Source organism: Homalodisca vitripennis, chromosome 4, assembly GCF_021130785.1.
Source record: "Homalodisca vitripennis isolate AUS2020 chromosome 4, UT_GWSS_2.1, whole genome shotgun sequence".
Classification (NCBI taxonomy): domain Eukaryota; kingdom Metazoa; phylum Arthropoda; class Insecta; order Hemiptera; family Cicadellidae; genus Homalodisca; species Homalodisca vitripennis.
Genome location: NC_060210.1, coordinates 58,485,951 through 58,546,898, shown reverse-complemented (window position 1 = coordinate 58,546,898; position 60,948 = coordinate 58,485,951). Strand labels below are relative to the sequence as shown.

General features: G+C 31.5%; 1 protein-coding gene across 1 annotated transcript; it reads right to left on the bottom strand.

Annotated features, from left to right (window-relative positions):
• Nucleotides 1–4,430: 4,430 nt before the first annotated feature.
• Nucleotides 4,431–31,796, bottom strand: LOC124359340. Its single transcript, XM_046812009.1, has 2 exons — nucleotides 31,614–31,796; nucleotides 4,431–5,653 (listed from the first exon to the last, which is right to left on the bottom strand). Exon 2 carries the CDS (start codon nucleotides 5,651–5,653, stop codon nucleotides 4,994–4,996), a length of 660 nt encoding a protein of 219 aa, XP_046667965.1. The 5' UTR covers nucleotides 31,614–31,796; the 3' UTR covers nucleotides 4,431–4,993.
• Nucleotides 31,797–60,948: the final 29,152 nt, after the last annotated feature.

Here is a 60,948-nt window from a genome sequence, read left to right as displayed (position 1 = left end):
CTAAGCAATTTCATAAACTTTGTGACAGGCAATAAATAAAACATTTTGAGGTCTCAGGTTTGTTTATGAAAGTTTAAATATTAAGTATGAGGGAACTAGGTAGACCATGGCTTATATTTTATTATATAAAAGACAATTGAATGTACTTTAAAGTAATTGTTTCACCCTAAGGTATCTAGGACTCTTGGTAACTCAAAAATTATTATTCTTTCTATTATTAAATCTATTTTATATTATATACATATATTCAACCCTACCGATTTATATGACTCTTGGTTACTCAAATATTATTATTATCTATATTATTTAATCTATTGTACATTATAGACACATGATTCAACCCTAACGGTTTATAGGACTCTTGGTCACTGAAACTTGTTTTCTCATGTTAAAAATATTACTCTCTCATTGAATTAGAACATTTCTCGCTAAAAGGTAACTTTTCAAGAGTATAAACAATTTGTACCTTCTTGGATTTAAATATAAGAGTAATTTTTTTATTACTTGGCGCAGAGACTACCATCAAAAAGGGTACCTACGATGATTGGATCTATGTGTTCTTCGTTCTCTGTCTCCTCTCGTCAAGTGTGCCAATCCAGTCTCGAAATGGCCCCAGTTTATAATTATATGCGGGACATAATGTGTAATAATTTATTACCTACGAGGTCGACCGGTCTAAAGTTAGATTCCACTCTTGTTGTATTATTTAATATATGTATGTATATATATATATATATATATATAATATATATATATATATATATATATATATATATACCCAGCAGTGGAATCATTGTGTTTGCACGATTATGTCAAATCGCTCGAATTTACATCTCTCTGTCTCCTCTTTTTCAGCCGCAGAAACTTTAAAATAAATAACCTGGAAAATTCCTGTTTCCTTCACAATCCTTCCATCGTCAAAACTTCAAACAAGCAAATTCTCTTATCTATAATTTATCAGTGCTCTTTAATGCTCCAAAATATCTTTGAAAGCAAAACATTTGCAATTAAAGTGCATTTGATTCTAATAGAATTTGAAGTTTTGTGTCAATGAGAGCGTTATAAATTTTAATATTAAGGTCATCTATCAAGCTCCTACCTTTTAACGTTAAACATCATTTGGCTTCATGAGAAAATTTACGGTATTGTCTAGATGTAGGTGTATCTTAAATGTCAAGCTAAATTACTTGACTTTGATAAGCTTTATTAATGTATTGCTCAATGTAATAATACTTCATCCTGACCAAATTTGATGTTGGTTTTATACTTGATGATGAAACAAGTGATCATAAAATGACTATAGATAGTATGAGTAAAGTTGGGTTATAAATCGTATAGAAGTAACAATGTCTTCTTACAATAGCTAACAAAATAGAAGTATAAAAGGCTATTGTAAAAATATATTTAGGAGAAATTGTGTAAAAACGTGTCTCAAAAACCTTAAAGGTTTCATTTGTTGACTTTTTATAGAGTTTTAATTTAATAAATTAATTTCGTTCAGATTAGATGCAAAGAGCCTTCTAGATGGTAGCAATATTATATATCTTATTGTCATGAAGCATAAAAGATTTGGTCATGCCAAATATTACAACACACACTCTCTACATATATGTGTACGTGGAGTATAAAAGTAAGGTCTTAAAACTATTCCCTTAACAATATTAAAATGGTGGTGTTTATTTTAAATCTCTCTAAACAATATGTTACTTTTAATTTTGAATATTATACATTTTAAAAGTCTTAAAAACTAAATATAAAAACCGTTAACATTTAAGTTATATTGTAATGTGGATGAAAAACTTATATTTTTAGCAATACAAGTGGATGAGAATTTTAAATTATTATCTCAGTTGTTTAATTACTAATGACTATTAGTACAATGGAGAAATTGTTTATTTATGTTATGAATAATAATAATAATATCTTTATGGTTCTTGCAACAAGAATAGTTGGTTAATATCAATGAATGAGTGAGTTATAAAATGATGAGAAGAATTTTGAAAAATAATCAGTTCAACCCTACAGCAATATTTCTACCTTCTCAAACCATTCTACCTCGATGTATCAGACGGGAAAGTTCCTGAACCTTACAAATAGAACATTGATTAACTTAATTCATAGGGCAATATTTAATTTGCGATTCCTGAGACTAGGAATGATTATTCAAAGAATACCTACCTTCACACTCGTTCTATCTTTGTGCTCTAGGCTAGGGGTGGTATAGAATAGACTCAACCGTATATTTACGATTGGTGAGCTAAAAACCAAATTCAATTGTCTATCTTGACTTGACTCAATTATTGTTGATTTTACCTTTAATTTTGTTTTCGTAATTTGTAAATAATATAATCATTACATTGCTATAGAATAATTCTCCTCATTTTATTTTCCTTACAATGAAATCACTAACCGGTCTATCAATTAGAAAATTAAGTTTTGAAACACTTCGAACTTTACAGTGAGACAATTGCACAGTGATTACTTTCATACCACTTTTAAGTTTGCGTAGTAGTGTAATGATGATTTGGCTATGTCTGTATCCGGCGGATATTCTTGCTTTATGGTAACCTGAACCTATAAACTTCTACTTCAGGTTCTACATACACTTTTACACTGATTATTCAAGATGTTCCCACGAGATGCAAGAAGATTAATCAAGACCAATGGCATTTATATTGTTAAATATATACTTACATATCGAATTTGAATAATAAACCTAAAAAAATTTCTCAAAATTTCATGTGAATTTTTTTATGAGTTTTATTTTATAGTAAAGAGTCGTTTGGGATAACTATGATTCCCCGTTGAAAAAACGGATTCATTAGGCAGAGGCCTCTTAAACCGGGAGTTTATACGATGTAACACACTCACGTAGATACTGTACAATTTTGATTTCATCGTATATTTGCTAAAATGGTGGAACGGCCATTGTAATTTAAATTGTGCTCAAGTTTGCACGTATATATCTAATTTACAATACCAGCACTGATTTCGTAACTGTGTATAAATTTTATAAGTTTCGTGAAACCATTTTAACTGGGTTATAAAAAATCGGAGTAAACCAAAAGTGTAATAAAAAATTCACTATTATTAAATTTTTCTAGCCTAAAAGTTACAGAATTCTCTCTTTTCACTCGACTATCCAGTAAGCGTCATAATTCAGATTTCGGAACTCTCGTTATTTTTGGTTATCACTCACTACACGATCCCTAGACAAACGACTCATTCCTTTCTGATTACATAACTAGAATAATTATCGTTGCATAATCACCGGTTCGAAATTAAATATTGAACAGGATGGTCCCACGTTCTGTCAACACAAACGTGACCCTTACGCCGAGTAAATTAACATAATGCCCACAACTCTGTGGATAGGACTAAATTAAGTCTAGCTTCATTATAAAGGTATTTTCATTGTTCTTATCTATCGTGATGACGTCAGAGGTGTACGTAGTAGTGACACGATCTCTAATAATTGTCCTACAATCAAACAAACAACGCGGAATGCTAACTTCAAGTTGGAAAGTACGAGTTAAACCTAGCAGTTTTCATAATTACTTGACAAAATCATTTCAATGTTTTTAAACATGCAAAGCAATAATTGGGTCTTACTCAGACGAAGTCGCCCAAACGTGTTGCCTAATTATGCGATTTTATGAATGAAAATAAACTTTTTTCCAGGTATTTGAATGGAGAATGTGAAATAGTGTTATTCAGCCTGATATAAAAGTTCATTCTGATATCTCATGTATTCAGGAACTTGAGCTCTTGAAGAACTTTTTCTACAATAAAAAATAAATGAAAAAGAAAATAAAAGGCTTGATAGACTGAATTTCATCGATTTACTAAACAGATACCCTTTTAAAACAGTAAAAATTACACTTAGAATCTCAAAATACGTCATTCACAGGCTACAGGCACATCCAATAGTTTTTGTTATCAGTTCAAATCATCTGTATAAGTTTAGATCGGTCTATTTCCGTATTTGAGTATGACGTCATTAACATGCTGCATTCAAACATAGTCTGATTGGGAGAAGTGAAAATTTGGTGAGGGATTATTTATGTATTATTGAAATAAAATAAAGTTTTTGGTCTGATGAAAAAGGAAAACTATAGCGTGAATCCACCTCACGAAAATTGAATAAAACCAAAACAGAACCATAACCTGAAAGGAGTTAATAAATGTACATCTTGCGGTATTATCTTTTTATTAGGTACTACTTCTTGCTTAATACTTAATATGTCAATATGGCTAAGGTGTTTAATATTTATGTAAATTTTTTCTCGAATATTTTAAATTTTACTAATATGGTAGTGACTGTATAATAATAAGTTTTCAAGGTTTATTTATGAATTGAATTTCTTTTAATTGACCATAAATTTAAATAAAATATTTGTTTTAAAGGTTATGAATGATAACAAGAAAAATAATATTGTTTAGTTCGATTTTATTTAAATAATCAGTAAAACTATTTATATAGTAGGCTACTAATCTATAATAACAACTCAATCTTTATAAACAAAGGTTGATCTAAAAATAGACATTTTAGTATTGCGGAAAAAAGAGGTAGTAATTTATGCAATGTGATACAAAACCCCCAACTATTTCTGATTCCAATTATGTATAAATTACAAACTCCATTTGTAAATATAAAATAAAGTTGGGCAATTTTGTTTCACACAGTGAAAAAACTGTTTTATATATGATTATAAAAACTAATACTTACTTAAAGACTAGTTTATTTAAACTAAATTAAGAACTACAATCACACAGGTACTCTCTCAAGTAAACAAGCAAAATAAATAGCTATATACATGGCAGTTCTACATGCAGGAACGTTACAAATGAAATAAAGGTTATAACATGATCATCAAATACTCTTGGTGTTATTGATTAAACACCAGGATTCGATTTAACTCGTTCTTGAATAAGTTTCCTCAGCACGTCACTTTACAATTTTTACGATTCAGATTACTTGATCGGATTTAAGTTAGACTCGGTTGTTATTTGTCGTTCCATTATTGGCACTTCTGTAGAAGTCCAGAGCAGCGTTAGCTGCTGCCATTACGGTCTTGGGCTCACAAGGACTGTTGTCGAAGAAGTATCCCGGACATCCCAGCAACTCGAAGCAGTTATAACGGACATCCCTGCTACCAGGAGAGCAGCACGCGACTATCGCCCAGGTGCATTTGCTCGGTCCCTCCTCCCCAAATTGGCCGCGATCGTCAAGGCCGTCCTCAGAGCCGCCGCCGGGCTTAGGAAAGTTTGGTGGCGGTCGTTGGGGAATGCAGGGTTGCGGCTGCGGCGGGTTTGCTATGATGATGAGGTTGTCCAGCTTGTATATCTGAGGGTACTGCGGAAACTGAGTGTTGGGTGGAGGGGGCACCCCGTAGAGTTGCCGGGGAATGTCGTTCTTCGGAAGTTGTTCGGCTGCAGACGCAGAGAGTGGGTCCAGGAAATTTGCGCCGGAGAAGTTATTCTGAAGGGTCTGCTGCCATTGATGGGTACCACTGTACACGGGGTCTGGGGGAGGATTGTAGGCAGGCTGCCCGGCGAACGGCAAAGGGTAATACTGTGGGACCGGCTCGGGAGTGGTGGCGGCAAACAGAACTGCCAGTGTCAGTAAACTCAGACTGATTCTGCAATACATCTGTAATCAGAAAGATATTTATCACAAACAGTTCAACAACATGAGTTTTTTTATTTTTTAATTTAAATTTTTTCTGGTCAAAACATTTGCCGTTTAAGAACATTAGCGATTTTTTTTTGTAAATTGTTATATTGAGTTATGAACTTTGTGGGACTTAATCTGTAAAGAGTGCAGCATTTGATCGTCTGAGCGTACGATAAACCCTAACCAAAATACCACCTGGTTAATTTTAATCATCACTTGCTATTTTATTTTAGCAATAAACAAACCCTTTATTCATAACAAATACTGACATTTTACTGGACCAATTGAAAAGTAATACAATTAAATTCAATTTGCACTTGTATTTATGTGAACATTGTCATTTTTCAGCTTAAAAGCATAATTGGAGTAAATTACGTTATTTTCCAGTAGCCGCTGGAACTTCTTTTATCTTTATCTATGTATAAGTTGGTTTTCAATTTAAGAAATACGAAAATTTGCAATACAGATTCATAAAAACATCAAGACCCATTAGCACTTTATCTGTTTAAATAAAAATTATAATAATCTATAAGATTACTATAGTTAGAAAAATAACTCACTGACTTTACTTAGTGCATGCAAAACATTAAATCCTCTTTTTAATTAAGAAAAATAGCTTCTTAAACAGTCACTCTCAAATCTAAATTTGTAAAACCATGACGCGAACTACGAGAGTGTGTAGTGACCGCACATGCTCAAGCAAAGACGCTCGAATGCGATTATTTTAGAACATGAATTTCAAAACAATTATTTGGAGTATCAAGAGCATCTTTACACTATAGAGTAAGAATATGTGAACTAAAACAGATTCTATTTAGTAAAAATACGCTCTTTTGTATCTAATCAAACAAAATAGGCAAAAAAGAATCATAGGAACAAAGAGGCAATAATGGATGGTTACCTATAATAAATCAAGTATTTTAAACGTAATAGAAGTGAAACTGTAGTTTTTTTTTAATTCATACATTATCATTTACTGATAAAAAATTATTAAAGACCTAGCCAATTTAAGTTTTAAGGCCAAGCAAAATTAGACGTATCTCGCCCTTGGCTCAGTAACAGCCCTGCAGCTCTCCAGATGTGATGAGAACTAAGGAGCCTGCAATTCTTACACTTTATGAAATGATTTTACAGACGTTGTTGCTAAACTTTCTCGATGCACACTGAAGGCAGGGCCACCTATAAATGTTTTATAGTACATGATAAAGGTCACACGAAGGTTAGGGATGTGGCAAATAGGTTTGATGTCAATGGTTGTTTTGAAATTCAATTAACGTCAGTTATGAAGGCCCCCCTCAAGCTTCGGAGGAGGTCACACGTGTGCTAGCCTGGCAAAACCGCAACAACCTTCACCATAACTTGCTGCAAATGAAATACTCATTCAGCATGAGTATTATCGTATCATAAAAAACTGTTTTGCTATGCGGCTTTTGCATTTGCATTCTTTGCAAAGATACCACCGAGGTAATCCTGATGGCACACTATGAACAGTTGGTACATTCGGTTTACAGAGAACTGTTGTTAGGTATCAGATAAAGGGAATTATTGCCATAGCGTAAAACTCCTCCTTAAAGACGCTGTTAAGAAGTTGTTACTAAATAAATCGCCTTGAGTTGTTTACAGGTGGTTCTTTAAAAACTTAATTTTAAATACTCCTTTAATTACTTAATTTGTATTGGATATATGGATAAACAAATACAGTCGAATGCATAGATTCGACTGTATTATATAATAAATATTATATATATATATAATAAATGTATTAAAAGGGCGTTAAATTACTTACCACATAACATAAATATTATGAAAAATGTTTTGGTTATCAAAATGGAGTTTTTACATTGGTTTAAAAAGTCAATTTTTAAATGTAGGTAATAAAAATCTTACGTTTATACACTGCAATATATTGCTCTCTTAATTGAAAAATTAGATTAATAGTTTGCTATGTAATGTATTTAGTTTACTATACAAAGCTATTTAAGGAGTAGAAACGTTTTGTGTAGTTGTTAGCTTAAGAAAAATAAAAGTAACAAGTAAAACAACCTAGTATTGTTAAAATAAAAAAAATTTAGATGTGTTGAAAGTCAAATTACGTAGCACTAACGAAGGAAGTTAATGTTGTGGAATAGTTCGCACTCAACAGTCTCCTAATGGCAGGTACACTGCGTGTGTAGTCTGTCTGACTTAAAAAAGGGCGACCTTGAACAAAAATCACACCATTCTCGTCAACGGTCTCCCGCAGACAGACTGTGACCTGCAAGAGTACATTACGGTGTTTTGGAATAGTTTACACTCATCAGTCTCCTAATGGCCGGTATCCTGCGTGTGTAGTCTGTCTGACTAAACAAGGGCGACGACCTTGGACAATAACCATCTTTACTCTCGTCACCGGTCTCCAGTAGACAGACTGTGAGCTGCAAAAGTACATTGCGATCCTACGTATGTAGTCTGTCTGACCTAAACAAGGACGGCAACCTTCAACAATAATCACTCCATTCCCGTTACCGGTTTCCCACAGAGACTGTGAACTGCAATAGTACGTTGCGTTGTCCTGGAATAGTTTACACTCACCAGTCTCCTAATGGCAGGTATCCTACGTATGTAGTCTGTCTGACCTAAACAAGGACGGCAACCTACAACAATAATCACTCCATTCCCGTTACCGGTTTCCCACAGAGACTGTGAACTGCAATAGTACGTTCATTGTCCTGGAATAGTTTACACTCGTCAGTCTCCTAATGGCAGGTATCCTACGTATGTAGTCTGTCTGACCTAAACAAGGACGGCAACCTTCAACAATAATCACTCCATTCCCGTTACCGGTTTCCCACAGAGACTGTGAACTGCAATAGTACGTTCATTGTCCTGGAATAGTTTACACTCGTCAGTCTCCTAATGGCAGGTATCCTACGTATGTAGTCTGTCTGACCTAAACAAGGACGGCAACCTTCAACAATAATCACTCCATTCCCGTTACCGGTTTCCCACAGAGACTGTGAACTGCAATAGTACGTTGCGTTGTCCTGGAATAGTTTGCTATTTGGAATCTGTCTCCTAACAGCGGTATCCGGTGTAGTCTGTCTGACTAAACAAGGGCGACGACCTTGAACAATGACCACTTTTATTCTCGCCACCGGTCTCCAGTAGACATAATGAGAGATGTGAGAAGAGGACATTGACTCTGAACAGGTCGTGCACTATATTAGCGACTTGGTTCGATTGTAAAAAACCGTCTGCCCGTTCGCCTTGAGTAGCTCGTATCTCCAAGGCCACGCCTTTTCTTGACCATCTCATGAATACTGAATTTGAGCCAAAGGCGATTGGTTCTTTCCTGGTTTTGTGTAGCGGAGATGATGGCAAACTACGTGACTAGCACCAGCTTCGGGTGTTTTTAGGAAAACATTCGTTAGGACGTTCTTTTCATGTTTACAACTACTTCCTCATTTTATTGATTCCCATACCTTACAGTTTACGAACACACTACAATTCCTTGTTTTTTATAGTCCATTATATATTTTATGAAATTTATAGATAAACTTTTAGCTTTAAAACATAGCCAAGATTTAAAGTTAAAATAATTATTCTGGTCTAGCGTATCCGCTGCTGTCATTTTATACTCCAATTTGTTACGAATAAGAGCACTTTATCGGTTGAATACATACATTTGGAATTCTAACAACAAATACTTTTATTGTTTTTTTCTAAATACGTATATTTTAATTGAATTTCATGGACGACAGATCGTTCAATAAACCTTTGCATAATTTCAGTTTCAGCTATAGCACGGTTTCTGTAGACATTCTTTCTGGTACTTTCTTTCTAATACTGGTACTTAAAAGACGAACCTCACCGAATAATATGGTCGCTGTCCCAAGGTGGCAACACAGCAAAGTTGACCAGTAAAAGTGAAATGGACTCGGTTGATGATGAGATAGTCTCAGTAATTATGTCCAGGTTGACAATAAACTGTAATGGATATTGTCCCAACATTTACACAGCTCATCACTTCGTTTAGCCACTGAGACGCCGACATGGACTCATCTCGGTTTCGCAAGATGGCGCTTAGTACGGCATTTGGTGCGTGTGAAAGTGAGATGGCCTTGATGTGTAAGTGAGACACTCTCACACGTACTCTCAACATTTGTCTCCCTTAGAAGAGCTTCAATAATTAGGCTCACATCCTTCGTTTTGTCGTTTAGTGATTTTCAGTAATCGTTTCTCGAGATGTTTTATTTCATGTGATATATAAATATATCTAATGTTAGAAACATAACACATGAGTTAAAGGTAGAAAACAATAGTTAATGTTGTTGGCACTTTTATTTGGTAGATAATGCACAAATGACACTTTGTTAGCCTTACGTTACCTTCGAGACTACCCTAGTCATTATCTTTGCTTCAAGCCTTTTCATGAACTTAGTCAATGTTTAACAGATTCTGTGGTAATGTCTTGGTTCGAAGTGTCCTTGAGCAATTACCTTATGACATTGTCACTATAATTTATGGATACATTTATAATTAGTGCACTGAACAAGCTTGTGTTTGCTGATGATAAACTTTAAACACATTTTACTGAACCCTTAAAAATCACCAAACAATTAAGTTGAAAATCACATAAAATAAATTAATACGATAACATCATAAACTACGAACGAGTTTTAAATTGGTGCACTGTGTATCCTCAAGTTTACAGAATCTAAAATTGTATTGTTACTAAAATTAACACAATCTTGAAAATCTCAATTTACTGCTTTGTTTTCAGGGATGTTCGATATAAATCCATATCCCCAATTCTGACAGGATTGGGCAGCAAAGCACCACCTTGGTTGCTAGGAGACCAACACCTTCCTTTACAGAGATGTTCGTCACTGCCCATGACGGATCCATCTACCGGATTTTCCCTGCCAAGATATGAACTGCTCCTTTATTAATTTTGAAAACAATTCAAATAATATTTTCTAAAAACCAGCCAAAGAGACACCTGCTATAGATACGCTCTATGAAATAAAGAATAATGTTTCAAAACTATATTTCTTCTTCAAATTACTTAAAAACATATTCTGCATTCAATTTTGTGATGTAATTTATTGGAATACAACATCGCTCGTACTGGATAGATTGATAGCCCTCATTATATACACAGCGTCACTGAACTCATAAATCTTTTATCAGTTCACGAACGTAATGCAGCTATTGTGCAGTGTCTAAATGTTGAATATATGAATGTTGAGACGTTTCGTATATAAAATGTTATATGTAAATAACTTTTCTATATGTTATGTCTGTTTGTAAACTAATGACACTGCAATTAATTAACTAATTCCAATACATATCATAAATAAGTTTCAAAATGATTTACTGGTTCTTGTTGAAAAATATGTCGTTGATTTTGTGTGTAGCATTTAAGAATTAAACACGAGGAAACTCTACTATTATTCCTATATCTACTTAGTTTTTGAGTACCGGAGAGAAATTACTGTTTGAATATCGAAAGTATTATACCCTGAAGATCAATGTTTTAATGATTGGGCAGAATTCGTATTTAGTCAGAAAAATACGTCCATTTTCAAGCAAACAAAGAGGTTTTCTGCAAAGGATTTTTTTTGGAAATGGTGAGTAGTGAAATAAAATATTATTTAACAATTTTATTTAAAACTCCTAAGAGTGTTTCATGTTTTCAATGAAATATGTTTTCTAAATTTAATTTATTTTAGATTCCACGAGAGTAATAAACACGAATTTATTCCTTTATTTATAATTCGCTTCGTTTGTACCTTTTCGCAACTCATATTTTCGTGTTTTAAAAATATTTCTTTCCAACGGTCCTTGAAAGTTTGCTTTAAGAATTTAAAAGCCCGCCATTTATAAATTATTAGAACTAGATGTTTCATTCAGCTGAAATTAGCATTATAATGCGACATAATTGTATATTTAAAATTTCAATGGCTACAACAGAACATAGTGTTAGAGGAAATTTCCCCTATTGAAATAATAAATTGCCAATAACATTTGTATTGTTTATAACAAACATTATTAAGGGTAAAAGTGTAAATAATTGTAAATGTTTTTGACCTCCCCAGGAATTGAACCCCTCGATATAAAAATATTAAAAACTAACACGTTTTTTTACATATTTTAATATTTTTCGCTGAACTAAGTAGATACGTAAGCAACAATAAAACAGAATATAGACAATAATGTTTCTTTAATATTAGCTATAGTGAGCTGTACATAAAAAGACACGGATTATTTTTAGTTAGAATTGGCTTGGAGACATGAATGAAAATATCCCTTGTGTTTAATTTACTGATGAAAGAAGTACTTTAGTGAGCAAACGGAAGTTTGAACAAACTGTCATTCCACCTCATTGCTGTGGATATCTCCTCGTTGCCGGGCAACCGATACAAGAGTTGGCCGGCTTGGCCAAGGTCAGTGTCGAGGTCAGCAACTTCTACTATACTACACCTACCACTACTACTACATCACTACTTACATTTCATCTCAGCGTGCGCTAACGTCTTCCTTATTGTGTGATCGCGTTTTTCTGCATCACCCGTGACTTGTGATTCGCATATTAATATTATATTTAATATAAGACACAGTGTTTTCCTTAAGATTTAATGTTGTTCAACTGTGGCCAGTATAAGTAACAATATGACTAGGTTTGTGGTGTATAAGAATATAATTTATTATTGGAAATCAAGAAATACAAATCACACAACTGATGTAGTTTAAACTCGTGTAACCTAAATTTAACTTAATAACATTTAAATAGATTTTTCAGGAGTCATTTAAAATGTTTAATTGTACAAATCGGTCAAAACATGTAATTGATCAAACATAAAATTTAAACGTCTTCTCACACAACAATTATTTTACCTTTTAATCTAATACCAGCACACGATTCCTATTGAGAGCTCTAAATGAATATATATTATGCTACATTTCAGATTTACCACTTTTATAATTAAAATGTTGTTTCCTAAGCAAGAAGACTATTGTTTTTTTTTTGTTGTTGTACAACTTAAGATATACATTTTAGTTATATTATAAATGAGGACAGATATAGTATATAGTATAGTATATATATAGATATAGTATAGTATAAAATATCAAAATTGTATTTCCTTTATCGTGAACAAAAACCTTTCTGGGATTGTGGTTTGTACAATTTTGTTTTTTTCTAGATGGTTGTAAATTATGAAAATAGGATAAGACCGTTGGAGCCAATTTAGTGTGTCGGTCATGTATTTAAAAGATCTACTATTTCAGAACATTTAAACACCGATAAAACAATTGAACCCGAGTAATATATCTGTTTGGTATTGTTATTTATAAATACACATTTGTTATTAGACAATTCCAAACAAATATTTCTGGTGTAACTTTATTATACATTTTTAGCCTTTAATGATTTTTTTCATATACTAGTATGTATTTCGGTGGAAAGTAAATTTCCAGCATAATTATAATTTACTACAAGGCACAAAATGATTTAATAAATAAATATATTAACACACACACACACACACACACATATATATATATATATATGTTAATATAATGGTTTACAGTATTATGTTGTATTATTGTCTCTAACTAATATCTGCTGTTAGAATTAAAACTAAAATGTTGGTAAAACATCTAAATTCAACTAATAATTAAAAAAAATATAACAGTATTTTCACAAAATAATATATATAGTAGACTTCATAAATTTCATATGGTTTTGCATTACTTCCCAGGACAAAGACAATTCACCCAAGAAATCTCTAAATGGCTTCAAAGTTTTAAAGTGCTATAACTTGCTATAACAAAAACTTTTTTGTTTCAGGTAATCAAACTTTAGCCTTACCTGGGTTTTAGTAAGTAGTAAAAGTAAGTTAGTATTCTATTTTACGTCATATTATGTTCAGTTCTTGTTGTCCCAAACCACCAGAAATATTCATCCTATTTTAAATTGTGTATTTAAATAATTTATACTTACATCAGATTCTGACATAGAAAAACTCATTATATCTTGTTAATAATTATTAAGAGTGAACGTTAAAACAATATAGGGATTTTAATTCTAATAAGAACTAATATTTCTTGCAAAAATTAATTAATGGAAACTCATTATGTTTAAAAATTGATATTTGGCATGTTTATTTAAAAATTGTAAACACATCGACAAATAACTAGCTAAGGACAAGTTTAATACCGATAATGACGGTATATAAACACGTATATACAATACCGCGTATATAGCGGGGTATAGATGATAAAATGTGGAAAATTAGTTCTGAAGTATAAAACAATTTGTTTGTTGGCATTCATTGTCTCCTAACCTTGACTAAGGCATAAACATAATAAACTGTTGTAATGTAAAATTGGACATTACTTCTGAGCGCACCACACCCTCACAGCGGTTGTCTTTCTGGTGATTTAAAATGTCATTGTCTGGCCAGATGTTAGTTACGGATTACTTTGGCATGTTGTAGTAGTTGGTCTTTGAATACAGTTTATGGCTACAATTTTGGGTAGAAGGACCTACACCAGGTTATAAACAGTGTGGTCAAGAATAGATAGCTCTGACACTACAATGAACTTTGGTTAGAGATTTAGAGTTAAAAACCTGAAAGGATTCAAGGCTTAAAATCATTTATGAGTAAACATATTCCATAAACAACATTATTTATTAAGCATCAAAAGATATTTGATTTTTTTATTAGATTTTCACTTTGTATCTGAATAATTGTTACTGGTAATTACCAAACATTTTAAAATTTAAAAGTAAAAATACAGTTTGTTCACCAGAAAGTTCACACTTTATAGAAAACTACGTAACTTCAAATACCAGCCTTGTGTAAATCTTAAATCGAATTGTATCATATTATTATGTTGCCATTATTAGAGAAAACATGTCTTGTGTTCAAATAAATAATTAACATTAACTGATACGCCCTTATTAGCTTTGTCAATATTGATTATCTTTTCAGTGTCCCACAGTCTCTAGTGCGTGAGATGGGGTCGATGTGGTTGCGTACTGCTCTGCTTCTAAGCAGTGGACGTTAAGGGATGAGCTTGTTACGCAAAACTTCTTACGTTTTCATATTAGTCAGTGGTGAAATAATTGCCACACACTAATTAATTTAATAAAATGTTTTGTTTATGATGCAATCATGTATTGCATTTTTTTAATCTAAGGATGAAATAAATTTTAATCCCTGAGTCCTAGTGTTATATATTTTTCACCATATACTCTTTTAAAACACCTCTCACAAAAAGACTTAGGCAAAGACTTAATATCCTATTTAGTTTCTTTAAGTATTATTTTTCCGTTCTCTTCCACCTACGTATAGAGGTGTGCCAAGTAGCTCCGAGAGCGGAGAAGCCAAACTAAGCTCCGGCTCCGTTTGCGGAGCTAGCTCTTTAAACAGCTCCAGCTCCGGCAACCGCTCCGGCGCGATGTGCGGCATCTGTCTGCTCCCTTGTAGATTGGAGCTTATTGCTTGGTTATGATGTTATAAACAGCAAATACTACTGTAAACAAATATGCTAAGGTGCTGACAGTTTTAATTACTACTTACTTTTTTATAATACGTATTATGAAAATCTAATTTTTGGGTAAGAAGACTACACGTACATTTTATTTATATTTATTTTCACACTGTAGTAATAAAACATAAAAAATAGTACGGTAACAGAAAATATAAAATAATATACAAATTATTTACACAAGTATTCATGATTTGCATTTAGATAACACAAGTTGAGTCACTTTCATGGATTTGATACGTGATCTTCGGTCACTTATTATTATTCCCGTTCGGGAAAAAATTCTTTCACAAGGTACTGACGTACCCACAAACCCATGTTTATTTTAACGAGTCTGCTGAGATTTGGGTAGACTGCCTCGTGAATCCTCCACCAGGACAGAGGATCGCCTTCTCTGGGAAGTGGTGGTTCAGCGATGTACCTGTCGATTTCGGCGGTAGCACAATCGTTGGGAGTTCCGGGAGTCTGCCTTTGTACAGATTTTATTACAGAATCAAACATAGAAAAATACTGAACATTCTTCTTCTTCTTCAAATTGTGATGGACCAGATTGGTTGGTCAAAGTCAAAGATGGTGTACCAGGAGGGGATTGTTCCATTGGCGGTGGCAGAAGTGGCGGAAATCATAGCTGCAACGACCGTAATCACATGATTCTTAGCAAACTGTTGACATTTGTCGTCAGAAAATGCATACAATTTTGAACCTTGGGTCCAAAAAGGTATTAAGTACTACTAACTTGTTGTACTCAATGTCATGGTATCTGGCTGATAACCCCATGAGCAGGTTCTGTACTACCTGTATTGCATCAGGGTGCAAATTTAGTGTACATAGTTTGCTGCAAACATTTTGCAGCCCCAAGCCGTCAAAAACAATTATTTGACTTCCAGTGAAGTAGGATTCCCCACTCATCTTTGCTGTGACCTCTTCAAAATGGTTTTAGGACTTTGCAAAGGTCACTGCAAAGTTTCCATTCATTAGAAATTAAAGATGGCAAGTCTTTGTCCAGCAATGCCAAAGTGCTTATTACAGCCTCTTTTAACTGAACAAATCTACAAAGCATGTAATATGTGCTGTTCCATCTCGTACTTACATCTTGAAGTAAGCGTTTAGGGTCTTTAACGCCATTGTTGATTTGGTATTTTAATAGTTTTTTCAGTGGCTGCGTTGCTTCTCTTAAAAAATGAGACAATCTTTTTTGCATTTGGTGATTACTGTATCTACCTTTGATATGGCATCTTGAACCACTAGGTTAAGAGTATGTGCATAGCACGGCCAATGACTCCACATTAAAACATTTTTTATGGCTCCAACGACATTGGAGGCATTGTCTGTTACAACAACTAAGATTTTGTCTGAGATTTTATAGAAATTCGTTATTTTCTTGATTTCTTCGGCTAAATGGCTAGAAGTATGTGAGCCCTCCATTAAAATACAGTCTAAGAGAACTGATTTCAACACAAAATCATTGGTAATGAAATGCCCTGTAACAGCTATATACGATTCATTGATCGTAGATGTCCATGCATCCTGTCGTTAAACAGATGTTTTCCACATTTTTCATTAACTCAGCTACTTGAAGCTTACATTTTGTCGTACGTGGTGGGTATTAGGTTTTTTGAAACCACTTTCCTTGATGGAATTTCAAAAGAAGGGTTTAAAGCTGTAACGAATTCCCGAAAACCCAGAGTCCTCCACAATAGAAAAAAACGGTTGGAAATCTTTGTAAAATAGCTTTAGAAACGCAGCTTCTACCTTTTTCTTTGGTTGTTATTCATTTTTTTTTGGTATAAAACTCGATAGAGTGGTTTGTTTAGCACTTCCCTTTGGCTTATCTAATTGATTAGAAGGCAACTCACCAGGTTGAGGTTCATTTTCAGTTTGCAAAGTTACTAAATGAAGCGGCTGAATCGGTAGGTCCAGTGTTGGTTGTAACATTCACATCACGATCACTTACACTTGTTGATTTTGAACTTATAACACTCAAAAGTAATTCCGACATGTTTTCTCTCAATATGCCTCTTCAAATTGTACGTTGATGTACGGTGAGCACATAACCAAGCCACAATGTTCACATCTACAGTTTTTAAGGTTAGCATCAATAACTGTAAAATGAGACCAAATTGAACTTGTCTTAGATTTCTGTACTTTTTGATGCCATGTTAATTTAACTGCACAAAAACCAATCAATACTAGTCATACTCGTAAACCGCACAAAAATATCACTTTTCCACTGTATGTCTACGTTAGAAACTCCTACTGAAACTGAAACTGGTTTGTTTTGGTTTGTCAACAAGTTGTAGGCCACAGCTGATAGCTCCACAGACGCTCCGAGAGAGTAATTATATGAATATATAAGGTTAGAGCTGGAGCTGTTTCGAGAGTCACGGAGCGCTGCTCCGCTCCGCTCCAGCAGCGGAGCGCTGATTTGAAACAGCTCCAGCTCCAAAGGCACACCTCTACCTACGTATTGCCAACTAAAGGAATGACAGTTAATATATTCTTTATCATAGTTCATCAACAGATTAATTTCAACAAGGTAACATGTTGCTCATGTTAATTTGCATACGAGTACTAGTCTTCTAGAAGCCGCACAATCACATTAACCTTACGTCTCAGCAGAAGACCTTGCACGTGTCCTGAAGACCGATGTTTACTGTTAGTTCCTCAATATGCGGTTACCGTTACTCTGTTGTTTTGTACACAAGAGAGGTCGGCTGAGTAGACAGTGTGCCGCCGTGCACGAGTTCACAGAAGTGCAAGAGGTCAAAGCAAGCACTCACTCCCTATGTCAATGACTGTTAAGTTATCGTATTATAAAAGGAATGTCCATTTTATAAAATTAAAGAGCAAATATTACTCTGTTTATAACTAATTATGTATACGGTACAAATGTGTATCTTACCTTTCTGGAATCATCAGAACAATCAACTTTATTTATAATACTAGGAATATAATAAGTTATCTTTAACTTTCTAACTCAGCACCTATCCCAACGTAGCATCAGTTAGTCAACTTAAACCTCAGTTTAACTTAAAAATTCTGCAGAACTTGAACGTCCGGTCTTGTATCCCATTATTGCCCACCATAACTCTAGTAATAGCGTGACCCAGTTAAAGTGCAATTAACATTTTTAATAATTACTTAAATTGTTGTTTCAATTTTTATTTAAAATCTCTGTTACGCAATTAAAACAGCCACATTTTCTCAGATAAATAAAAATAAATAAATTAAGGAATGTTGGTTTCAAGAGAACCAATAAATTGAAACCCATCCAAAAAATCATACGATCTAAATTCATTATCGATGTGGTTTTTAAAAAAAAACTTTCTATGTACTTCTTACTTCATTTGAAGTAAGATAACTCAAGTCAACGACTTTTCAAATTCTATGAAGAGATACCACCTTCCGGAGAATTTCCGGAGTCCCTCAAGCATCTGTTCTCAGACCCATTCTCTTTCTGCTATATGTCATTGACATATAACATCATCCTGGCGCACGGTTCAATCGTGTAATACACTGAAAACACGTCTCTTTGCTTCAATGAAATTTCAAATTATGTTTTAAATTAAAAGGCCTTTATTAGCGTCAAGAAAAAAGTCCAACATTTTCACAGCATTTTTACAATCGAAATTCTTCAAAATCCAATGTTCTGAATTTTTCTTTACGCCCAGTAGACTTTGAGTGTGATCAAACCATAATGGTGGCCAATACCATACTAGATGAAGTTTACTCTAAAACATTTTTTGGAATTCGTTAAGGTAATTCGCTTTCCATGATCTAGCCTTGGCATGGAAAGCTCACGTAGACCATGTCTGCTCCAAATTAGCCTCAGACGTTCACGTACCATTGATTTATCCTCACCTAACTTAGGGACTGGTATCGTACTGTAATTGCACCAACAGCTTTTAATAGAGTTTAAATTCCGAAAACAATCAATCCGCGTAATAGCAAAGTTGTAGTTCATAAAGTCACACAGGTCAGCTTTCAAAAATTTTGCAACTGTTTACCCTGCCAAGCCTCTAAATTCTGTAAACATCATTATATTATATGTCAAAATATGTATTGACCAAAGGTCAAGATATACACTCGTACCAGACTAGAGGCGGAGAGATCTGACGTAAATGCGTGACACAAAACGGCGATTCATGAACGCTTACCCACGCAGGATGAAGTTCATTTGATCAACAGATTGATAATTGACATAAAAAAGCCCCAACGCTCCTAGAACTCATTTGAAGCGCTGTTTAGTACCATACGCATTTTATAAGGTGGACGAGTATTTTGCAATAAACTTGAAGACCATATAATCATTGGAATGATCGCGGATCGAAGTGGGAATAAATGGCTATGAATGATTGGAAAAAGGTTACTATAACTTATTCAACATGACGTTTGCTAAACTATTGTATTGTCGCTGCAATAAACATTTGACTGTTGACTAAATTATGTACTGTATCTTCCTCCCAATTTCTTATAAATTTTAACGATTAATTTAATTAATCCGGAAGATGTAGCTGGTTATATTGAATTTGTAAATATCACTGAATTTAAATGTACTAATAAATGAGGCATTTCGACAGGAAGGCTGACTTCAACAGACAGTTCACAATGAAGTCAGCCTTGTTGTCCAAACGCCTCACTAATTATAAAGTATAATTATTGGTTTGTTTGTGATTTTAAAGTAATCGATATTTACAAATGAATTAATCCGGTCCTACAAGGTTATTGGTTACAGTAAAAAAAGGAAAATGTATAAATTAATGAGAGTTACGTTTTCATACATTTAATCTAGCAAAGACGTGATAATTACTAATTTAAGTACTACTAGTATTCAAGTAAAATCCTCGGTCTGATTGATAATCCAACACTTAAGTTATTAAGGGCAAGATGATTATTATAAATTCTGAACAGTGCTTTTAGAAGCCAAGGACAAATCGAGAACTTTTTCAATACATTCGAAGCCTTTGAGATGTCCATCGTCTATAATTAAGAGAAGAGATTGCAGCGTTGGATTACCTAAGCCAGGCATCATCTTATGAGTGAGGCAACCACGATCTCGTGACAACCTATCGTATTAGTATGCACAAGTAAATTGACATGTTGAGTCATTTTATTAGTGGTTCTTACAAATATTAGAATCTAATCCAACTAAAAGAATAACCTAAGCATAGTATTTAACAATCTTCCAAGTCTTCTAGGCAAGAAAAAATTGGACTATAATAGTATCTTAAGAAAGGAAACATAAACCAAGTATTCTAAAAATGGAGCAATAGGTTTTTTGGATGTTTACTGATTGTATGGGGCATGTTATTTTAACCCAAATAATCTAACATCAATTCATAGGAACTTAAGAACCTTTGTGTAAATATGAAAAAATCGTTACTAATAAGGCGTGTGTTAAGAGCCATGTGCACTATAATATGAAAGATGCCCTATTATTATATGGCTGGTTTGTTGGTGTTATTCTAACTCAATTTTTCTACATCATTGATTTTGTTCGTGGTATTTAAAAGCAAGTACAATCCGATCCATGTAAAATTTTACAAACAACCACCCACCTATTGTTAACTAATTAAAGGACAAAAGTCAATAAACGCATCAAATAAACTATAAATAGCATTGCATAATAAACTAGAAGATCGATTAAAATACTACCATACTGCAATAATGAAATTTTGTCTTTTAATCAAAACAAGTTAATGAAATAAACCAGAAACAGCAAAGTATATACCTTAAAATCTGATATCTTCATTCAATAACCAAATACCTGAATATGTAATGAAATAGTCTAGTTGGACAACATTTTTTGTCTTTGAAATGAATAAAAAGTAAAATAAAACAAAAACTTCTTAAAAAAATTCAAAGTTTTTCTGATTAAAAGGACCATATTGCTACACGGTTGAATGGTATCCAAAGTCCTTAAATCACATATTAATAGAGCTTATCAAAATCCATTAACTACAGCTTCTAACTAAGCTTCTCAAAAGGAATGTTTACTACATTTATGCACCAAATTATACCGAAATGGCAATGTTGATGTTATTTAGAATGGCCATTTGTAAAGTAACGTAAAGTGATCATGTACAAACTATTTTCAAATCAAAACTTATTTAAATATCCCAAGTGATACAATACTCTAAACATTCAAGATATTCAGCAATACTTTATTTAGTCTTATAAATCTACAATAAAGTTGAGGATTTGATTTCTTATTGGAAAAAAGTTTATTTATGTTTCTGAAGTTTATTAATTAAGCACAAGCTAAGTAAATGTAATTTATTGGTATTAAATACTTATACAAAAGAGTTAGAAAGCATCAATTAATTAACAGTCATTAGTTTTAACAATCTGGTATGTCTACCAAACCGAGCCTGATTGGCATGAATACCTCCTCATCATAATGAACTTTGTATCATCATAATAATTCTATTCCTCTCATCCCCTTCATAAAACATTTCTTAACTAACATAAATAACCTTGAACACTTTTACATTCATTTAATCTCGCTCTCTACTTTTTTGTCCAGTATAATATTATATATTGTCTTGTATTCTGGCTATATTTTTGTGATCCTTTTTCTCCTTCTTCCTTTTTTAACTTTTCATTCCATTTACCCATTCTTACTATCTTCGTGTTAATATTAGTAATATCTGGCTCTTATATCCTATATTGAATATTCTGATTGTTTATATATCGTATTCTTCGTCTTTTTACGAATAAAAATAATCAGTTTTATACTTACAATATTCTTATACACAATAGTCAATTTATATTGTCTAAGCTATGTCCCTGATCCTTTTTTTAAATCGATAGAGAAGTTTTTTTAAGAAATCAATTGTTTATCAATATGGCTAATTTTGGTAGAGGTGGTGGTATTTTGATAAGAGGTTCTCAAAAGGATTAAGAATACAAAACGATAGTTTTTATCAGATTTTATTTTTCGTAATAGATTGCTGGATATCTATACACAGTACGATGATTGAGATTCGCAACTGTAAGGTTCTGCATATCGTTACAACATTTACTTACGTATATAACAATAGATTTAAGTATGTCTAGCTTAGAAAAAAGTGGTCTCAGAAAATAATTAACTATTGCATATTTTTATTCTTATAGTACCCTCCAATTTAGACCTACACTAAAACTAAAGTGGTTGACGATCGAGTTATTTTTAAGGTAAATTTTTTACAGATTTCAATTTATTTGAATGTGGTTTTCTTACACAACGCAAATTGGCTCTCATATCCTAGAATTTAAGTTATTTCATTATGTCGGTTCCTCAAGAAAAAAATCTTTTTAGTATGTTACGTTAGCAATGGTGAACACATATCTACACCGCGGTCACTTTTAATAATTAAAAGTGAACTCATAAATCTATGCTTTAAAACAGCATAATACAATAAGAGTATTGGTTTTGAGTCAGACTGCTGTTAAACAAATTGTTAACAATGTTTATATTCAGAATAGATGTTGTCAGATTTGCGGTCGACAAGATTTGGGTGCGGCGCTGCAGACGCAACAGGCGAGCGGGACACAGCTATTTCAATAAATTAACGCTTTATTTTTAGTCTAGATCAGATTTTATCTCCCTCTCTTTGAATACTATATAAATTATTGTATTGTAGTTTGTAAACTAATTTTCATATTTTATTACCTGTTTCAAAACTGCTTTAAAGTACCTTTTTGAACTAAAGAAAAATAGAGAACTGGTATCGTAACACGAATCAACAAAATCATTCTTTAACAAATAAGACACATTGAAATCAAACAACTATAACCCGGGACTAAGAAAATTATCAGGTGCCAGCGAGCGATATCAGCGCGCGATCAACAGCAGAAAGCGATTAGCTTCAGTCGTTCATCAGCAAGATTTATCTTCTTTTAATCACGCGTGCTGTGCGTGCGTATACGCGAACCCGACTGTCAGATAAATTAATTGCTTCTCTCTCGAAAGCACAATTTCTCTCTAAAATATCCATTGAGAGTTATCGTCTTGGATCGTTATATATTGGTATTTTATATTGCTTGGTTGAATAATTGAAACATACTACTCAGACCTGGGCGTTTGTTGAAACTATTTAACATTAAGAGTCAAATCAGTTCCAGAATTACATTTACTCAAATGGAATATTTCAGTCTCTTAAAAACTGAACTTTACAAATTTTCTAGATTTTCAGAAAATGATGAACTTGATCCACTCATTGTGAGGTACCACAAAATGTTGTTTGGAATACGAAAAGTTGATATGTGCATTCATAAATCCCTATTTAAAAGAGAAATGAGAAATAATGCCTACTGATCTGCATAGATTGAACCTTAATCTTATAGGTAGTAATGCAATTAAACTGAGTAGTATTATTTATCAGGTCTAAAAAATCTTGTAAGTAATAAACACACACACACACACACACACACACACACACACACACACACACACACACACACACACACACACACACACACACACACACACACACACACACACACATATATATATATAAATGTAAATCCGACAGGTGAGAGATCTTTTTTATGATTCAATGTTTATTTAAATGATATATATATATATATATATATATATATATATATATATATAATATATTATGTTATAGGTATATCACATTTCGTTGAGGTTGCAAGCAAAATTTCAAATTTATACCTCCTTTCATTCCCTACATTTCCTGCAGAAAGACAGAAACATAATCTTACAAAAAACGTTGGCACAAAAAGTACGCATCATAGAACTCATTCTTGTAGAAGGTTTCATGCAAAATTAATGTCCATGGGAAAGTTCATTTTCGCGATATCGTGTATTTAGAGAGACAGACGGATAGTAAATAGATAGAAATGAAATTTTCAGTTCCACAAGTATATAACGAACACCAATTAAATTTTGGTTAGTTTATAATTTATACATTTTCTACAACTAAAACCAATATTATAACATTGTGACGATGGTTAATTTATCAACACAATCTGCGTTGCAAGTCTAAGCAACGCCTAATAAAGGACTCTGTGAACAGCTCTCGCTGGATGTAATTTCATTTTAATTACCCCTGCAGTGAGCCCTAAATCCGACCACTGATGTTGTTTACAGTTTATGGAAACGTTCTTGTTTACAACGAAAGTCGGCTTGTGACTCCGAACTGCCGCAAATCTGAACTTGGAGGTGATAAAGTTTTATGGAAATGTAATGTAATATCTCCCCGGGACAATGTATCATCGAGACTAATTAAATTCAGTGTTTTAATTTAGTAGCACTGAGTTTTTGCAGAGGGATGCTCTTAAGTTAATTATCCAACTTTCTTCCCGATAAGGCGTGGTCACCAATTTAAAGTATTAACCGAGAGTTACAGACAAAGTTGAGCGCGAGTAGTTTTAATGGGAGCATTCTGCAAGTAATCATTATAAAATAGTTTTGCGGCAATGTGGTATAGTTTTATTGTATACTAGAAGTTACCCGTGGCTTCGCACGTAATTTGAAAACAGGCATTTCAAGAAATCCTGAGATATGCAGGTAGCACTAAAAGATATTCCAATCTCTTAACAAATTTTAGATTTAAGTTTAAATATCAGGGAGCGAAACTGTAAAAAGTAAGTACTTCTGAAAGTTCTAGAATCATCTCAACTGAGAGTTGTAAAATTATCCATTAGTTGTCTTCGTTTGGAATTCAATAAATTCAATTCAAATGACACACAAATAAAAAAAAATTAACTACACTTTTTACGCAGCGGTGTTTTAGCACTTTAAACGGTGTGCGCCAGCTGTAATTTGAAAATACCTTAAATATTGTGAGAGCCCAGTTTATAAATATATATGTTTATTAATCACATGCCACTACGTGTGATGATATTGCCGATATTGATTTTTCGATTTTATTTCGTGATTAATATAAATTTATTTCATGATGAATGAACTATGTCAGTAAAATTCCAATAACATAAAAACTTGTATTAGTCTCTACTAGATTGTGCTTAGAAAATAGTTTAGAATAGACACATTCTGCTCTCACAAATACATTTGTGAGAGAAGCGAATTAAAGTATTCCTGTGAGTAGAGTTTGATAATACAGGACATTACCCGTTTGCAGTTAGTTGATTGCACAAAACACAAAAAACAACATGCACCAACCGAAACCCGGTTTTATAAAGAAAACACAAAAATTAAGGAATCGCTCAAGTGGTACCGCTACTCTTTATAATTTTTCTTCTACAACTTCTTTTTCAATTTATATATATATATATATATATATATATATATATATATACCAACACATAATTCAAACAATTATGAGTATGCTCAATCCTCACTATTTCTGTACAAGTCTCATCAAATAGTTAAATTTCTCTTTAGAGAAACACGTTTTGTTTTTATAATTCCCTTAAACATGTTTTGTGATCCACAACAGCCACTATTTGTACCAAAAGGTCAATATAAGAATTTCTAAATTTAGTACCATTTGTTTCAGTACTAGATAATATATATTTTCAACTTGGCCTATGACTTGGCGTATTTCTATATTTGGGATTGACATCAACACTTTTAAACTGCTGCCATTTGGGATGATTTTAAAGTAATACTGTCCCATTAATTTATGCAAAATATAAGTGGCTAGCTTAATTCTGCATACGGCGGTCAATGATATTCCATTGATTATGGTGTTTCTTAACTGGTGATTAATTTGCGCCGATGACCTGGATACTTATTATACGAGTAACATGCCAATGGTTAAATAAACATACATGATATATAACATTAGATATCATCTGCAGACTCCCATGATTTTCATAGCACCTCTAAACTGACACCATACGGATATGATAAATCAAAAAAATGCATTTTTTAGAAAAAAATTTATTTAATTTGAGTGTATTATAGAAAATTGAATTATTTATACAATGTGTTTGTTGAAATTTTAAACATTGATTTTTTCACATTAAACAACAATGAGGGTTAATACTGTTTGCAGTTAAGGTAGATTAAATAATTAATGTAACATACACACCCGATAATGCCATACCTAAATCAAATTTAAGAAGTTCTACCTATTATATTATATTGTTAAATTTCAAGGTGTCTTACAAGCATCTATTAAACTTTTACAATAGAATATTAATCTTTTTAATCACAACAAAACGTTATTTTGAATAGTAGTATACAACATAAGCCTTCTATAGTGCATTGTAGACCAATAGGTTCAGGTTATAGAAGTTTTTAAATGTCTGAAAACGCCCGAAAAGGATTATTATTCAATCAAGCAATCAATCAAAATTCTTCATTCATAAATAAGTCAAAATATATAAACACAGTATAATTTATAATTAAAATTACACAATGACGTTTCCATATATTTAAAATTGCTTTTATATACAAAACACACTTTTTTATATAAAATTTTATTAAAATGTAATTTATAAGGAAAACATAAACTGCAATACGTTTGTGGAATTCTCAGACACCATTCATCAAACTCGCTAACAGAAGTCACAACAAATACAGAGATCATCCCTTACAAAGTCAATTATTTTGTGGTAGGATGATGATTATCAGCAAATCGTTGTTGCTTTTGGCTTGATTTTTTTAACATTCACTCATGTTGAAATTAAGTAGTATTGTATGAATATATATTTAATATTTTTACTTTAAAAATAATCCCACAATGTTTATTTAGGGAGTTTTTAGACAGTCTGTATTAGGAGGTATTAGTTATAGAAAAACAATGTCTTAAACACATCACCGTGACTTAATAACATGTTTATGAATATACAGTTGTTTAGCTTCTGACAGGAATTCATTAACGAAATAATGCCCAGGAGTGTAATGTTGAAGCAATCAAAGCCACAGCAATGGGTAATCTGTAGATTTCACAATACCATTGTTGTCTTCACAAGTCTCACAGCGGATATCCGCTTCTAATGATGATCGCGTGGAAAGTGTTGTACAATTTCTATTAATGAACTGCAACTAACTGAAAAAATCCATTGAAATCTTCTTTCTATTCGTTAACGCTTTATTGACTGTAATAAAGCTTAGTGTTGACAAGAAGCTTAGTTCTAGATAAATGGTAGGATTAGATCAGGATAATACACAATTAAATATTACTTAGATCTTCCCCTTGTTGAAATATGAAATTACACTTCGAAATCTACCAATGAATTTAAAATAATTTCCCAGTAACTTACTCTGATTCTATTTGCTAATAAGATAATTTCTTGATTACAAAAGTTTATATATCTTGTTGAAACACAAGAATCCCTATTATCTATTTCCTTTTTATTGAATATTCTTCTAATATTTTGTGATTCTTATCATGTCAGGAAGTTTTACATTTTATCTCACAAATGTTGCCTTCAGTTCATTCAATTAGAATTAGCTTGATAATTAAAATGCACGCAACATGATTACATTTGGATATTTGCTTGTGCTATTTGAATTCTAGTCCAGGAGTTGATGTATTCCGTTAGCTCTATTTTATCCGAAAAAGAGGTGAAGATATGTACGTATACTGCTAATATCCAGTTGATGAATACATCCACTGTAATACTATCAGTAATTACACCTGATACTATTACGTTATATCAGCATTTACTGCGTATATACTGGGCTAGTAGGTTCATCCATTTATACAACTCTTTTTGGGTTTTGGAATTTAATTTAAAATGGACAAGTGTTGTGTACACTCTTCGAATATTTGCTTTTTTGAACCTCTATTTATTATCTTATTCTGTCTACATCTTTCAACTTTTTCATCTGTATTGCTACAAATGTCATACATACTTTAAAATAACATTGTCTTTTTATCTATAAATTGATGATAAAAATAACTTTGTATTCTTATGGATCCATGGAAAAGTGTTTATTTGATTAAATTTGATCATATTCAAGATCTTCGATGTACAAACTTGAACTTAGATGATCGCTGTTAAAGTAGTAGCTGTTAAAAAGCATGTCGAATATCCATCTAACCAATGCGTAGTCTTTTAGTAAATTACGGCTGGATAAAATGAGGGTACCAGCACCTTTACCCTCGTTCTTTCATCCTCGTTACATACTAATTTTCATTTCCATAAATCCATGAATTTATATGTTACTACACCCTTCTGTGTAGAAAGCTGTTTTACACTATTACCTATTTACAAAATTATTTATATATTTAATTCCGTAAGCAAATTGGACGCCAGAAAATGTCACAATCTGTGAAGAAAATAATATTGTTTTATGTCATTCATGTACTCGTATTTGCAGAACAAGGATTATAGACAGATCTAACACAAAATTACCCGGCTCCACTTCTCTGGCCTCTGATTTTGAAGGAATCTCTATAATAAATGCATTATTGATTAAGTATTCTAAATATTAGTGAAACGTTCAGAGTAAAGTTTGCTAATGTAATTGCTTATGTTATTGTTTTATTGGTTTCTTGTTATATTTAGTATCTCCCTGCTCAACGATGGCTGTGAAAACTCAACTTTCAAGTTCCTAACATCGTTCCTGAAGTAGAAAACTCGTATTTGCAGAACAAGGATTATAGACAGATCTAACACAAATTACCCGGCTCCACTTCTCTGGCCTCTGATTTTGAAGGAATCTCTATAATAAATGCATTATTGATTAAGTATTCTAAATATTAGTGAAACGTTCAGAGTAAAGTTTGCTAATGTAATTGCTTATGTTATTGTTTTATTGGTTTCTTGTTATATTTAGTATCTCCCTGCTCAACGATGGCTGTGAAAACTCAACTTTCAAGTTCCTGAAGTAGAAAACTCGTATCAAGTATAGACTCCATAATATCTTATGATGAAACGGATAAGTTAAACATATCACTAGAATATATAAAACCAATAACACCATATGGAATACCGCCACACAATTAGAAATTAAAAATTAAAGCTCGAGTTATGTGAATCAGAAATATGAATTAGTAATCTGAACTGGTGAAGCGTAGTATTACTAACTATGAAACCTTTATTTTTGTTTGAAAAAACCATTAGCAACACTAGGAATTAATTAATAGCAAACATAAAGGCCAATAAACAGGAAAAATATGGTCAAAAATCAATCTCCATTCCGACTTTTTGCAATGACGATAAATAAAGATCAAGGTCATAGATTTTTGTAAACAAGTTTCGATATTTATATTTAGGAAATCCATTATTTGGTCTTGGGCAATCATATGTAAATGTTAGTAGAGCAAGAGCGCCTTAAGACAAACATGCATAGAATAGAAAACCGCAGCAGAGTAGGAAAATAAACAATGACGACAATATTGACCCTCAAAACTTTTATCAAGTCCTATTATAATTGTACCAATTGTGTTAGTATTTAAGTTCAGTTTATAACAATAAACACTTCCATTCCTGTTAAGAACCTCTTGTAGTTAATACTCCTCAGTGGGTATGTTTACGATAATAGTGTGTAAATTTTGTTTAATATTTATTATTGCTCATAAATGGCTTTTAAATTACAAGAGAGTTGTAGCATTTCTTTACTTTTTTCAGTTCATTGCCGTATATTTATTGATGTGCCTATTATCATTTATTTATACTGGCTTTATCTACAGGTAATGTATATATATTTTTTACACCCCAAACTGGATTCTAATCTTCGAAACATAGTGTTCTATTTTGCAACATATGACAATGACAAATGCCCTAGACCCTGTTTCCCACAGTACATTTCTTATAGACGTTTATTCTACACGCTTTTTAATGCTATTCTCCAGCTTTTTATGAGAACTTCCATAAAGACATAAAAAGTGGAACATTTCTTGATCACTCCCTTTAAAATAAGCAATGTCATTATGTAATCAGTCCTAAATAAAAATGGATAGTTATAAAAATATGAAATTTTTTATTTATGAGATATAGCTTCACTGAATGATATGTTTTTTATTCATTTATAATTTAGGAAAATTTTATATTATTATTAAATACTATTTATGAAATTAAAATTGCTTATAATATATTTAATATAAATTGTTTTCCCCCGTTATCTTTGATGTATACAAAGTAAATTTCCATATCCTCATCTTCAACCGTTTTTATTTGGGACTTATTGTAAGATATCCCAACATTGTGCCAACAATTCATACCATATCTCGTGGAATAATCTAAATATTTGTTGATATTTTTCCTCTCTTAAAAATTACAACGAAAACCTATTAAACTCGTCAACTAATGCTATTATAACTATTTCCAGTTATCCTTTATCTCAGTTTATGACGTTACTACAATTATTACCCAAACCAATATCCGTGAGCATGTTAGAAAACGTCCACGGGTTTGGCAAAGGTGCAAAAATTGCACTATTCAAACTTTCTATTAATTAAAATAAATTAATGGAATAAATTAAAAATATATACATGTTCTGTTTAAAAGTTGAACGTTCAGTAATATCGGAGCACCTTGTTCATAAGTTGTAACCGGTAAGGTAAGCATGACACTGTACCGCACACTCAAGGACATAACCCCCAATACCAACACCTAATCTGCGGTTACCCATCAGACACTTTGGCTAAATCCATCGCTATTGCCTCGCACTTACATCATAATGAGTCCGTAATTAGTATCTCATTGTACGCTTGGAATTCCAGATACCCACACCCTGTTGTTACTTCTGGTACAGTTGCCGATTACCTTGGTTGACCGGCTTCCTGGAAGGCTAAAGGCAGGCTGTTTCGTCAATAATGTTTCTGTAGCAGACTGATATGTTCTATAATAATCCGAACATCTAATTACATACTCACTATGTAGTCCCAACCTGCTTTTGTTTAGTCACTTGTTTCAAGATGAAATTTTTTTTAAATGTAGTCTGTGTTACTGAAGCAATACAATTAATACTCGTCAATAGTGTTGACATATTATACAAATACTTTATGCCTAATAAACAACGATTACAAATCAAATTAATGTAATAGCGATGTACTACATAATGTGTTTCAGAACACATACGTTATAAACCATCATATTTTAGTATACGAGTACAGAAATAAAAATATTTATCAAAGTTGTAAACATTAAAATTATTAATACCGCGTCGTTGTCACCGATGAATAAAAAATCAAGCAATAATGCATTTCGTGTGTTAAACAATTATTGTTTTACAATAATTTAATGTTTTAGTATCTAATATCGATTTCAAAATAATTTGAGTTATTAAACCCGTTCAATACTTTATTTTTACAGCTATTTTAAGATTTTTTAAAATTGAAAGAAAAATTTACTAAGCTTATTTGTCAGCAAATCAGAACTATAAATCCCAAGGCCAGTTTATATGGATACCTAAAAAAGTTGACTTTAGTTTGTAAAGATATGATTTTTTTATGTAGGGAACGTTATACTTAAGAGTATGAACATAGTGCGATTTGATAAGCTAACGTTAGTGGTCAACACTCACCTTTTATCAGTGTACGTATGGCCCTGAAGCGACTAACTGCGGTCTACAAAGCACCGTGCAGATGACTGACTGACTGTGCTCGCACCGCACAGTGTAACGTTCACTGGCTAACTGACTCCTCGTGGTCTCTAGCCTCGTGTTGTCAACTGTCCTCCTCAGGCGGGGGAAACCCACCGCGGTGTCACTAGCCTCTGACGCGTCTGAGACCCCGGACTGACCACTCCCACTGTGCTCTCACTTACCTGGCTCTTCCAATTACACGACAATTCCCACATGTTTAATGATGTTTTTTTATACCTCAAAAAATATAGTATGGTCACAAATAATATATTTTTGTACATTGTAAATAAAGCTAACTCTAGACTATCTCTGAGTTTTATTAGATTAGATATTAGTCAGTCTTGGATCCAGTTTTTTTTTATATTATGGGATACATCTATTAAATAACTTGTATCCATAGAATGTATTTAATTTTTTCCAGAAAGTAACAATTGACTATTTATTGGGAATTCGATTTAAAAACTTCAATGTTTTGCGCAGTAAAGTTAGGACTCCTTGCTTTATTCTCTTAGGACTCTCAAGCAGAATTATCAAATTAGTAATATTGAGAAAAAGATCACATTAAATGTCCATATAAAGGCTGTAATAATTTAACGTCTTGTAACTTTTACTAATGAAATAGATTTTATATTTTCTTCCCATTCTCGAAATTATATGTTCTAAAACACAACATCTACTTTAAAACTACAAATTTATAATTTATTTGGGCGTAAATAAAATGCCGATTCACATATAAGGGTTCACTCAAATAGGAACAACGAGGAAGTTAATTTCAAATCTAACAACTTAAAACATAGTTTTACAGATCTATTAAATTCAATTTAAATAGTTCAACTCTAATATGAAGTTGAATAAAATTTTAACTACTGTCCCTCTTTATTGTACGTACTTTGTGCTAGTACTGATATATTATGAAAAATTCACTTACATAACAAAACCTGTCTGAGACCTCCCTATTTAAAATAATATGTAACTGTAACTCCTCTACACTTAAATATGCTTAAATGCTTAAATATTTTATTTTAACTATTTTACATTCAAATGCTAGTATTAGTTGGAAAGGTTTGGACAAACATTTTGTAATTGTTTTAAATATCTATGTGCATATACATTTTTATTTAACTATAGTATTAACTCGTATTTCCATCTATTCAGTATATTTCTAAAAAATCTGCTGAAATTTCAATTTTTGAATTGTCCTCATAACTAATTTTGCTAAGCATTGGTGTTTACTCTTACCATATTACTTTCATGGATTTTAATTTGTTAAATATTATTTTATTTACAAGAAAATAATATAGTATTGATGAAAAATAACAATAATGAATTTCCTTATATAATATTTATTAAACTAATGGTTTTTTGCAACGTTTAAGATAATGATTTGGACCCTTAAAAAGACTTTTGGAAGGTTTGTTTAAACGAAGACTTCTTATTCATTAACTACAACTATTTAGCAAATTATACAAGTAGTAACAAAGTACTGCTTTTTAAATCTTTAAACTAGACACAAAATGATAAGCATGAACAATTAAACACTTTCACATAACAGATTGGTTATTATGTTATTACTAGCAATGAAATGGCAAAAGTGATAACCCCGCTGGTTAATGTGTTGAATAATTCAATCACATAATAGATGCTGAATAGCCATTATGCTACTATTATTGGCAGCGTTGACATAATTGACCATAAAATACATTTTTCACAATGTATTTATTAATTTACTCCATTAGTAATACTAAAACAATAATGATTATACCAAAAGTACTGCAGCAAAGTACTTTATCTGAGCAAAGCATATTTTTCGACATTTTCTTCGAGGTGAACTTTGTGAAACGAGAGTATTTTTTGACAAATTAAGTGTGAAATGTACGTTGAGATGATTAGATTTGGTTGTAAGAAGGAAGGTTTTTGTTTTTTACATTTTTGCCCGTTACTATTAGCAATTTAACTAAGTTAAATGATAAAACTTGACAGAAAGTGAGCCGGTGAAAAAACTTAAGTATGTAAATATTGCAGATGAAATGAATATGTAAAGTTTAAGGTTAAATATGCAAAATTAGTACGACATAGTCCTTTCTTTCTTACACTTATCTGGTTACAGAGTTTGCATCCTCATGAAAAATTATCGATCAAAACTCGCTTGGGGCTGTAAAGTTTATGTAGAAATAGTGAACTACCTAAAGTACACAATGTTAACCCACTTGATTCATGATATTGATATTTAAACTAACTATCGAGTAACATAGACGCCTATGGCTGAAAGTGGTACATGTACGTTACCTCATTGATACGTACATTAGAAGGTTCTCTTCCAAGAATAAAGAGCCAAATACAAATAAAAAGTCTTAGAATACGTTTAGCTAGGGTTTGTAATTTCTGCAGAGACAGACTATGCAAAGCATTACGAAGACCGTTGATGATTACATCATAGCCTTGTTTGGGGTTCAGAAGGTCAATTTGGTAAAATAGTAGTTCAACAAGGCACTTGGAGAATATGGTCAAAGCGGGAATTGTTGGCAGTGATGTCAGTTTAATTGAGCATTTTACTTATGTATATTAATGACACAGAACACGCAAATAGAGAGTGATCTGCTTCAGTTTAATCTCTAACGTTTCTATAGGATTTAAAAAAAAATAGCTCTATCGCTCTCTCACTCTTGAGAAGCAACAAAATACCTATTATATTCTTATCCTATTAGAGCTAAACTATACAGAAGAATTCTGATATACAATGTTAATGAAATAATTTAGATAAACGCAGCATAAAGGCATAGAAACCGGGTAGGATGAAAGATTTTGCAACGTATATCTTGTCTCTTCATAGTTTTTCAGAATCAAGACAATTTTGTTTATTGGCTTTAATTTTGGTTTGTTCTTGATATATGAAATTCCTAAACTTTAACGTATAGGACTTTCAATCCTACTTCTTTACAGGAGGCACCCATTGATTTAGAGGTGCTTATGACAAGGAAGTAGTTACAAAGAATTCTTTGGATTTTTATACGGTATTTCAGAATAAAGAGGAGATTTTTGTGTAGTATTATTTTTAAGGTTAAGCATATGCATAATAACACAACATGTATTTAAATATATTTTATAATATATCGTTTTCCTAAAAGTAAATCGAATTTCCCATCGGATATATACAACAGATTTAATATAAACAGATAACTCATTCTCCAGGGATAGTAATATAAGTATGTCTCGTTAAATTTATAAGTTATCAAATATAGAAACTTTTGATCATTTTCCAAAAATCAATTGTAAAACTTACTTTATTACCATTATATTGTATATTTCATTCTGAGTTATAGTATATGTAACTTTAACATATGTTTTGTATACATTTAAGATATCGAAACTCATGACATTAAAGCAGTATTCATCCGTTTTTTTTTCATAGCCACTTTTAATATTTTCATGCACTTTTAGATGAGTTTCATATATGAGTTAAAACTTTAAGTACTTCTAAAATGAAATTTAATTAGATAGGAAATTAGTTTTCTACTCAAATTGTTTGTCAAAATAACTTAATTTCTTAAGCAGATCAAAAAAAAAAGAAAATTTCATAATATCATTGTCATCTAATTAAAATATTATTTATTAAAAACAGAGATAAGTTTATAAATTTATGCCACTTGTACACACGTTTAACAAAAGACAAATGTTCCTATAAAAATGTGTCCTTTCCATTTTATCTGCTTGTGTTTCATATACGATAACTAGATGAGTGTTAGTAATAACTGCACGAGGAGCTGTCAATTCGCACGATATTTTCTGAGTGCATTGACGCATGAATTTTCATTTCTATATAAGCATTATCGAGTTCAATGATGGTACATGTCACTATCAGACGGTGTCACTTTCTTACAGGTTTAGTGTAAGAAAGGACCTAATGGCCCTAACTTCGCCTGTCACAATAAAGAGTTTAATCAATCATATCACGTGATTGGTTATGACTAAACGTTAAAGAACGTGACTTATGTATACAAATGAGGGCAAAGAGAAAATCGCTGGATAAACAAAGCAAAGTACGCCGGACCATGTGTCGCGTAACAGGCTTTGCTAAGGTTAAATACAAAATGTCAAGTCTATACTCATTTTATAGAGAATTTAATCTCATTATTAATTATATTGGCTTCATAGTACTCTACTCGAAATGTTCTCTAGAAGTTCTTCCAATTTAAGGATTAGATTAAGTTACGAAACAAATATGACATGTAGTTTGTTCTACTACAAAGATACATTTTATCTCACAGCCACTTTTATGATTCTGGATTCTTAAATATATTTTATTTAATTAAAGTGTTTAAAGTCACTGGTGATTATTAAAAAATTTTGTGGAATATTGTTTTTATTTCTCCTCTTTCTAATTCCAAGAGGTTTGCCCTTATACTTGTTTACTTTCTTATAAAATTAGAAAGAATCACTAACCATTGACTAAAAGCTATAAACATATTGGTGTCATCTACCATGTAGCCAATCAATCAGGCAAATGAAAGAGTAAACATGTTTATATACGTTGAACTAACATTCTGTAAAAAAACACGTAATATTTACTACATAAACAACACTGATTGGATGTTTAGATCATACTTAGGGCAAATTCTCTATAACAAAAAACAAATTTACATCATTAATTTTAATCGTACAAATATAAATAAAACTAAATTTATTGGAGTTTATCAGTAAATTAAACACAGATGATTTACGAGAAAAATTAACGAATGGATTACTACTGGCTGTGGTCCGGATATGTGTTCAACCTAATATTTAATCTGCCTACTTTGACAAAACACTATTTATTCTAATATTTACTCTTGAATACAATAACAAGTAGACCATTAGACGAATCCTTTACATTCCTTTCAAAAAGACTGATATTAAAGTGAACCACCCAATGATAGGTACAAATGCAAATTGAAGAGAGGAACGGCATTTAGGTGATGACCAAAATGGTGTATTGTGAGCAAACAGTTCTCAACCCTAACCCCCAACCCCCGTTCACAAATCAACCACCACCCACCCTCACGGCCCAGACAAGGTCTGGTCATTGTGACTTCTTTCAGATCTCAGCAACAGTGTCTTTGTGTTTCTTCTCAGTTGCTGATACATTTTCTTTTCATTGATATATGAAAAGCGTTAACAGCCAATATTGCGGTAAACTGACACTCATTTTAGAAAACAAGTACCTCTAAATGTATCTGATTTTATACTATAAACTTAGAAATGTAATTATGTTTTAATGTTGCCGTACTGCATTATATTCTGGCGCTAATTGCATTCAAGTTTCAGAGGGAAATAATTATGATCTTTTCTAAGCATTTGTTTTTTTGCATATTAAAATTACGAGGAGAATTTTCTATTTTGTGCTCGATTTTAATCACTTAGGTATTAAAGGTCAGATAATTCATTTAAAAAAGTTTCTGCATATGAAGTGAAAATTTCACAGTACAATTAATGTTTAGGTTTTATTCAGTTTCATTTTGAAAACATTGAAGTCAGAAAACTAGTATTAATACTTCATTTTTTCCATTTTTAAACAACAATTAGATTTAGGTATAAAATATTTGAACTCAAATATTGCTGTGTATTTTAACCAAGAAATATTAACTTCGAATCGTCAAAATTAGTAAGAAATTGATAGCCATGTATTGTGTGATGCCATGTGATCCTGACATAACACGCGGTTGTGTATTTGCATTATTAAATTTAACCACCACGCGGCGCTGTTGTTGGGATGGTATTTGTGCGATCATTTATAACTACCGTCCGTGTTCTCACCTTCGTGCTATTAATGCTTAACACATTCGTTTTAATTTATTCCATGTGGTATTTCTCTACATGAACACGAAGAGATCTGTTCAGCTGTTAATATCGTACGGAGATTATCCACTCGAAACGATATTCCGTGATTTAATTAGTATAAATGATTATTTGTATACCATAAATAGAGAATGGGAATTGTGAGGAACTTATATTTCAGTAATGTTAGGTCAATCGGATGAACTCGTTTATCTGTATTAACATTTCAATATCCACAATTTTGGCAATACATTTTTAAATTGTTCTATGCTGGTTATATTTTATTGGTATTAAAAGGAAATTCTACAAGTCGAAATTAAAGAGCTATTGCAGGGCAGACATACGTGCGGAATGTCGTTTGACCTTTTGGCTCCAAAACGAATAGGATTTCATTCTTGGGCCAAGAAGAACCTATGTACCAAGTTTCAAGTCTCTAAAACTTTCCTACCACAAACTGAAATAAGTTTGAAAAGGTCCTTTTGTCCTTAACAAATTAAAATTTTTTACTTTGATTAAAATACAATAAAAGATTTAACTTATAGTCACTAAATATATGGAGTTTAGTATAGAAAGTTACTTACAAGGAAATGTCAATTTCAATAAGATAACTGAAAAAATCATTCTAGAATAAGTAAAATACGTACTAAGCTCGTACGAATTTCAGCGTATTGTTCCGTTGTAGTAGTCTCCCTAAATAACCGAAACTTGTATTATTTAATTCCTGCAATGAAACTTAATGAAAAAAATATAAATGTATATTGAAGAAAAGTATATCTTGAAAAAGATCTAATCTGGAAAATTTATATTTTGCAAGAAACTCCATATCCACATAGGCAAGAATGAAGTTTATTTCGGTGCATGTTTAATTATGAAATTTGTCTGAGTGTCATTAAAGTCTACTCGGTAGGCTGACCTAACTGCACTTTTGTCTGCCAGGAAAATGTAAAAATGTATTTTCTACATAATTGTCTACCTTGCTTATCTATCCATAGGTGATCTTAAGAATTAAGTGAGCTGTAAGTTTTTATAACTATGACATTTTGTAAGCAACCTCACCGAAACCCGTTACACGTCTCGAGGTGTGGTCACTCCTGCCTTGTTAGATTCTATCTTTATTAAGTTAACCTACTTTTCTTCCATTCTTGTACTTTTTAAATTCATTAAATTCCACGTTATATATTTATTTTCCACCGCGCGTATATAAAATTGAGTTGTATATAAAATCTAATCCTTTGGCTTGAAATGTCAGAAAAGCATCTTATGTGCTATGTTGCATTTGAACAAAAATAACAACCAATTATTTTGTTCACTTTCACTCTTTCAATCTTCACAAGTGGTCATCGATTGTATCGTTTTAATCCTTTCCTTTGTCAGATGTTACGCGATTTACAATGATGTCTGCGTAACTCACCAACTCAATTCCCCTCCAACTCACCACTTCAATTCCTGTCAGTGCCATGGTCGTCAGGTAAGCTTCCAGCTCAGAGGTCAGGGATTTGCTGGTATTTCTTCCATTAGCGATGAGATGCACGAAGTTTCTTATGAGTAAGGTTATAATTTAATTCATGTCATCGTAAAGTTGGTGGTTATAGCCCATTATATAATGGAAAACAGTGTAAGGTCATCCATTGGATTGATTAGCCAATCACAAAATGGAATTTTAATTTTATAGACCAATGCAAATCGTTCATTTCGGTGTCCTGATATACAAATATATTTAAATTATAATGGAATTGGCGAGTATATAAATTGACTAATGTAATGCACATAAAATGTATTCAGAATAAATGCTGGCAATAAATTCAATTATCACAATAAATGTTTTAACTGTCAGATCACTGGTTCATTTCAAACTAAAGCCTTTGAAATCATGTCAAATACAAAATATGCTGACAGATACAATGCAAATTTAGATCTAAAAATTAAAATGCTAAATCTTATCTAAATTTATTGTTATTGTCTTAGTTTAGAATGTCAATCTTGGCTGGCAACCGTTTTTTAGCTATAGTCCTTCTGGAACGTATTGAACACCGATATTTGAAGTTGAATAATCAACTTAGATAATCACCATTTACAAACTAATGTTTTTAACGTAAGAAATTTACTGTTGTACATTAAGTTGGATAAAACATGTTATACTTAAAACGTTAATCCAACTCACTCATGTCTATTTTTAACTAACCAAAACCATCTCTTTAGTGAATTAATTGTTTTCAAGTGACGTTTATAAAATAAGCTAAACTTTATTATTTGTAATATGAATTTTTATACATTTCATTTCCACCCGTTAAACTCCATCGACGTTAAAAGTTGGCGTGCAATTAAAGTGCACGTAATGTTAGGTGCAGTTATTATAATTATTATAACTGTTAACTACTGTAATGTATAAGATATATTTTTTGGTCATTGGACTTTAAAACAGATAACATAAGTGAAATAAATTATTTTCTTAATATACGATTCGGAATATGTTTTAGACTTATACGAAATAAAATTTGTAGCTACAATACATGGCCAGGTTTGTATTTAATATATTATAAATAATGGTTGGTGTTTTAGAATATAAATTGATTAATTTAAAAATTTCTGACAAAGCATTCAATAAAAAAAGTGTGCAGATAATCTATTATACCATTTAAATTTCAAAAACCCATACTAGTTCTAGCATAAACGTTCTGAGATGGTGACAAAAAATAGCATATAAAATTTAAAACATCGTTAAGAAAAGCTCAGTGTTAAGCATATAAAATAAATAAATAGTTCCTTCTGCAGGTAAAATGCCCAAAACATTTTTAATGCATCTGGTAGATGAAAAGGACAGAGGTAGAGTAAGCTCTGTTTTGTTGCTTGATTATTCGCAAGCTTTTGACGCTATCAGTCATGATATGCTGGTGGCTAAGATGAATTATTAAGGTTTTAAACAAAATGTATTGAACTGAATATATAACTCGGTGAGAGACAGCAGATAACCAGAATGAGTAGTGACTAATCATTGCCGCTTGCCAGACAGTGGGGTGTTCACCAAGGTAGCTGTATTGGTCCAACTTTATTTAACCTTATTTTTTACACTTTTTACTTTGCTAGGAGTGCAGTATTGTAATCCTCGTTTATTCGCTGATAATTGTAAAATTCCTCAGATATATTGGGTCAAATCAACTCAGACCTACTCGATGGCCTTAAGGTCAACACAGGCAAGTGCACAGTTCTTCACATGACCCCACACTTTATTGCATAGACCCTCTACAGGACCAATCTATAGATATGGCAGTGTGTAACAAAGTAAACACGTTGGGAGTCATACTGAATTCTACTACTCCTTCCTTTTATTGACCCCGTAACATATGCTACACAGCGTGCATTGGGTAGACTGAGAGGTCTATATAGAGTTAGATATATGCTTCCAGAATCCGCAAAGCTACAGATCATACAGTCACTTATATTGTCAGTCTTTTACTCTATCCCCCTTTAGAGAGAAAGTCGTTTTGGCCCCAATTTAAGACGTATGCAGGGTCCTTACAAACTGCATGACTCAAAAAGTCCTATGCCTTGGAGAGGCTCCGTATTTTAGACAAAAACGGTCTTATCGGGAAGATATCACTCAAAGAGACACCCACTAGGACAGAAAATTTCACTACCTCAAGTGCGGCTTCAATAGAAAAGACGTTTCAGCTTATCTTGCCCAACCATATATGATGCCCACCCTGGCACCCATAACACAGCTGTGTTCAAAATAAAATGAAAAAATATACAACAGCAACGAAGATGTCACTAAGGAACTTAATGTATATTAAGTAAGGGGTTTTTTTTAAATTGGTTTGTAGGTTTTAGAAACTTATATATATTTTACTAAAAATAATTATTATTTCTGTTTCTATATTTGGCTTGCCTTAAAAATTATTAAATCACAGCATTTTAACCGTTTTGAAGTCTTTGTTATAGATTGTGGGGTTTTTTAAGTAGTTATTAGGCATTAGACGCAAGTTATTCTGAAAACAGTTATGTACTGAGAAAAGATTAAGAAATAAAGGTATTTTTATTTATTTATTAAAATTTCAAAGTGGAAGAAGAACCGGAGATAGTCAGGAAGGAGAGTCACTCATGTTACTAAAAATAAATTTGTGCTATTTAGTTGAAAATAAAAGGTATAAGGTAAATGAGTCATACATTACAGTGTGAGTTATGTATTAAATTTTACAACCATAGGTAGCTTTTAGATTAATTAGGCTTGCAAAAAGAAGATTTTCGGTTAAGTGTTATTAATAAAAATGGTAGTAAATTTTAGATTGCTCATGATATTTCAAGCATAATTATAGTCAATATTGTTTACGACTATAATGCATTTTATCGTGATTACTACAGAACAAAAGGATTTCCATAAAAATGCAAATATCTTCTAGTTCTTTGTTAAATTTTGTTATAGAACATAAATGATTTTCAAAGCATAAGAGGATTTCATATATATATATATATATATATATATATATATATGTATATATGTATATATGTATATATATATGTATATATGTATATATATATGTATATATATATATATATATATATATATATATAATTTTTCAATGAACATTGAATCACAAAAACTTCCGGTCATATGTTAGTTTAGTTATTTAAACGCATGTGTAACAAATACGGCCAAACACAATATAATTGAATTGTAAAAAGTAAGAGCTCTTTGGTGTAATGGTAGCACATTCACCCGGCAAGTGAGAGATCCGGGTTCGAGTCCCGGCGGAGCAAGTACTTTTTGTAATTAAATGTTTATTCAAAAATTGAATAAGGCTATTGCCATTTATACAAATTTGATATATATATACATATATATATATATATAATATTAAAAATTGAAAAACTACGATTCGAAGATATTAGAGATTTTATACATAAGTAGGAGGGTAGGTTTCAAGCCCCAAAACGTAATGCTCTATTTATTTTACGTATAAAGATAGCAAATCCTATTATCGTTTCAGTTTCTAATTATTTTAAAATAGGTTAAAATTCAGAACTATATAACTTTAAAAATATTAAACAGTATATTTTGATGAATTATGCAATAGTGTACAATTTATTAATTTATTATAAATTTTAAATTTATTAGAGGTTTCAAACAAAGTACCTAAATAACAACCATAAATGTATTAAAATCCGTATAATCGTTTGGCTCTTATAAATTTTACATGTATTTCTTGTACTTACGTTGTATACACAATTTTCATGTTTTATCGCTAGACGAATATATACAAAAAACGCGGAAAATTTGTAAATAGCCTTATTCTACTGATAAACAAGTGAAATCAAATGTCTAAGGCGTTATGCACCGCTAAGCGGATCAAGGTAAACGAACAATAATAAATTATCAAATAAGGTAACAGTAATAATAAATAATCTCAAAAACTAATAAAGAGCTACAAAACTTAAGGAACTTTTATTATGTAAAACAAAAGTTCATTTGCATTGCATATCAGTTTTAATAACCATGGGAGGAAAGTTTGTAGCTGGAGAATATTTTCATGAGTTTCTTATGTAAAGCAGCTTTCAACACCTCTTACCGTGTCTTTCTCTCTACGTTTGTACATAAGAGAAACACACACAAGTGTGTATTTACTTGGATGTTATTATTATGTAGTGAGTGTCATATTACTACCAAAGTTTATTTTGACGCGGCTCTTTGTGTAAAATAACACACGAGACATGTTATCACGAATATTTAAACGGAACATTTAGATCATTAACATAAAATTAAGTTTGTAAGTTTCTAAATGTAAAAATAACTTATTAATTATATTATAAAACAAAGTTGTTTTCTAAGTTTTAAAGTTTTAATAAATTTAGTGCCTAATGTGAAGCTTTATATTTTATAAAGGGAACCGTTCAGAAGTGTCTTTGAATTGAATTTTCCGTCTCAAGTATGACCGATTTTGTTTCATTACAATAACAATTCATATTGCATTAATATTTATTCCGTAAATAAAATTTTATACTATTTAAATTTGGTACAAAATGTACAAAATTTCCTTTGGACGTATAGTTTTATTATGTTTGAATTTGAGGTTTTACTTACAAAGGATATTTTACTAAACACTTTTATGGGTATAGAAAATTCCAATTTTTAATATTGAGCCGCATGTAACATATTGAGTGCTAAATATATCTTCAGTTGGATTCCTGACTCTTCTAAATAACACTTTCCACACCTGGTTAACAATTTTCAACTAGTTTTTGTTTTGTAATGTTTGTAATATGTGGATTTTATCCAAAACTACTAACTTAAACTTATAAAAGGGTCGGAGGGGCTGCCCTTTTACTCTTTTACACCAAAATAAATCAAATTCTTTTTTAAACGAAGAGGGACGTATGCACTAAGTTTCATTTTTCTTCTACATGATTTTAAGAATGCCCCTGTTTGTTTTACTAATATAATTTATACAACAATAGAATATTCGTACTATTACACTTTGAAAATCTTCAAAGTATCTTGAACTTATCAATTAATATTTTTAATTGATTCTAAGACAGTAATTTATATTAACAAGCTATGTACATACATAATATATTACAATATACAGTGATTATTTGATTATGAGCAGTGCACTTTTCATCTAATACAACTTAAAACATGTACTTTATATGTTATTATGTTTACGCTAATGTTTTGAATTATTTATAATGCAAAGAAAATAATTTAATATATAATTTTTTTGATTACCCAATTTTAACTTCATTATACGTTGATGTCAAGACCAAACTAGATAAAATTCTAGTTAAATAAATACTAGATGAATTTATCTCTGGAGTGGTTATATTTTAGAGGGAGATTACAATTAAGAAATTTTCGATACGGTTTTGCCTTATACTCTCTGTTACCGCGTAATCTGGAACGAAATTGGAAGGAAAAAATGAACACTCTCTCGGTCGTCATATGTCGGTAGCCCAGTTCCATAAAAGTATTTCAAGAATTTCATATTCAATTACTGGTTCGCCACCACACGGGGTTCACTACTATGACAAAATCATAGGTAATGTAAGTTGGAACACGTCCGCTATATTAAGGAAATAAAGGTGAATATTAGTCGAAAATAATAATCGAATAAAGGTGTCAATAATCGAAAATAAAAATCTTTTCTTGTTATAATTTCTTCTTCTATATATCCAAATTTTAATTTCACAAGTTTTTTTTATTTTATCGCCATAATTGAAGAAAACATCAGAGAGTGGAAAAAGATCAAATCTGAATTGAAATAAAATTATTAAAAGCAACTTGGCTGTCTAAAAACTACTTACAAATTAACACGGAAAATTATTCTTGGTTTTATCTAAACACGTTCAAAAAATAAAGTTTATTTTAATAATATACAAAAAACTATGAATTATATGCAATGGAAATTTCAAGATTAAACGTACAAAATAAAACTATTCAAAAGCAGTTAAATCTGAGTTGCACTATTTGTTGAAATACATTTCAAATATTCTACCACAATTAGACGAGTGTACTGTTTAAAAGGTTTAGAAGAAACGTACGCGATTGTAGAGCGTTACTGTCATATTACTGTAATATCAGATATTTAAAAACATATGATGAGACATTTTAAATCTTAAGACACTCAGATTTATTCTTTAAACACCATAAATTTTATTACGTCTGCTGATGCCGCTACAAAGATCAACCCACCTCAGTATACGGGCGCACACAATAGATCTGATGTCCTGGAAACTCGCGTCATATCCCCTTGTTATCTGGAAAAGCCTGGCAGTGTTGTTACCTTATTATTTATTTAAGTGATGCTTATGTTGAGACCGTTATGTGCTCATAAAATGTCGTACAATTTATAAGCCAATCATGTCATACGACTAGGGTGCTTTAAATTTATCTGGGTGTTACCGTGTAAGAGTTCATGTTAAAAATGGTGTTTTAAAGTGTGATTAACTAATAAATTATATTTGTTATAAGTTGTAAAGTATGTATATAGTATATATATATAGTATATATATAGTATAGTATAGTATATAGTATATATATATATATATATATAGTAGTATATATATAATTAGTTAATAAATAAAATAATGTTTAAATAAAATATTGTACCATCATCCATATAGTTCCATAAAACTATTATTATGGCTAAATATTTAATTTTTAATATTGAATAAATCTATAATATGACATATAATGCAAATTCAGATTTAATGTGTGTAATTTGTGTGCTGTTGTCTGCAAATCTCGTTATAATGCAGGTGTCAACTTGATATCAATAAATAATAAAGTTAATTTCCTCTTATACTGTTGTATGCGGAAGTGTGCATGTGCCTTATAATACCGGATGTTATAAAAGTCCTATCAAACCTCCCCCCTCTCCATTAACTTTCTTATCAATAGAGATGGAGAGGTTTACTTTGGGGGATGTTTATATGACCAACTAAGAAATTTTTTGATGTATAACAATTTTTGATCCCCCGAAAATGGAGTATATTGAGGGGTAAGTCAAAATGTTTAAACAGGAACCCTAAGCAAGTAATAACTGATTTTAAAGGTATTATAAAAAGAAGAAGAATGGCACAATTTAGTGGTCTCTAATGTAATTCTAACAAATTAGGCGGTCAATTAAAGTTTGCATTGTTTTATAAACCCCCACAATTTATCGTAAGGCAGGTAAAACATTCAATCACTAGTTATTTTGAAAATTTACGACAACAAATCATAGAACAAGATATTACAAGACTCAAAATACATCAACAACCATAAATAACATAGCATTCATTAGATTTTTGGGTTTATTTTTACCGAAGCCTATTAATGAGTCCTAAGAACACCAATTGTTGGTTTTGTCATGTTATCTCTTATTTTTTTACCAAGAGACACAGTAATTTGACTAAATGTGTCTTTGTATGTTATTCATGGTTGTTGATGTGTGTGTGTGTGTGTGTGTGTGTGTGTGTGTGTGTGTGTGTGTGTGTGTGTGTGTGTGTGTGTTTTCTTTACAAACAACTTTACGAATATTATAAGGAATATAGTATCTTTCTAAACTAACTTAATATTCTTAAATTACTTATAGAAATATTGAAATTTGCAAGCGATGAACGAACTTAGAGGGGAAAATTAAATCAATCATATCTCCGTCACTATTATAAATAAATACCTTACTAAATATTAGAATATTCTAAATGGATGTTTGATTGATATATTTATTATATAAGTAAGGTCATGTGGAATGAATGTGAAGTGATGGGCTTTGACCTCGAAACGTACACGATTGTCCCTGATTGTGCACAGTGAGTTGAACAACGGTCGTGCCATAACGTGGCGGGACGTGAGGGAGACGTGGGGGACGTTCGTGATTTATTGCTAATCCAGCGTAATAAATACGCTAATTAAGATGAGTATCGCTGGTCGTGCGTGTAACAGTTAATACCCGCTGTTGTAAAACACCAGTCTGCTATCACCCACTCGTTACCAGCAGCGTGGTGAACACATGGCTACATGACAAAGGTTTAGCGAGCTCGTACTTACTGACCATACTACTACAAGCCATGTGCAACCTACTTGTAATAATGCACTTCTAACTGTTATAGGATATTAAATATAGATTACATTAACCTATGTATTTAGAAAAAAATAATGTATATCTAAAACCTGTAAAAAGACGTATCTTCAAAATTAATGACCCCTTGTTAATATTCCCCAATGTTGGGAACGGTGACAGACGCTAAATGAGCCCAAATTTTTGGCTAAGTCGATTAAATTCTGACATGGTTTTTCCCTTAAGACACAGCACTGAGTTTGATGATGTCTGTCGAGGTCGGTTCTGTTCGTGTAAGGCTGCATGCACAGACACCTAAAATGTGGTTTGGCGTTGTTTCAAGTAATTGAGTAATAAATATCCAATTACGAAAGAACTACTTAATATTAATCAATTAACGAGCAATCATCTTTTCAGGCAAAAGATAAGAAAATGTTAGGTAACAGATCATTTGAGACTGTATAAGGAATTGAAAAGGTTTAGTTAAAGGTTATGCTATTTTTTACATTCAATTTGCTGAAGTATATTAACATGCCCAAAATAAAAACTCCCTCCAGAAAGTGCGACAATAAACCAAAATATGAGCTCACTGTTCACAGAGCCAAATTTTCACCAAATAATTACAAAACAAACAATGTTTCATCAATGTATAAGTACAGGTTGTTTCCATACTTTTGAATAAGGAAAGATTGTTCATATGAAGAATGTGAGCAGTGGATTCTTGAAATTTATTATCCTAAAACCGAACATTTATTGTTTATACTTTGATTTCCGAGTCCCTAAGCTGAATCTTCAAAGAAATGCCTGGTATTGATTGAGCGCAAATAAAAATTTCATGTCCAACTATTACGAGAAAACTCAAAGGAAAATCACCCTCCTCCGTTCAAATGGAATTTAAAAGCAGAAGATGTTTAAAGATTTATGGAATTTTTAAATTTCAGAACTTTACAAAATTATGATGTGAATTTTAAATATACTTTTTGTTTCTTTTTGAATAATCTTGTGGAATTCTCACAGGAAATTGAAGCATTGCAATGTCCTCCTACTGAAACAATACCCAAGTAAGACTCGGTTTGTCCTCTAGAACATAATGCGAGTGGTTCTTCAAAGTTTCTATTAAATTCTGTATCCTTAAAGGTATTTATGACCTTCTTTATAGCTTGAATAATCCTCAAGGAAAACTTAAATTAGATTTTAATATAATTAAAATGGATTTTTGGGTAGATAAATACTATTACGCCTTCCACTACCTCTCTCGCAGTTCTTTATACTTTTCTCACATATGGGACTCTCGCGTATTGCTTTAGTCTCAAATTTAAAGGATCAATACTTGAGACAAACATGAAACAGTCTGAACTGGTAAAAAAAATCAAGCTGTATCCAGTTTACTAAACCTCTCTCCCCAAACAATTATCCTAGAAATTTGTATCTTGGTGACACAAGTGCCAACAGTGGATACCTAATATGAGCAACTTGTGGCCATATATATATGGCACTTTAGTCAGGTTTGATCATTTGGAAAGAAAAGTCTGAGAGATTAGAATTGGTTTAATTAGATCTTAATTAGCTAATTCTTTTCCACAATTTGATTAACCTTTGGAGTAATTGTGTGGGAGATTTCCGCAATAATTTCAGTGATTTGGAGCTATGTACGATTACTTCTTAAATTCACGAATCTAAATAAACCTTTGGAAATTTCCTTACACATACATTTAGACTACGAGGATGGGGAAAAAGACTAAAAACGTGATTCGCCCATTTAAGAGAGATTCTAAGGTTGAAAGAATTTTGTAGGTTGTAAAATATTAGTAAGGACATGAAGGTTATCACCTACATATTTAGTACGTCAATCAGTAATCAACCACGAAAATAATAATTTTAAAATTATATTTAGTGATCATACATTTATGTACTAAAGTCTGTTATTTACATTTAATATACTGTATATTCCACTGAACATCTTACATTTACATTTTGTAAAAATAATTTTCCGTCAAGGTTTTCTGAATTATTAAAAATGCCAGATACAAGAAAATGCTTTTTAAGATAAATATGAAATTCTTGTTTCACATTGAAAGTAATATATATTTTTAATTTTATTTAATATTACATTATTTTATATTTTCTTCCCGAGAAGAGTTTGAATATAAAACAATAAAGCACTAAAATAATGTTTACTTGTATAATTATTCTACGAATGTTCATGTTAAAAACTTCATTATTAAGACGTAACAAAACAATAACATGAGATTTTGATAGTTTTTATTTTAACTATGAATCGGTTATAACACGGCATGGATTTGTTTGGAATATATAATAACATTTCTAACACTATTTGTTATCATATCAACACGATTATAAAACAATATTGTTAGACCTCTGTAAACAAAGGGAATTCAATAACTGGCATGCTCCACCAATGAAGATTTATTTGCTGAGTAAATGAGATATCAGAATTAATTTAATCACACGTTGATACAACTTGATTATAATGTGGCAACAGCTATTCAGTTGAGAACAATACGTGTCTAACAACAGGAATATTTTTACTTTCACCCGCAGAGGTTTATTTCATTCCCTAAGGGGACTGTTTTATACCAGGGGAGAAAAGTGTCACTTTGTTACATTAACAAAGAATTTTAACGAAGTGGAGTTGGGGGCGTCATTTTTCTGGAGAGTGACACTAACTTTCTTTCCATTATACACATTTTGTTGTGTATTCTCAATCTCTACCTCCAGCTATGTCTACCATAAAGTAAATAAGAATATATTATTAAGAATTAAGAATATATTATTTTGTTTATTTTAGTATTATAATTATTGAGATTATAACAAAGTCTTGTACAGCTTAGTCATATTCTATTTGTGAAACCCTATTATGGCTAATCTTTATTCCCTTTGCTAGGCCCAGAATCGTTCTATCAATTCAAATTTTGTATTTTAACTAGGTGTGATCGAAGAGCAACTAGGAGTTAAACTCGTCTTATTTCTACTGCCTCCTATGCGTTGCAATTATTTTCTTATGTTTGGTCACATATACCATATTTGAGGTTGAGTGAAAGATAGGGGTTTCTAGGAAGGACTATGACGAGTTCCCGAAAAAAGGGCTTTTTAGTGAAATACCTGGGCCTGTGGTGGGGTATTTCCAAAACAATGATCGTGGTAATATGACTTATGCAATAGACAGGTTTTGATCACTGAAACCCTCCTTTTTTTATTACGTTTTAAATCTACCTTCTATTTCAGAAGACAGGAAATTATAAAACAGTGTCGGCTCCGTCAAGAATGAACTGTAAAAAAAGAATCATTCCTTTCTGTTTGAACTAAAATATTACAAATAGAATAAATCTACCATAAGTCCATGAGTTATTAGCAATATATGACTATTATTAAAATGAATAATTGGCTAATCTAAGTAAGGATACACATCGGTTTACTAGTTAATACGTTTTGTGACAATATACCAAAAAAGCATCAAAATGAAAAACTATAAAATAAATAACAACATTAAGACCACTTCAAGACGAAAAATATTCTATTTGGTTAACATACAGCACTTTCTAGAAAAAAGTTCTTCACAAAACACAAGCCATTCGTTACTAAAAGGTTTCTAACACCAATTCATGACTTTTACCTCATCGCCATGAAGTATTACGCATATTAAACACTCTGCTTGTATTCTTTATGGTTGTCAAAACCTTTCTTACGAAGGAAGGACTATGTAAGTCATAAAACTCATAGGAATTAGACGTAAAACCTTATAGAAAACCCCACGTAATTCCACAAAAATAACAAAACAAACACCGATACATTAATATATATATGTATATATATATATATAATTTCAATAAACATTGAATCACAAAAAGTACTTGCTCCGCCGGGAGTCGAACCCGGATCTCTCACTTGCCGGGTGAATGTGCTACCATTACACCACAGAGCGCTTACTTTTTCCGATTCAATTATTTTGTATTTGGCCGTATCTGTCACATATGCGTTTAAATAAGCAAACTAACATATGATCGGAAGACCAAACACCTGTCAAACGACTTTTTTTTTTTTTTTATTTACGTTAAATTGTATAAATGGCAATAGCCTTATTTAATTTCAATAAACATTGAATCACATATATATATATATATATATATATAATATAATATATATATATATTGTACTATAACTGAAAAATCATGACCTCTAACAGGTAAGACAACTGGTACCTTCTCCAAGATGGAGAATTTTCGAAGGTTATTTCTGCAAGCCACCCGATCTTGTTGCACAACATCTACGAACCTGTAGTCTCTGGAGGTCCCATTTTTCTCAGATGTCAACAGGACCGTAAAATGCACTATTGAGTTTAATAACCAACTAAATTCGACAGAAGGAGCGACTGATTAAAAAATAAATAAATATAATATTCAAAGTATTCAACAAAATTTAAAGTACGCAATGGATTTAGTGATTTTTTTACTTCAAAATTGATCAATTAAAGTCAATGGCTAGATAATATTAACGATACAAGAATGACGGCTTGATAATATAACATTAATCTATTATAATATAGTTTAAAGAAGGCCTACCAACTAGTCAATTAATATACTGCTTTGTTTCGAGCAACAGGTCCATTAGTTGTGTTTCAGTATCTAAAGCCAGAAAATAATCGCAGCATGTACAGGCTTAACAGCTATTAATATTATAGTATGTTATCGCTTCAGCATTATATATATATATATATATATATATATATATATATATTTTAAGTAGAAGCCGAACTCCTTTTATGCCTTATTCTGCCCGCCCTCATGGGCCACTGGCCTGTGCGAGGATCTTATGAAACATAATAAGGGGGGGGGGGAGTCGATACAGTACAAGGTCATTGGTACTGATAAAAAGCGCAATGGTCACATACAGGATTCGAACCTGCGCTATCTCAGACCCAAGTCCAACGACGTAGAGAGTCCAATTCAATTAAATGTTGTGATAAATATAAAAGAACTGTCATATAACTCATGTCGATTACGGTTTTTGGTATCACTAAATAATATATTTTAAAGTTTGATGTGGCTAAGCTTTTTGAATGCAACCTGTTCTAACAGAATATGTTTTGAATATTTGCTCTATAGACTATATTTATAGACTACTGACCTGTACGAGGATCTTATCAAGCAGAGTAAGGGGACGGTCCACACAACACTGATAAAAATCCTTCGGTCACACACAGGAGTTGTTTGTACCTTAGATCCAAAGTCTTACGCCATAGACCACACGGCGTTCACATGACTTAATAAATTAGATTTTATAATTACTCTTCTAAATTAAGTAATGTTGAACACTACATCTTTGCGATTAGGAGGCACGTGTTGCACCTTATTTACCCAGAAAAATCTTGATCTCTTTATAAATACCCCTTTATAGTAACAGAGCATTTACAATAAAATAACTCTTTGAGATAATTTATACAATTCGACAACTAACACAATGTATGTACTAAACATTTAATAGTTGAGACCTGAGAGTAATCCTATTAAATGTTTTAGTTGTTGGCATATAATAAAAGTTTAAGATAATTAAAAGCAAATATTAAAGTAAGACATTTAATAATACAAACATAAAACTGACTTCAATACATAATAAGAAACAGACAATTAATTTTTACCCCATGAAGTAAAGTGCAATTCAGAGATCTTATCGTAATAATTAGTGCTTTCAATGAGAGACACAATAGGTAATTAAAGGAAGATGTTTTAATATAATTCTCTAATGCTGGAATCAACTAGATTAATTATCGTTGCGACGGAAGAGACAAGATTAGTAATGTTAGATGTATTATTCTTCGTTATTAATTTACATTAAATAATCCTGGGCTTAGGTAAGGCCAGTAAAATACTTTACACTAGCAGAGAAGCTTTACACATTTATATATCGGAATACATAACTGATTGAAATTTAAATATTTTTACGTGTAATGTATTTTTGCGTTTATAATTATTAGAAGGTTAATCACTTGTGCTGATTCTCATTATCGAATTAAAAAACTACATTAATGGCACTAACTTTTAAATTTATAATTCACTCTCATGAATTCAAAATAAAGGTGACTATCACCAGTGTTTTTAAAAAAAGCATCAAACCCATGACAGGTGATGTTTAGTAATTTTCAGGTAATAATTGACCGATTAATGGTTTATGTTTCAATTGATCACTTCATTGGCATGTTAATTAATTATTCAACGGTATAGGTTAGTCCGTGATGTTATTTATTAATGAACCGTTCCACGTGTGACAGTTTATCGCAAAATCACAGTTTAATGAGTTAACAGGACCTCACCGCTTTGAAATCATTGTGAAATTTACATTTAAGTATAATAGTTACATATCACTTGATTTAAGTATATTGATCAATAATTTTCAAGATCGCTTTATTAATTTCTGTATCGAAAGTTACTGACGGTTTAACATAAGAGGTAGAAGTTAACTATTAAATAAATTATTATCTATGTTTAACTTTTAGCCTTGAACTTTAGGGAATGTTCATAGGAAAAATGAGTGGCAGCGGACGCAGTCTGACATGTTACTATGGCAAATCATTTGAAAATAGTTTTAAATCTTTTACTTTAAGAATTATTGTGTCTGTGTGTTTGAAACCTCAAATTTCAAAACTTACACGAGACTTCGTTTTTTTAGGTACTTTAAAGCTTTTTGCATTTGTAATTCAATTAGAAGATGACTTTAAAAACGCTGCAGTTTTGGGAATAGTTATTCCTTGAAGCAAATATGTTTAACATTCTTAAAAGATACAACAATGGAGTTTGTCAATTTCTTAAGCGCTTAGTCACTAAATTATTCCCACAGTCAATCAAAATAACACATAGAATTTTAGTCAAAAATTTAATTTTAATGCTCTTATTACGTATAATGAATGAAATCTGTTCTGTATGTGTGTGATTCCTGTTTTCCCTTATTTGCCATCTAATACGGTGGTGCTCTCTAGTTTCAGATCGTGGGTGCTCTGCAGTTTAAACTATTGTCATACATTATTATAACTAACATCTGCAAGCAAAATATTGAGTATAGTTATTATAGGTAATTCAGCATCTGCTGTAGTAACTGATATCGAGTTTTGGACCAAGCTGACCTAACTAATTTCAACCACTTCTGAAATAATTAGAACTAATCCCCCAAATACAATTGAAGTATGTAAAGAGATTCATTTAATCTGTATTGCTCACCAATAAAAATATTATTTTCACTCTTCTCAATTTCTCCGATCGGGCTCCGAGCTAAGGGCCTTTAAAGAAATTGTATGAGTCGAAATTGTTCTGCATATAGGTGTCTTCCAATAACCATCATATGTACAAGGCATGCTTGGGTGCTATCTAAAGAGGGTTTTGCCTACACTGGCTTTGTAAACGGTAGAGAAATGTGGGGAATCAGTGTTTACAGTTGTCGTAATGTAATAGCTCGTAACAGACTATCTGCTTGAGAGTTTGGTCCTAACCATGTCAGCGCGTCTGAGCGGCAGACGGATATTTAATATTCTCATCAGTGTTCATGTTGACTGCCAGTAGCGTCTGAATACACTTGAGGAGAAACTATGTTATGCCAATCTCGTCTGAAAAGGTTTAAGCCAACTTATTTGGATTTTGAAACTGTCTACGGGTAATTATATATTATATAGCTTTACACCTTAATTGTACAGATTTGATTGTATTATTGAAAAGAAGCAGACTATAAATTATGCATTTCAAGTGTTTTCTTATTTGTAATTTAAAAATGCAAAAATGCCCTGCAGAGCACAGTACTTTTAATTTTGAAAAAGAAAATAATCATATAAGTATACCTTTAATAATTTAAGATACGAAGCTTTCTTTTATATATAAAAGTTTAGATACTCCTTTCCTTTATACATGTGCATTATAATAGTTAATACAATTGATAAAAGATTTCAATAATATAACTTAGAAGATTTCTTATTTTCCATGGGGAATATAAAGTTGACTAATTTGCTGAAATAAATCAGACTATTTTTTATTCTGAATTAAAATTAATGTTTTTGATTTTAAATTTAATTATTAAAATTTAATGTTTTTATAATTAATAGTTTTGAATTATGAAATTCCTGGCATTGAACAACAAGTAGAATTTTCCAAGCGAAGAAGACAAATATATTGTTACAGATCTGCAATCTGGAAAATCAGTGTCAAAATAAAAAAAATTACATATTAGTAGTCCTAAATTAATTTAAGGCAGTACATAATAATATTCCGGTGCTATCTTGAGATTTAGGGTGATTATGTCTTAAAATGGACAATACAATATGTTTTCTACAATATTTATGTTTAAGTCTGAAAGTTTACAACAATACTTGACTTGCGGTTAAAATAGATAAAATTTTAAATTTACATATTTTTTACTCAAATATTTAAATTTGAAGAAAATAAAGATTGAAATGAGAGATTGTACGCATAATGTTCCTGACCGTGAATATCAAAATGTATTCCAAGAATGGATAAGATAAGGAGACAGTTGTGTTGAAAGGAGAGTCTCATGTTGCCTTTCCCCAACTTGGGGATAAGTTTGACTTATAATAAGATAAACCGAATAAATTATATTTATAAACATACTATGTATCAAGCTTTTGAGGATCTAATTTTATCAGAGGAAATTTTACTGATGAAAGTTATCTTATATATTTCATATGCCTATCACTAATCTGATCTAAACATGCTGTATATTGATTGAAAAAGTAATAAAAAAGCAGTATTACACCACAGAGTTGCGTAAAAAGCCTTCACTGAAATTGCAAACAATCTTACAGAAGAGAAATTTTTAAATCCCCTATAAGAAAAAGGAAGAAATTGTGCCAGTCTGCTGATTGGTCTACTGGCGGCTTCAGCAAAGATCAGCCACATTCCATGGTTGGACATGCTTTCTTAACTTATTTCCTGAAACTCAATGAACTTTCATGGAAAATTTTAAGTTTACAGATAAAATCTTTTACAAGATATATTGCGGAAAGTTAGGGTGCATATATTAGTTCGCCATATGTTAAAATGATGTATGATAGTACTCAGTTTGTTTGAAAATTTATTCATTCTGGGATTTTCTCGTTTTTTTATTGGGTCATCATAAGGCCAGTAGAGAAAACGTTAACAAGCATTCAGGCAAGTCCAATGTGACATGCACCATTATCGAACTCTATCTTACATGGTTTGAAATACACATTCATACACAATTTCATGTATATGTTAGTTTGTTATCGACATATCGTGCGAACAGACAAAATAACATTAGATTTGTCCAGACACTAGTCTATGCTAACGGTCAGCTGACTTGTGTTGTTAAAGTTACAGGCAAAAAATGGCTACATTTAATGTTATTTTTATAGTAATATCTGGTCAATTTTTCCATATATATATATGTTGTCCATTTCACCAAATCATCAAATTTTAATAAATCCAATATAACATAAAAAATAAAGTATTTTTTACAGAAATACAAAATATACAATATATACAAAATATACAAAATAAATACAAAATGTATCATTTTTTTATTTTGACAAAACAAAGACTAAATACTATAATTCATATTTTTGTAAGTTCTTATTTTAAATGTTAATAAATATTACAATATATGCTAATTAGTTATATTAAAATAAAAATCCATTGAAAAAAAGATTTTTCCAAATTGAAAAATGCTACCATCAATTTCTTATATTTCGTTAACAAATTTAATTTCTTCATATAATTCAAGCTTTTTGTGTAGCCTCTTGTGGAAAAAGGTGAGAGATTTATGAGTAAAGGTTACATTTAATTCTATGACGTTAATTATATTTAATCAAAACACATAAATTTATTAATTAAATTTGCTTAATTTAATTTTTTATGGATCACGCGCTATATTAGGAAAAATCATTAAAATTTAAGGTTAAATCTAGGTTATTTTTAACCTAGTTTGTAATATGTTATTATATATTAGGTTAGTTATTTACCTGAAGAGATTAGATTGCATATCTCGAAACATAGTGTTACTGATTTTTTGTTTCACTGAACGATGGCAAATGGCCGGAAAAATCCTGTTTAAGGAAACAATCCTCCCATCTTCAAAAATAAACTTCAAGCATGTAAAATTGTTTGTACGTTCCATTTCTAGCACACATTAATTTATTAAAGGATAATTTGATGATATTGAATAAATACCTCTCCCACGTGCTGGAATCCAGTTGATTTAATTAATGTTTCTGGAATAGAAATATATAAGAACAATCCAGGAATTCTTGAAATATTTTACATGCGGCTGATTTTTGCTTTATATGAAGTTGTCCAATAGGCCTACATTATAAGCATTTTCATTCGTCAAAAGTCATTCCAAACATGTAGGATTAAGAAATACATATATTATTTGTTCATATATATTTTATTTTATTATCTGGTGGTAAAATATATTAAATTTAAAATGATGATAAATATATAATGATTAATTATGTATTTGGGCCGTTTGTTGCCAGTGAGAACGATGTGTCAAACATCTAAGTTAGTGCAAACAAACGCAAATTAGATTCATGGATCTGCATAATAACGTTATTGATGCTATCTAGGCCCAAATAGCACCGTAACACCACATATATTCTACTGAATTATCCCCCTATAGAATTCACTTTACTAATGTATTGTACATGGGATTTAATGAAAACTATTTAAGGGTTATACAATGTCCACTTTCTCACCAGAAAACAAAATAGCATTCTTTCTAAATATGGAAATCTATAAATATCAAGATGGAGATGTTATAATGTTCATGGAAGTTAATTTGTGCTATTTAGATTTTATGACAACTAATTATGACATATAAATACTATTTGTTTTTATTTGTTTGTAATTTCGAAGCCACCAATATGGAAGAGTAACACTGAAATAGTTAAGAGCATATAAAGTTTTTTCTAAAAATGTTAGAATATTTGTAATATTATATTTTGCTCTACAAGAAATTATAACAAGATAAAAATGTGTAAGGTAAGGTCACCGACATTATTTAATTAATAGTATTTTACAAACTTAAAAGATACGTTTCACAAATGAATGGAAGTGATCACGATAATGAATTTAATGAACGTTTAATTTATTAAATAACTATGGCTTTAAGAATTGATCACAATAAAAACAATTGTACAAGGTTTAGTTGCTACCAATTTATAAACGTAATTACGCTTGATCGTAAGGTTACTAAGTTTTTGTATACCGTAGGTACTACAGTAAACATCTTACAATCGAATTTTATCGCGTTAAAATAAAAAAAATTATATACATTATATTAGCGTTTAATATTCTGTTTCATTTTTTTCTTACATGCTTAGTAGCTGAGACATAACTATGCCCTTTTGAAATCTTGAAAATATAGATAAAAAAATAATGGGCACAAACAATTATTTTAATAGTTTTTGTGTATAGAGTGTAATACCAAAACAAAAATATTTGCACTAGTACGAACAGCCGATGGCTTGAAACTAGAAATTAATGATTCTTACTAAAAGACTTGTCAAAGGGTTATGACAGTACTATATACGAGTACATGCTTTTATTTGAAGTCACAGGTTGTCACATTTGTTTATTGCTAGTACAGGTTAAAAAATAACCAATAATAATATAAGATTCTATTGCAGCTAGTTCACTGAATTCTCATAGACTGGTATTAATTTTTGCTCTATGGCGATTATTTGCTAAGATACATTCCTTAGAAACATAGAATGTCAAAATATTAGTCACTTCACAAATGAAGTAAACGTAAATGTACATAAATAACATTTTAAGAGCTTCTACAGTTTTAGGATGACGTGATATACCTGCATTATGTAATAATTGTTAGCCATGTTGAACTTTCCGATGGGAACTTTACAATTTCATTACAACATTACTGTATTCCGTTCTTTGTGTGTCGTTTGTTATATCACATATACTCTTTTTTTAAGTCAACCAACATTGATTTTCATAAAAGAGTTAAATAGAGAGTATAGTTCTTCAATAGTTTTCATAAAATCCATAGTTTAATGTGAAAGAAAGTAAGCAACAGATTCAAATTTTTTTTATAATTAACGTATTTTTGCTCCCTCCAACTTTCAAAATTAAAGCTTAGCCTCCAAATGTCTCTGAAAAGTTAGTTCTATACATATTTAAACATATAAACGTTAACATATACTTTTGGTTAACATATACTAGTTTAAAATATTAAAGTTACTACACAACAGATAAGTTTAAATAATGCATGCAGTATATTCTCAAAGGTAGGAGCATTGTTTGTGGATGAAATGATAACCTTGGGCAGTCTGAATCATGCAACTTTTTATAAACTCATTTAGATCATCAATATGTAGAGGCTAATTATAGACATATATGTCATCATCCTATCAATATTCTGTCGATTATTTTTATAATTAGAGAAAAAATGTATTTATAAATTAATGTGTGTATGAAGCGGGATGCTCTAATTTCATCGTCACAGGTCGAGATTGAAAGTGGACTCAGTAGAAGAGTGATATTGGTACGGTATTATTATGATAACATCCCAAATTTAGTGTATTAATGTGTAATATCAACAGTTGAGCATATGTTAGCAGAATCGACATAGCTCGTATAAACAACTGAACATTGTTGTATAGCTGAGCATTGTTGAACAGCTGACCATATGTTAGCAAAATCGACATAGCTCGTATAAACAACTGAGCATTGTTGTACAGCTGAGCATTGTTGAACAGCTGAGCTTACGTTGGCAGTTCTTGCAATTGCAATATTTTGTAATGTTGAGTTGTGTTTCGAAGTTGTAGTTAATAAATGTCTTTACCAATTGATATTCTTAATTATGAAGCCTTTGGTTTAGAAACGACGATAAGAACTCTAGGTAATCTTTAGGTAGTCCACCTAGAGCCTTGCAATCTTGTAAAACAGCCAATCGAGAGCTGGGACGCTTCTAATGTTAACAGTGCAAAGCTACCCTATAGTTGGAACATCAATAAAATTATTATATAATAAAATTATAATGGAATAATACATTATTGAATCATCAGGGCGTAGAATTGACTCTCCAGGGGGTAGAGTGACAAAGTCGTAAGATTCTCCGAAGGACAGTTTGACCACTTGGTTGTACTAAGTAATCCAGGTTTACTCTTCTAATCTAGTACAAGCAGCCGATCTTTCCAAGTTTAATAGTACAACGCTAACCCTATAGTTCGAACAGAAACAATTAGTGCGTCATGCGGGGAGTAGAATTTTAGATCCTGCCAGATGTACCGTGACAAAGTCATAAAATTCTCAGGAGAGCAAAGTTTTAACCACTTCTAGACACGTTTAGATAAGTACAATTTAGAATCCAGCTTTAATCTCGCAAACCCTAAATAGCTGATCCTAGTTGGATGACGGACATTAGACGATATTAGTAAAATATTTGAAGTGTAATACGTTATATCTTGTATGAACTTGATGTTTGACATCTAATCCACGAAACCATTAGATGAATATCATCTTTGACACTAAACAATTTTTTTAATGAGATTTTTTTACTCTGGAAAACTCATTTTACTTTTTTCTATCAATTCCAGTTTAATCTTTGTAGTAATCTTTCAGACACTGATTACTGCTCAACATTTTCGAATCGCTGAATTACGGCGAGACGAATGGAAACAATGTTTGGAGTACAAGGAAACAGCGTCAGAGCAGCGATAGACTCCAGTCAGACAAATCTTGGCAATACAGTTTGAGCCTGCAATCTTAGTGAAACAGGTCAAGCTTAAGTAAGCTGGCAGACTCGACTACTTGTGCCGTAGAGGGCTGTCCCAGTTCATGTTTAACTAACTTTGCAAGTTTTTATTTCTACTTAAATTTTCAAATTAATATATTTTTAATGTATGAGTAATTACTAACCTATATTGAAGGCCGTTC

Coding starts and splice junctions, on each gene's coding strand:
- LOC124359340 (XM_046812009.1), bottom strand. CDS start 5,653: ATGTATTGCAGAATCAGTCTGAGTTTACTGACACTGGCAGTTCTGTTT.